This window comes from Manis javanica, chromosome 8 (assembly GCF_040802235.1).
Source record: "Manis javanica isolate MJ-LG chromosome 8, MJ_LKY, whole genome shotgun sequence".
NCBI lineage: Eukaryota > Metazoa > Chordata > Mammalia > Pholidota > Manidae > Manis > Manis javanica.
This window is the reverse complement of record NC_133163.1, coordinates 1165856-1223976: the sequence shown is the minus strand read 5'-3', so window position 1 is coordinate 1223976 and position 58121 is coordinate 1165856. Positions and strand designations below refer to the sequence as shown.

Here is a 58121-nt window from a genome sequence, read left to right as displayed (position 1 = left end):
GTCACGGGGTGAGGGAGGGGCCGACAGGGGACAAGACCTAGAGGTTTGGAGGGACTGAGGCAGGCTCTCTTTCTCGGCAGAATGAGGTGGCCCCAGGCAGGGCAGGGGCCTGGCAGGAGTTGAGGGCTTAGGCCCACAGCAGCCCCCTGTTCCATCTATGCAGCCTACAGTTTTGCCATCTCCTGGCATTGCCTGCACCAGCCAGCAGGCCCCCTACTCAACAAGCCCCTGGGCTGGTGGGAGCCTCCCCCGACCGACGGGAATGATACAGGTGGCAGAGGGACACTCACAGGGCCCAGGAAAGGGCTCAGACCTTTGGGGACTGAGAGAGGCTTCCTGGAGGAGGCAACACTAGTGTTGGGTGTGCCAGGGGAGCAGGGGGAGGACAAACCCAACGGAGCAGAGAGTAGCCCTCACACAGGCTGGGTCCAGGGGTCCAGGAGCGCAGCTGGCACAGGGGCTAGAGGGCACCCTGCCGTGGGCAGGGCCTCCACCAGGATGGGGTGGTGCCACCCTGGACCGGCCATCTCTTGGGCCTGGTCTGCCCACTACCCCTCCACAAGTGGGCAGTGACTGTGAAGATGGTGGTTGGAGGCCAGCCCCAGCAGACATGTGGTGACTGCCATGGCCCAGGGGCTGGGTGGGGGTGGCCCTGGTAGTGCTACCGACCCTGGGTGGTGGTGGTGGTGAGCACAGTCTTGCTGGTAGGCTGGCAGGTGTGGCTGTGGGCATGAGAAGTCTTGGGGTGCAGAAGGGCTGCAGTCACTGGGGGGCTGCCCACACAGCTCAGGGTGCTTCAGTAAGGTGCTGGGGGTGCTCACACTGCCACCCCGTGGTCTACGCTCATGTCCTCCAAGGAGCCAGGGGCCCCCTTCCCCTTGCACATGCTGTGAGCACCCCATCTCCTGAGTAACTGAGGCAGTCGTGACCCCTCTGGGGCCTCGGCAGGTGGACACACACCCACTTTAGCCTGCTTGCCACGCTGCCTTCCACCCCGACTGGGCCCTCACTGTGTCCTTGCCCTGACCACCCTCTCTGCTCTGCCACTTGGCCTGAAGCCTGAGAACCGCAGCTCTCCTGCCAGTGGCTGCCGGGGGACCCCCGGCACACCATGACTCTCACGCTCAGCCCCATGCAGGCACCGCCAGGTGGCTAGGGGTCACACGTGCGTTGTTTCATGGGCAATCCAGGCCAGACTGCAGATGTCCGACACACGCCAGGTTCTGCTGCTCAGGCCGCAGGAAGTGGGTGGCCCTTTATCAGCCCTACCGCTTCCTGCGGCCAGCTTGGCCTGGGCTCCCAAGGCGCCAGGATGCCGGGTCAGCGACGACTCGCCGAGAGCTGGGCCTGGGGATGCCCTGGCTCACGCCTGCCCTGCCCGCACCCCAGCCTGAGCCTGTTGGCAGGGCCGCTCTAGCCGCCCTTCCCAGGAGCCGCACCCTGCCTTCCGCCATCTCCACCCACCAGCATCTTCCCCTTTTAGGGTCTGGCTCTGCCTGCAGGAAGCCCTCCGCTTCCCCCACCCCACAGCCAGCAGGGCTGGGGCATCCCCAGCTGTTTGCTCCCCAGTACCCAGTTCCCACAGCCAGCAGTATGGGCAGCCAGGTGCAGGACCCAGAAGGCTGAGAATAGCATTTCCTCTGCTCCCTACACCGCATGCTTGCTCCCCAGCTACAGGCTCTGCTGTGCCTCCGCTCTGCAAGAAGCACGGGGACCCGGGTCCCTCCCTCCTTCAGTCTTCTCTGCCTCTTCCCCTCCCTAACCCTTGCATGCCCTTTGCCACCCAACCCCAGGTCAGGGGCTCACCTGCCTGTTCTGTGCCCCATCGCAACCTAACAAGCTCCTCCTCCTCCTTCAGGTCCTAGCATTGGACCCTTCCTCCTCCAGGAAGCCTTCCTAGCCTGAGCCCTACACCCCTCCCACCCTGGGGCCCCCAAAAGATGTCACTACTCACAGAACTTGTTTCTGAGCTTTACTGACCCTACCTGGCAAAACCCACCTTCTTCCTCTCCACCTTGCACGCCGTGCCCAGCGCACCTGGGGACACTGCGCAGTTAAGGACAGGAACCAAAGCTGAGAGGGTGCAGAGGGCTGAGGGAGGTTCACCTTAGTCTGACCATGCAAGATGCCCCTCTGTACGGAGACCCCCCTGGGGCAGGTGAAATGGCAAAGGGATTAGTTTGGGGGTGGTCCCTTCCCAAAGGAGAAGTGCCCCCCCACTCCTACAGTAGACTCCTGGTGGCACCGGCCTCCCCACGCATGGACACAAAACCTGCACAGGGGTCCTCACAGAGCACTCGCGGTCTGAGGCTCCCGTCCCCCTCAGGCCCACCTGGCCATCCTGCAGCGCCCCCTGCTGGCCAGACCAAGCGGCTCCTCCCTGCAAGCGGAGCTGGTGTGCGCCCCTTGCCATGCATGTGCTCAGGTTCTCCTCTGAGCCGTGTCCTGGGCCAAGCGACCACCACGCTCCTCCCAACGTTCATGCTCCCAGGCCAGGGTCAGTGACGGTTTGGAATCAGTCTCTGGGTAGCAGCCCGGGGTTGGCTCAGGGTGTGTGGAGAGGGCCTTGAATTTCCAACCAGCTCAGCCTGTCATCCCCCCACCCAATAGGCCTCCATCCCCGACAGCCCTGCAGATAGCCAGCCACAGGACTACCCGGGCCGACCCGCTGGGCTTCCCCTCCCTCCTGTGGCCACCTGACCCCCACTCCCCAAGGCCTGCTGCAGCACTGCTCCCCACCCATCCCTGCCTCCTGGACACCCCCAGCACAGGGGCATGTTCCCTCCCTGCTGTGTCCCTGGCCAACCTCAGTAAGCACTTCACCGTGAGGCCTTTCCAATATTTGCTGAGCAAACAAACCCAAGAACCAATGAATGGGGAATACATACCCTAAAGTCCTATGTATTGTTGGAAGGAATGTTTTAGTAAGGGGCTTTGCGAGGAGGGGAAACCTCAGGGAGACCTGAAGGGGATGGACAGACATAAACTTAACATTTCTACTTCCCCATCATTGACATGGTGTGCACACAACTCCGTGCACGTGTGAAGAGGTCTCTGTGTGCATCTGAGGGTGTCCATGTGCACATGCATCTACATGGGGCCCAGGCAAGGCTGTGTGTGCACAGGGGCTGATCCCAGCTGAACCTCCTGGCCCAGAGCGCCCACCTCCCTTTGCCACCACCTGCAGTCAGTCTCTGCCTGGACACCCTAGGCCCCGCCAAAGTCTGGCCTTTGAGGGCTTGTGGCTTTCCACCCGAGGGGTGGACCCCAGCAGCCAGCTCAGCTCCAGGCTGCTGGTGAGGCTTGGGGCAGGTGCCACAGCAGGCATCCCGCTGAAACAAGGTGGACACCTGGCAGAATATGTCCTTAATGTGCTGTGACCTCCACCTGGGGGAAGCAATTGCTCAGTCCAGCTGGTGCAAAAGCTCCTTGCTGCCCAGGACAGGGCAGTTCCCACGTTGTCTGGCAGAGTGGCACTGCCTCTGGTCCAGTGAGGGCCTTCTGGAAGCCAGCCAAGTCTCCTCGGCCTCAATAATCTACCCCTGTAATGGACAGTGACCCACCCCTCCCAAACCCTCTACTCAGATCCTTGCGGGCCACTGGCAAGCTGGCCTGGGCTGCAGGGTGCCTCCCCCATCAGTCCCCTGGGGTGCCCCAGGAGTGTCATCACGGCCCCTCCCTGGTACCTTGACCCTCAAATGGGAACAGCCATCCACAGGCATGGCCAGAGCTGGTGGGGTGGCAGTGAGAGGTACTGTGGACTATCAGTAGTGGCTCAGGGTCAAGGTCAAGGTCAGGGTCAGGTCTCACCAATCTGGAGCCCCTGCCCTCCAAGGCCCATTGTGTGGGGACAATGGCTTCCTGAGGCAGGTTCCTCTCCTGGCAGGAAAACCATAAAGAGCCTCCACTCTGCACCACCCACAGGCCCTTTGAAGGGCCTGGCTGTCAGCCGGTGCCTCAGCCCCCACCCCTACCAGCCTGGCCTGGGCCCAGGCTCAGGGCTTCCCAGGGATGGGCCCACCCTCCAAGCACGTAGGCGCCGGCCAGTGCAGCCAGGCGCTGCCCAGTCAGAGGAATTGCCACCATACACAGGCCCGGCCCCCAAGTAGCGTCAGAGCTGGATGGCCAGCCTGGTGGCCCTGCCCCAGGAACCCCTCCCCACAGGACCAATGGTCCCCTTGGTGTCCCCCAGGTGGCCAATGTTCACATGCAGGGGGCTGAATGTTCTGCTCAAGTGGCAGCTTGGGGCCTGGATGGGTGCTGGCAGGCACATCTGGGCTGGGGGCAGGGGGCCTAGGGCCCCTCCTGCAGGACAGGACAGGTGGAGGGGCTGCCCCAGAGCTGAGTGCACTGCCCTGTCAAGTCCTCCCCTCCAAGTCCAGCCAGTCTGGGACGCCCCCTGCTGCTCAGGCGTGTGGCTGCAACAGTTGGGCCCCTCCTGTAGGGCAGGGCACGGCCAAGGGCTCCAAGCAGCTAAGGTGTGGTCTGCTGGGGCACAGTGGCTGTAAGTGGAGAGGCCTGGGTAGCATGGCAGGAGGGCACGGTGAGCCTGAGGGGCTCAGGAATCCTCGAGGTCCACCTTGCACCCAGGGCTTGGGTGTAGGTTGTTTTTTGCACAGTCTGCACCATCTTACAGGGTGCCGGGGTCCTCAGACCCAGGTAAGAATGGGGTGGTATGTGGGGGACAGCAAGCCCTAAACACCTCATTCAGGGTGGGAGCCATGCCAGAGCTGGGGGTCCCTTGGTCAGAGCGGCCCTGGAGCAGCAGTCTGGCCTGTAACGACAGGACACCGCGCTAGGGGCTTGGAAGCAGTTTGGAGAGCAAGGCAGACCCCGCAGGGTCCGCTCTTTCATTCAGAAGTGGGATGTCCCTGGGGTGTGGGGCCACCATCTCTGTGGCCTCAGTGGGACCCAGCTGCGGTCTGGGGGCGGGAAGTCAGGGTGGGCCTGCCTGTCCCCCCTTGAGGCCCTGTCACAGTAGCCACCAGGGGACAGCCAGGCCCTGCTCCAGACTGTGCTGGACAGGTGGGGGGCCAAGGAGTGGGGTGGGAGCGAGGACCCGGCCCCTTCTGCAATGTGCTCGCCCATCCCTGAGCAACTCGTCCCTCTGACAGGCGCCCCCGCCGCCCGCACCTGCTGCGGCGTGCCTGCTGGGCCAGTCTGCGGGCCGGCCCCCAGCTCTGGAGGTGAGGAGCACTCTGCCCCCACCCAGGGCCCAGCTCCAACACCAGAGTGGGCGGCCCAGACCTGGGCCAGTGAGACCGCCATGACCCCCACTCCTGGTCCCAGGCCCCAGGTCCTAGGCCCCAGGAGAGGCCAGCCCTGAGCTGGTGGATGCAGGAAGCATGGGGAGGGCCAGAGGCCATGCCTTCTCCTGGCCCCTGGCCCAAGGGTGAGATGGAACGGCTCTCCCGGGGCCTGGCACCACCACCTGTGTGTCCACATGGTGCAGGTCCCTGCTGCCCCGGGACCCTGCTGCTGAGTGCACCTTACCTCACCCTTAGGGGACAAGCCCACCTCAGTCCTCCCTGTTCCCAGATGCCCGACTCCTGCCCAGCTAGCCTGGGGCTTCCTGCTTCACCAGGTGCCACCCCTGCTCACTGGCCCCCAGCCTCCCTTGGGCCCCTTTCCCAGTGTGAGGACCTAGAAATGGACGAAGCACGTGGCGGGTGGCAGGGGGTGGCACTTAGCTGACCTCTGGGTCTCAGCCCTGCTGGCCACCCCGGCACCTCTCCCCACCCTCAGCTGCTGAGATCCTGGGAGGCATGCCCCCTCCTCCCCAACTCGGGGGCCCTCTGAAGAGCAAGCTCTTGGGGGTGGGGGCCTTCCACCCTCCTGGCCTAGAAACCCCCTTCTCTCCTAGGATCCCAGGGGAGGCACAGCCAGGGCTCCCCCACACCCCCAGCTGCCCACCGGGAGGCAGGCCCTTCACCTTCCCCACAGCCGAGCCTTCTGCCCAGCCCAGCACCTGCTCCCGCTGTGCCCACCCTGACGCAAGCACAGGTAGGTGGTGGGTGGATGGCAGGCTATAGTCCAGCCTGCCCACTGCACCCCGAGCCCAGGACTCTGGCTGTGACCTCACTCCTCCAGGGCGGCCTCAGAGCCAGACGCGGAATCACAGACCACAGCCTCGGTGGGTTTCCACTAACAGATCTTTCTCTCCATTTGACTAAAACGACCCTCATCCCAAGCCTCCCAGGAACTCCAGGGTCAAGGCTGGCTACAGATTGTGGAGGCAAACAGCCCGAAACTCCCTGCCTGCAAATTCCACTGCAATCTGGGGGTGGTGGGGAGCCCACCCCGGGAGCCCACAGGCTGGGCCCAGGAAGATAGTGTGGCGTGGCTCTGCTGTCGTGGGAGGCAGGCGGTGGGGGTGGCCAAGGTCAGAGCCTGTTGCCCTTGGTAGGTCCAGGGCAGTGATGCCCGAGCTAAGACCCTGACAGTGGCCCATGGGCCTCCCAATGCCCAGGCCCAGGCCCCAGGGCTGTTTCAGGATGGCAGGAGCCACCCAGAGCAGGGCAGCTGGGCTCAGGGGTCCACTGCCTGCCGACCCTGTATGGATGCTGGGCTGGACCCCAGCTCAGGCCAGAAGCACCCACAGTTCTCTGCCCACCTCCAGCTTTGGCCCTGGCTCTGTGCACAGGGACTGGCCACACGGGCGTCACTGGGGTGGCTGCGTGCGCAGGTGCAGCAGAGTCAATTGGTCGCAGATGGCCAGACTAACCCAAACCCTGGGCCAGCTGGCTGGAGGCCCAGGACCAGCTCTGCACCAGCTGAGCGGGAGGCCGGATGCAGACAGTATTTCAGCTTCAGTGGGAAGAGGGGGACAGGGCACCAGATCCAGCGGGGGCCAAGAGTGGGGCCCTGGGAGCCCCCAGCCCTCCAACAAGCCATTGGCAGCCCCGTGCCAGTTTCCTTAGGCAGGAAACAGTGTCTCTCTGATGGTGCCGTGCCGACACCCAGGCTGTCCCCTTGCCAGGCCAGAACACTCCTCACGTTGCACAGAACCTGGTCCTGACAGCAAGGCCATGGAGGCCACATCTGGCAGCGGATGATGGCTGCAGCGGGGTGGGGGCCAGGGGCAGTGCCTGTCTGTCACCATGTCTCAGCCCAAAGGCCCGCCTGATGCCTCACGAGTCTAGGCAGAGTCCGCTGCCAGGCCGCTGGCCACCAGGCTACAGTTCAGTAGCCGTCGTCATCGTCGCCATCACAGCCGTAATCTGTGAAGCACAATGGACAGTGGCAGACGCCGGACGCCGCCTGGCCCCAGCTCCACCCCGGGAGTGGCGCCCTAGGCCTTCCGCCCGCCAGCCTCTATGGGGGCCAGCACGGCCTCTCCATCTGGGCAGGTCTGTGGTGCTGACGGCCTGGTGTGCGGGCAGTGTGGTGGTGGGCACCCTATTCCTGCTGGCCGGGCAGCCCTCCCCACACATTTGAGGGCCTCAAAGCCAACACGGCCCATTCGTAAAGCGTCTTGCTTCCAATATCCTTCCAGGGATGTGTTCAGTTTGAGGCCAGCAGGCCTGAGTCGGCTGGGCAGGAGGCCCCGCACCCCCGCAGCCCCTCACCATTGCTGCCCAGCATCCGCAGGGCACTGACACAGGGCTCCCCGTCCTCCTCGTCGGCGTCCTCCTCGTCGGCGTCCTCCTCGGGATGGTACGACACGGGCCCGCTCTCCACCACCACGGCAGGCCTGACGGGCTGGGCGCCCAGGGCCGGGGCGCCCGGGAGCGTGGCCTGTGCGGGACGGGCAGGATCTGGGGCAGCTGAGGAGCTGAGTGTGGTGGCCCCACAACAGGGAGACCTGCACCCTTCAGGAGCGGCCAGCGCGTGTGCCCCGGGTCCCTCGCCCCCGAGCCTGCCCAGCCACGGGGGCCGCTCCTCTTCAGGCCACCCCAACCACCCACCTCTCTGCCCCCAGGCCTGCACCTGCAGCCGCCCTGGGGACTCTGGGGAACCCTCACTCCCTGCTCCGCCCTTCCGTTCCCTGGGCCACGCCAGGACCTGGTGATCAGGAGAGAAGCTCCTTCCTGAGCCTGTCTGGGAGGGCGTGGCCCCAAGAAAGGCTGTGGCTCACACGCAGAGACGGCTGAGCACAGGCCGGGCTGGACCCCCAGGCCTGGGCTTGCTTCCCACGCAGAGGCTCTCAGGAAGGCCCAGGGTCCTGAGAGGCCAGGGTGGGGACAGACCGCCCCACAGGCTGGCCTGAGGCCCCAGCTGGAGGGAGTTTGGCTCACGGGCACCCTGGTGGGCTTGGGCTCTCTCAGGCCCCACAAACAGCAGACCCGCTCCCAGAGACTTCTCCCCCTGCCACCCTTGGACCTCAGGACTCCTCTGCCCGTGTGCGGACACCCTGGAGAGGCTCAGAGGCAGCATCTGGGCCCCACCCACTGCTGTGTCCATACAACGCACCTCTCCCACGGCTGCCTTCTTAGCTAGCTGCGTTGACATCATCGGCCTCAACCTAGAGAAAGCAAAGCGTGGCGGCCTCAGCCAGGCTGCACCATCAGTGGATGTAGGGCCCTGGTGGGACACATGTCCGACAGCAGTACCCTGCCACATGTGGGCAGACTGCACTCCGAGGGACTGGCAGTGCTCTGACTTGGCCGGGCACCCACCCTCACCAGCCAAGGCGGGGGTGCAGTGCCGACAGGAGAAAGTGGACTGGGGTCTGCAAGGGGTTCTTGTCAGGCCCCATCAGAGCAGCACGCACTGTTGGCATTGTGGTCTCGGGACCCCCATGGCCTCTCTCCTCCACTGGGCCCCAGGCGATCTCAGTGGCTATCACTGGCCTGCAGGTCACATCTGTCACGCCCCCACCCCACTCCCTCCTACCACTTCCCCCACTTTTTCTGCACCCATCCAGCCTGCTGTCTCTCCAGCATCCTTTCTGCCCAGCCTGCACCTGCTCTGCTAGGGGCCCCTGAAGTAACCACATCTTTTATCCAGTCAGATTCCCAACAGGTCACATGTGCGTGTAATAGAAAAATACAGAAGCTACAGCAATCTGTCTCCTGACAACGGGTCCCTTCCCTGAAGCTCTCCGCCCAGGCTGGCAGGTGCTGGGGTGAGTGGGGCCATGCCCTCTTGGCCTCTCCAGCTACCCAGCAGGGCTGGGCCGGGCATTGGGAACGGAGGGGAGATTTCCAGGACAAGATGGAAACCTGAACTTTCCTATGAGAGCTTCAATTTAAATGCTGGTAACAAGTTGCAGTTTAGTCAAACCACCCCAGAGGCTGATGATGGCCGCTCCGGGCAGCCTTGATGCAGGCACAGCAACACCCACGAGGGCCGGAGGTGGTCCTGCCGCCCTCACCCAGGCTCTCGGCCGCTTTGGCCGGTTTCCCCTCACGGTGGGGCGGGCCGACCCTACTCCCTCCCACGCTTCCCGAAGAAGGCAGGAGGGCCACCGCGGAGACTCCAGTCCGCCCTCCCTGACACCTCTCCTTCCCACCCACAGCCTGAGTTCTCTCTGCGGCTGCAAGGGGAATGTAGGGAGGGAGGGAGGGGCGGGGCGGCAATGGGGGCTCTAAGACCCGCGCCCGCCCGTCCGCCCCACAGCCTGACAGCCCTGGTAGCCCCCACCCCACACCAGACCCCACAGCGCCAGCCCCCCGACTTCTGCCAACAGCACCCCTTCCTCTGGGCCTGCTCTCCCTACCCCACACCCTCCGAACATGAAAGGCAGGAAGCCTTCCACGCTGCCACCCGCAGAGGAAGAGCAGGGTGCACGCCAACCCCCCGGGCACCGCTGAGCGGGCACGGACTGTCAGGGAGGCTGCGGCAGGGGCGGCAGCCACGATGGTGTCCCCTCCCTCTGGGCCTAGAGGGTGAGCTGCACCCACCGTGCACCCCAGCTCCACTCAGCCACTGCCCTGGGCCCTGTGAGGCCCAGCCCAGCCCTGGGTGGCATGCCGGTGAGCCCCAGGGCGCAGTAACTGCCTCTGGCAGATGCAGCATTACAGCTCCTGCCACTGGGTGGGCCTGGGCATCAGAGGGCTGCTCGGGGCCATGGCCACCTGCCCGGGGGGAGGGGCTCGGCAGCAGGCGGCTAGGAGCTCTCCTGGGCCTGGGTGGAGGATCCCACTCCCCACAGTCCTGGGCTGGCAGCCTCAAGGCCAAATGCAGAAGCTCACAGCTGTGCCACACAGTACAGGCCGAGCTCGGAGGGGGCATGCCCATAGCCGGGACCCCCTGCCCCACCTGACCCTGGGGAGATGTGGGCTTGAAGCCACGGCAGACGACCCAAGCCCAGCAGAGAAGCCCAGCCCACCGAGATGCCAATCCCTGGCTGCCCAGCCAGAGTTCCCTGCCTCATGGCCAGTGACTGGGGTCGGGGTGGAGGGGGGCAGGGCCCCCTCTTACTAGTGTGCCTCACACCTGGTCTGGTCCATGCGTGACTGCACCCAGCTGGGTGCTGGCCAGGCCTTCCAGAAGGTCTCCGAGCACCTAGAGAACACACCCCACCCCGCAGCCCACAGCCGCAGCCACAGGCCGGTCTCGGCAGACTGAGACCTGGGGCACCTGCTGCCACCCAGGGGAGCTGCTGCCCTTTCGCTCCTGCAAACCCACTGTTGGGTTCCAGCCACCAAAGCTCTCTGGGCGCAGAGAGCAGACGGGGCACAGCCGAGGGGGCAGCCAGGCTGAGGCGGGGACTGCCCAGGAGACTTCCCACTCGCCTGCTGCAGGCCGAGCTGGGTGGGCAGGGCACGCGGGCCCTCTGTGCACGGCAAGTGGGGCAGGCCCACTGAAGACAGATGACAGGGGCCCCCACATAGGTGCGATGTGCTGCCTCCCCAAAGGTCAGGGTGACTGGCCTAAAGGCTCTGCAGGGGATGCAGAGCGCCTGAGGGCTCAGGGTCCACACAGTGGTTGCGCTGTGACCAGAGTGAGGAGACAGGATTGGGGCAGTGCCTGCTGTGCGCTGCTGTTGGAGCGGACATAGAGACACTGCTGGGCAGGCCAACTGGGCTCCTGAAACAGGGCCGGCTCACTGCCCAGAGGGTGACAGGCTGTCCTGGGTGCTTGGGGACTTGGGGGCTCAGGGAACTAGAGAGTGGAGTGACCAAGTGACAGAGTCACAAAACCCACAAAAAACGTTTACTCCACTTAAGAGAAAAAAAGCCAGTTAGAACATCTTTACTTCTCAGGAATCACTGTTTACAAATGGCAGCAATGGAGGACAGGGGTAGGGGGTAGAGAGCAGGGACAGGGGATTGGGTCTGGGCAGGAGGGAGCCCAGCAACACAGGCACTCCGGGTGCCTGCCCACCAGCTCCCACAGCATCCCACAAGCCCAGCCAAGGGTGCTGGCTTGCAGCCGCCCCACAGCAGGCCAGGCACAGAGGCCCATCAAGCACAGCATGTGGCCACTGGTCACACCTTGGCCCAATCCCACTGCCCTCTCAGCGGCTTGTCACGCTTCCCAGAACAGACCCCCAGGCTCCAGAGTGGGAGGGCCAGCTGCTCCTTGGGATGGGATAGACCCTGACACTGCAGGACCTCGTGCTGGGCTGGAGCCCTTCCTTGGCTCCCCGGCCTGCACATAAAGGGGAGCTGCTCGGCTGGCCAGTGGGTGCCCCGCTGGACACACTTGTTCTCAGCACGTGAGTGTTGAAGCCCCCAGGTCCCTCCGCACGCCCCAGGCTCCTGCCGCAGCCCGCCAGGCACCTACCTTTTCCCCACACCAGTCACGGGGTCGGCCCTGGCCCTGGTAGTGGGTGTTTTCCTGGGGGACAGCACCCTGGCGCCGCTGCTGGGCCTATCCTCGGGGCAAGAGTCCCCCTGCAGGGCCCCGCCGTGGAGGCCGCGGAGCACGCTGTAGTTGATTTTGCTAGAGATCTTCTTCTGCTCCAGCATCCTCTCGATGGCCTCCCCGGCTGTGCGTGCCGGGAGTGGCTCCCGACGCTTACAGGACTTCTTGGGCTGAACAGAAACACGAGTTGCACCTCCTGCAAGCCTGCTGGGCGCCTCAAGGGATGCGAGGCACGTGGGCAGGGCCTCCCGGGTGCTGGAGCCACAGGCCATGAGCCTGCCTGCTGCTCCCCCACTCCCACCCAGCAGCCTCCCCTGTAGCCCCTGTCATGGCAGAACATCCTGACCCCATCCCCAGGGGCCCTCTGCCTGGCCCCCTTCCCTCTCCACCACAGGTGTCCTGTGTTCTCACTGGCTGCTGCAACTTCTCTCGCTTGGGTAGAGACCTCACTACTCCCCATGTCTCTGTGCGGCCAGATGTCACCACCCAGCCACTCAGAGAAGCTAAGCCACGGCACTGACCCCCAGTGACACAGTAACGGCGCCAAAGGCTTTCCCGGGTCACAGAAGTGGGGCAGGGTTCTTGGGGGGCCCTGGGCAGGCCTCTTTTCTCCAACAAGGGAGGACTCAGCCTGCCTGGGCTTGGGGGGAGGCTGGTCCCTGTGCGTGGGAGCCCCACCTTGTGCTCCTTGTAGATGCCCAGCTCCTTCTCCTTGGCGATTCTTGCTTCTTTCTCTGAAAGGCCAACAGATGGGTGTCAAGGTCAGCCAGCTGGGTGGGCCCAGGGGCACAGGGTGGTGCAGGAGGGGCGGGACCTGGCCAGAGGGGCTGGGGAGGGGGCCAGCAGGGCTGGGGTGAGACCCGGCTTCGTGGGACAGCAGGGCAGAGCGGGGCTTACCCTTCTGCTCCCGCAGGTACTCTGCATTCTCCCGCATCCACAGCTCGGCCTTCACACGGGCCTCCGCCTCACTCAGGATGTACTGGGACAGAGCACAGCGTCACCCTTAGATCTCAGCCACAAAGCCACTTTCCGCCAGTAAAAACTGGTCAGGGGGGAACCGCCCACCCAGGGGGGGGCCGCATGCAGAGCCTGGGGACCGCCCACCGAGGATGAGAGCAAATCACACTGGGAACAAGTCGGGGACACCTGCCGGTCCTCCTTCACAAGGCCAACCCGAGGCCTCCTGGCAGGTCTGCAGGCCCCGTGGGCACAGGGCCTGGCCCAAGCGCAGGCCATGAGTACAGAGAAGGGACAGAGCCAAGGGTGAGGCACCCTCTCCAGAGCAAGCAGGCTGTCTAGGTGTCGCCTGCTCATCTTCTCAGGGAGGTGCCCGGAGCTGGACGTCAAGGACTGCTGCCTAAATGGTTGAGCGGCCCAGGGCCAGGGGTGTGGAGTGTGGTCCCCGGCCACAAAGCCCACAGGGTGGCAAGGCCAGGAGCAGGCCCAGGGCCTCCAGGGAGGGGCACAGGCCAGCCGCCGGCCCCGCAGCCTAAGGGGGCATGCAGAGCACGGCACTTACTCTGTCGATCTCCAGGTCATCAATGCCACTGAGGTCCAGCTCACCATCCCCGGAAGCATCTTCTGGAGGAAGGCATGGCATAGTGTTATTTAGGGCTCACCCACTCAGAAAAGGGGACCTCAGGGAGCTTTCAGTGACATGCTCAGGATGCCCCCAGATGCTGTGGCTACCACCCTGCCCCAGCTGGGCCAATAGCAGAATCTGTACAGCCCAGGATCTGGACAGCTGCCTGCCGGCCCCCGGCCCCGGCCCCCAAGCAGCCCTCTGCTGATGCCTGCTGACCCACGCCCACACCCAGCAGGCCGTGGGGAACCCTCCTCTGCCACGACCTGGCCCTGCAGCTCAGGCCCTGTGAGACTGCCCTGCGCGCTCAGACGGGCCGCTGTGCACCAGGCCTCTCCTCGCTCCTGCCAGGAGGGCCCCTTTCTGCTCCTAGGTCATGGCGCCCTGCTGCCAAGACCTCTGCCCATGCCCTCTGCCCAGGCTTGGTGGGGCCGGTAGGACAGTCCTGGGTCACCTCACAGCAGCTCCTCGCAGTGCAACCCCCACATACACATGTAACTGCTGGGGCCGGTGCCAGCATCCCTGGCCATCTAGACCAGCATTGCCGTCAGGGTAGCACATGCCTGCTCACGGCGGCCTTGCAGCAGCCCTTTGCACGTGAGGACGTGGGGCAGCCTGTCCTGGCAGAGAAGCAAGGCTGTGGCAGAGCCAAGCCCGCCTTCCTCCTGGTGCTGCCAGTGTCCCAGGCCTCCCCTGGGGGTGGGGCAGCTGACCCCTGCTCAGGACTGTTGCTGCCTGAGCTGGAGCACAGCAGACCATGTCCACCTAGCCAGTGGGGACTGTGATGGTGCCAGTGCCCCCCACAGTGAGACAGACACAGAAGGGGTGGGGAAGGGAGGCCAGTCTCCAACCCCATGGGCCCCTCTGGGACACGTGGCCGTGACTTCTCAGCCAAGATTCATAGGAGGCTGCTGCACTGTGGGGACAGGATGGAACCTGTGACCACAACCCAACCAATGGAGGGCTCTGGCCAGGACCCGGGCCAGTGGAGGGTCCCAGAGACAGCAACAAGCCCTGCTGGCATTTGGGGTGTCAGCACACGTGGGGGTCAGTGACTGCTCACACAGCCCTGCACAATGGGGCTGGGAGCACCCCACAGCCAGCCCCTTCAAAGGCCGTACCTCAAAAGCCCACGGACAGAAGATGTGACCTGCCCAGAGGAGCCCCCAGCCCCCCAACTCCCGAAGCACTCACTGGGGTCCCGGTTCTGGGAGGAGATGCACTCGCGGATGGAGTCTGAGATGCCCAGGCTGGCCGCTGTGGGCAGAGGGCCGAGCAGGGACTCCAGGGCGGGGGGCCTGCTGCCCCCCTCAGGGCTTCCTGCTGCATCTGAGCTGCCCCCGAGGAGCTCCTGGTAAAAGTCCTTGTTGAGGTGGCTGGCAGCGGCCTCCAGCTCCACATCCTCGGCATCCTCCTCGCCAAGGAAGCTGGAGGTGGTGTCCTCGACAGAGCCTAGGGACACAATTTCACATGGTACACGTCGGCCAGGCAGAAAGCTAGAGATCTGTGCAGAGAGGTGCTCCCGCCCAGCTGCAGAAGGCGTCCGCTCCACGATCAAGCTACGGAGCCGGAGAGGCGCGCACCTCGCACTGTGCAAAAGCTGGTCAAGATGAATCACAGACTTGAATGGAAAGCTGCAAGTATAAACAATTTAGAAGAAAACGGGAGAGAAACCAGCTTTGGGTCAGGCAAAAACACCCAAGACATGACACTAAAAGCAAAATACACAAAACACTGGTGAAGACAGACTTCATCCAAATCGAGGACTCGGCCCTTCGAGAGGCGCAGCCAAGAGGAGCGAGGCGACCCGGGCTCCCGCATGGACGCCTGGCAAAGAGCTGCCACCCAGAGCGCGAAAGAGCTCTCAAAGTCTCCCAGTAAGAGGACACACAACCCAGTAAAAATGGGCAAAAGATCTGAACAGACTTCAGCAAAGACAACAGAGATGGAAGTGAGCACGTCAGGCCCCTTGGGACACAGAGGCGCCGCCACATCCCCCTAGCAGAGTCCCCCAGGGCAGGTGCGTGGGGACAAGCCCCCAGGCGGCTGGGCCGGGAAGCAGCGGGGCGGCTTCTCAGACTTCAACACCTGCCTCCCCCTTGACTCAGCGATCCCAATCCTCAGCATCTTCCCAGGAGAAATGATGCCCCCTGAAGACTCACACTTGTTCACAGCGGTTTATGTGCAACAATCCCAAACTGGAAATACCCCGAACGTCCTCAAGCTGGGGCAGGAATAATGACCGGGCACACTCACGGACTCCCGCTCACAGCAGGTGGAGCAGCTCTGGCTGGGTGCGGTCCCACCGTGCGAAAAAGCCGGACCAGAAACAGCACCACTTTCCAACTCCAGTTCCACAAAATTCTAGAAAATATGACTGAATTCTGGTGACAGAGATGGCTCAGGGGTTGCCTGGGTCACAGCAGGTGGTGACAAAGGCCTAGGGCACCTTCACGGGTGATTCTGTGTCTAATGTTGTTTAGGGGTGAGCGGGGTGACGGTTTCACGGTGCACATTTGTCAAAACTCGCCCATGGCAGCGTTTTAAACATGCGATTTGTTTGCCAAGTGCACTCAGTCAAGCTGTCATGAAGTCATCCGACAGCCTGCTTAATGTCAACAAGGCACGGACCTCAGAACACTGTAGTCTGAATCGCTCTCTACCAGCTGTGCTATGTCTAAGGTTCATGGCTGGCGTGACTGCCACATGGGGGGTTTATGTCCGGACAGGCATTTGCCAGGAAAAAGCAGCAGATTCTCAGAAAGCAGGACAGGCGTGCGGGGTGACAGTCCCTGGGGCAAATCAGACGCTCCCCACAGAGGCCAGGCCTGGGCTGCTGTGAGTCCAGGCGTCTGCACCCCCATCCTGTCCACTCCCATCCTCTCGGCAGGCCTGTGAGCAGAGCCTGGCGCTCGGAGGCAGCCTCTCAGCCCCACTGGGTCTGGGCTCTGTGCCCCCATCCACTCTGTCCTCAACAGGCAGACTGAGTCCTCCTGCCCGCGGCCTGCTCCCAGCACCCCGCTGCACACGGAAGCCCAAGCTGTGTGGCCAGCACCGCCTGACCCGGGACACCCCAGCCCTGTTTCCCACTGTGCTCCTGGCCACCCGGGCACTTGCTGGGCTCGGGGCCTGGAACAGGTGCCCCCCACGCACAGGCACCCCTCCTCACTGCCTCAGGCCTCCCTCAAACACTGTCCTCTCTGGCCCCAGCTATCCTTGCAGTTCACTGTCCTGCGGTTCATGGCGGAGGTGCTGTCTGCCATCGTGACAAGGGCCAGCAGCAGGAGGCAGCGGCTCTCTGGCTCTGTCTGCCCACAGCAGGGTCGCAGAGCCCGGCACTCTGGCCCCTGCCCTGCTCCAGCCCATCTCTCCTCCACCTTCCTCCCACCTGGAACCCAGGCATCCCTGTCCTCCAAGCAGGCACTCCCTGGCCACAGGTGGACAACAGGGAGCCCAGAGCCGCCGCCTCCTCCTCCGGGTGAAGAAATCACGTAAGGAGTCCACTGGGACTGGCAGACATTCCCGAGGCCCAGAGCACACTATTCAGAGGGGCACCTCAAGCTTACAGAAGACGGGACACGTGGCCGAGGGGCATGCAGGCAGAGCAGGGGGCGCACGGGCGCCACAGGACAGGCGCTCGGCACCAGCGTTACATCTGAGAGGTCGCCAGGCAGAGGTGAGGAGGTGAGCAGCAGATGGCCCACAGGACACAGAAGCCCGGCAGGGCTAGGGCCCCAGTGCCACGGGCACCTCCAGCCTCAGACCTGCCACAAACAGTGGCCTCAGCAGAGGTGGGGGAGGGAGGGCGTGGCAGAAACTGGAGGGCCTGCGAACCCCCTCACTTGAGCTCAGCACCAGAGGGAAACCCCCCGACGCGTGAGCCACAGGAGGCGCCTGGTGCCGGGCAGCTGGTCCAGCTCAGGGGAGCACCCTGCCCTGCACACCTGCGTCCCGAGATCGCAGCAAACCTGCCGAGCAGGTCAGAACATGGAGGAGGCCAGGAAGAGGCCAGAGGCCGAAGCAGAATGTGCTGCCCGGGCCACAGGGAGGCAGGGGGCCAACGGATCAGCACAAAAGCAGGGCTGATGGGGAATCAGTGACCGAGTCAGGACACACCAGAACACACGAGCTCCATATCCCAAGAAAAGACACAATGCAGATGATCATAGAAACAGTAAAATCCAAAGTGTCATCAGATGTGACTTCTGCAGTTAGTATCTGTCCAAAGTGTTGGTGGCCTGAGCAAAAGGGGCACTGCGGCGTCAAGTAGCTACAGGGCTGCCGTCCTGGACAAGGGGAACTCCGCGTGAGGACACCGCCCGGACAGGGCGTCTGTGTCTGAGAGGCTCAGACACCGGCCTCAGGACAGGGAGGACAGCGCCAGCCCTCTGCGGGCTGTCAGAAGGCGCAGTGGGCGGGGCGGGGCGGGCGGGCAGGACCACCCTAAGGCTCCTATGACTGTGGGCAAGAGCGGGTGCACATGCCCCGAGAGCCCTCCAGAGGCTCCCTTGGCACCTGGCCCCGGCCCTGCGGAGCTGGGGGGTGAGGCAGTGGGGCCCAGCCACGGCCTGCAGGGTATGCCGGCCCCAGCCCCAGACGGGCCCCCAGAGCCCTGATGGGGAAGGCAGCACGGGGGCACTGTTACCTCGGTGCCCAGAGAGAAATGAAGACCACAAGTGCACAGAGAGCTCTGCCCAAGAATGCTCAGCAGCTCTGCGAAGCTCCCCACTGGGCACAGAAGTGTCTGTGAGCCCAGGAAGGCCCCGGGCTGGGCCGCAGCCGTGAGCTCCCTCCTGTGAGTGCGGCCCAGACCGCTTCCCAAGGGGACGGGAGATGCAGCCGGAGGCTCAGGCGCTGAGGCCGCTTGGGGTGGGGCTGTCCCGGGAGCAGGACTCAGAACTGTGGCCTGGGTGGGAGCAGGACAGTGCGCACGGCAGTGGGGGGCGGGGGTGGTGCCAAGACTGGCGGGCGCGCAGGTGGGACTCACCATCCCGGGTCAGGCCGGCCAGGGGCCCCCTGGCCTTGGCCTTGGGCCGGCTGTTCTCCAGCTCCAGCTCAATCGCGTCCTGGTAGCTGGATATTTCACCTGAAGTGACACATTAGAAGCAAACGTAAGTGCAGAACCCATCTTACTAAGAGACCTGGAAGATGTCTGCACGGTTAGGATGTGTTGGTTACCTTCAACTTCCTCCAGCTTTTTTGACAGAACTTGTTCAAGCTGAAAAGAAAGGACATTTAGCAGGAGTGAAGTCTGAAAGCCAGGTACCTGCCGGGCACCCGGCCGGCCACTCCTCATGACCACAAGGCTCCTGGATGCCGGCGCCGGTCTCACGGGAACCTGCTTCCCTGGTGCTGACTGGGGCTGAGAAGCAGCACGCTGCAGGGTGGGGTGCCCACCGTTGGAGGATGACAGGGGTGAGGCTCAGCCCTGGAGCAAGACCCCCCCCCAAAGAAACTGCACTGGATGCCCTAACGGGCACTGGGGCCAAGAGCTGCCACAGCATGGCCCAGCCCCAGCAGGGCAGCAGGGGCACCCTTCCTGTGCGGACCGGGCTCAGCCCCCGCCTGCCCGCCCCCAGGTCAAGCTTGGCCCCAGTAACTAGCACTCGTTTTCAGCAACAAGAGGAAATGTCAGACCAGCAACCAGCAGGCGTGGCCCACCTGCTTCAAGCGCAGCTTCCGCTGCCCGGCCGTGTATGACGGGGGGTCACACTCCTCCTCCAGGTCCATCTTCATGAACTCATCCACGGTCAGCTGGCTGGTGGGGGTGTCCTCAAACTCTGTGAGCCTGAGGCAGAGACGTTGACAGGGGGCCCGATGCCCGGGGAATACCGTTTAGGCCAGCGCGCAGGACTAGGCAGCCCCACCCGGCGCCCTGGCGGACCACGGCTAAGCGCACAGGCCCAGCAGCTTCCAGGCGGCTTCTCGATCCCTACGGCCCTGCCAGTGGCATGGGGCCCCAGGAGAAAAGGCCGTGGCACCTGCACGGCTCCCACAGGGAAAGAAGGTCCCAGAGGGAAGGAGACCGGGCCAGCAGCCCCATGTTAGCGACCCCTGACTGCAGGCCAATTCTTGCCAACTCCATCCATTTAACATTTTACACAATCTTCAAAATGTTTCATAGAAGAATGTTAAGAGAATTAGATGGCAAATAAGTCAAACACTTTTCCATCTCCTTTGAAAATCACCACAGAATATATTCTCAGTTGAGAAATAGCCATCGAGGGTCCCAGATCAGAGGGGAATACAGCCACGGTGACCGACCTGCCGGCAGCCGGGCCTTAGACTCTCGTCAGCGAGGCTGCTGCAGCAAGGGGCCGGGCCAACCTGTGGGGTGTTCGCCACACCCCAGAGCAGGGGCTTGCCAGGCTCTCGGAACCTCCTCCCCCAGGAGATAGCCGCTCCGGCCCTCGAAGCTCAAAGCTCAGCCCAGCTGCACAACAGGGAGCCGTGGGGGGGGATTCCTGGCCGCCATGTGTCAGGGCGGCCCTGCAGAGCGCCGTCTGCCCCACCTCACCTTAAAGGGTAGGGTGTTAAGAAGAAACGTGGAATGGAGGAAAGGCCTGCCACTGTGGACCCGACGAGTGTGCCCTGAACACATGACTGAGGGAGGCTCTGGAGGGAGCAGGGCGGCCCTTCTGTGACCTGGGGGCCCTGCCGGAGGCCGCGCTGACTGCCATCGGTTCCCCCAGATCACGAGCAAGAGCCGCCCACCTCTTCCGCAGCGTGGACTCGCACACCTTGACCACACTGATGACCTCTTTGACGGTTCTCCGGAAGTCATGCATCCTGGCAGCAACCAGAAGTGCTGGAAAGGAATGCAGCTGGCAGTGAAGAGGGAATGTGTCCGCTGGGACCCAGGACGGTCACAGCCCGCCCTACAGTCAGAGGGCTGATGACCCAGTGCGGCGAGGCCCCTGCCGGGGAGCTGGTGGGCTGCCCAGGGAGCCTGCAGGGTGACCATGCTGTGGTGACGGCCAGTCCACGGGACTGTCAGACCACCCATGGTCTGCCCGCGGCCTCACAGGCAATTGTGCCGCCACTGAACGGAGAAGGTGTCGTGCCGCGCGCCTCACTTTCAAGCGCATGAGACTAGAGTGTGTTTCTGAGAGCCCCGGGTAAGCCCTCAAAGCAAACAACTCTGAGATGACGTGTGTCGGAAATGCTGGTTGGCGAGGGAGCTAAGGAGTCTGGGGACACAGCCCCATCAGGAGGAGAGGGAATGTGCCCAGGGCGCTGCATGAGCACGCAGCTGAGCAGACCTTAGGAGAGGCCTGGGCACAGCAGTGACTTGGACACCAGGCTTGGAGACAGACAGTGAGCTGCCAGGAGCCAGGTGTGGGAAGGTGGGCCCTGGGTGGTAATGGAAAGGGGCTGAGCCTGTGGGGGTTGGGGTAAGGGTACCAGAGGAGAGCAAGGACCCTCCCGGGGAGGGTCACCAGGACATCAGCAATAAGCAGAACCCTCTGGGGGGCAGAGCTAGCCAGAGGGGCTCGGGCACCCCTGCACAGCGGCTCAGTGCCGGGCAGAGCAGGGCTGGCCACTCAACCACGCCCTGGGACTCAAGGTTAGGGCTGAGGCCAGGGAGCCTAGTGGTCTCCTGGGCCTCTGTGGGCCCTTCCCTTCCCCCAGGAGCAGTTGGAAGTTCCCACAGGCTGGGCTGGTGCTGGGAATGGGAGGCTGGGCGGTGGCTCTGGACACAACCTACTGCCCACCGGCTTGGCCTGCTGAAGTCAGGACAGAAGTTGGGACACACCCAACCCAGGCTGTGGTACCTGCCCCGCAGAGGCCAGAGGGGCGCCGGCCTGTGTGCATCCAATCCCTCTTCATTCGCTGCAGGAGCCTCAGGGCCGTCATGGACACCTCATGGGTCTTCTCTCCGAACTCCAGCAAGTGGGCGAAGCGTGGGATGTACAGGCACGGGTCTGTGGCAGACACACGTGCCTCAGTGTTGCTGTATGCATGCTCTGGACCAGAGGCACACCTCGCCAGGGGCGTCACAGGGTATGTGCACTCCAGATCCAGGCAGCACCCAAAACAACACGGACAACATGAAATCGACTTAGTGCAACACCGTCTGCAGGACTGACCCTCCCCAGTCCTTCTGAGGTAGGGCAGGACATGGGACAAGGGTCATGCCATTGTAAAATCCACTCAGCCTGTGAAAAAGCAGTTTATTCTTTAACTTAATTTATAGGCTGTCCTTCCTCTTCTTTCAGCCACTTAACCAGTTAAGTAACTTTAACCAGGAGACAGGCCTTTAGAGTGTAAATGAATCTATGTGGATAAAGAATGCCAAGATCCAGACCAACACAGTCACCTAAATAACCCCATTCTTAAGACAAAACCTCAAAGAAATTATGAATCACCTGTGCACATCATACCTTATGCTGACCTGCCCAAAAGGGCCTATAAAACCCCAAACTCCAAGCTTTTAAGCGTGCCTGCTCTCTGAGGTTGCCCACCTCCTCTCTGAGTTTATGTTGTGCCTTAAATAAATCCTTCCCGCTGCTCTGTGCTCCAGGGGCAAGCACCTCTGTCACTTTGCTATTTCACTCTATTTTCCAGACTTAAGCACCAGTCTTCCCTCGGCCTCTGTCCTACTCCAGATAAGTATGGAGGGGCTGCTGAGAGCTCGGATCTGGGCTGGCAAGTTCCCATCGCATGGTGACCAGGACAGGACTGCAGCTGTAGGCTCACGCTCCCTAGTAGCCTGAAAATCGCCTTTCTTTGCTTGCTTTGGGAAGTTCTCAGAACATATTCTCACTCCATCCAGTGCTCTGGGGCTCCCCCAAATCATGGGGTGGTGGGCCTGAGTTCCCATGCCATGCAGATCCAAGCAGACACTTGATGGCCGGTGACCCTGGCCTCAGGAGCTGGCAAGGGATCTGCCCAGTGCTGAGCAGTTCAGCGGGCTTCCCTTCCCTCCACTCTTCCCTGCGCTCTGCTGTCTGCCAGCTGCTGCCACTCACTGCTACTCTGGCTTTAGTAAACTCCTTCCTTACCTGCACTCCTCTGACCTGCTCCATTCTCGTTCAGAGTCGAGAACCCTCCCCCGTCCAGGTTGAGGTTTCACCTGGTGCACAGGGAGACACCTCCCCAGATGCAGCTGCCCAGCAACACTTCCACCTCACAGGCTCCCTGGGGCAGCCCTCCATGAGGGACCTTCCTGACCCTCAGCTGGGGGGGCATCAGCAGGCCCTGCCACTGCCACGTGGGGCACGGTGCTTGGCCTGCACAGGCACACACACACCTTGCTGCTTTGTTGGGCATTTTGTGGACTGAGCACTTCGTTGAGCATTTTTTACGTGTTTATTTGCTACATTTTCTCCTGTGAAACGCCCACTTACACCTTCTACCCTCGTCTCTCATCTGCAGGCATGTGTGTGCGCATCTCTTAGATAAACGCATGTCGCTTAACAAGGGGAGGCTCAGGAGGGACACGTCCACGCACAACACATGTGCCCTCTCCCTTGGTACCACTGCCTCCCCGGTGCCTGGCCCTGGGCTTGGAGCTAGAAGAACCCTACCCAGGCGTTATGGCTTCCAGCCTGTGGGTCTGGCGAGAACCACCAAGTAACTGAGCTTAGCTGACTATCACGACTGCCGTGAGTGTAGTGGAGAAACCTTACAGGGCTCTATGCCAGAATGCCAGGGGCAGGTCCCTCTGGCCAGGATCGTCCAGGGAGGCCTTGCTCAAGAGAGGCCTTTGCCGAGGCCTGATGAGGGGCACTAGGAGAGCCACGGGCTGGCCTGGACGGTGTATGGTGGCAGATGGCAGAGCAGAGGGGGCAGACTGGGAAGACCCTGAGGGGCATGGCAGGGACTGGTCAGCAGCACAGGCAGGCAGAACAGAGACCTCACTGTTTGGGATGCCCAGCACCCTCCCCTCCTGGGCAGCCACCAGGATCCCACCCTCCCACCCAGCTGGCTGCTGCCCCATCACTCCCTTTGCAGGTGAGCCACGGGCAGGGCTCACAGGGCTCCCAAGGCCACAGGGCAGGCAGGTTCAAGAGGGGAGTCTGGAGCTACAGCCCATTTCCGCCCTGAGTATTTCCCATTGTTTGGTGTTGGTTTTTGTTTGTGTATGCATATGACTGGCTATTTATAAAGATATTGTTAGGGCAAAGCTAAAATGTTTTAAAAATTAAGATTTCTAACTATTCCCAATAAAACATAAACCATCAGACCTAGGGACTACTACAGGTATACTACAGGACTACCGCTCTGGCCGGTCGGTGCGACCCCTGGGCCGGCGGCCTGGAGGGCAGAGGAGCCCTCGCCTCCGCGCCTCGGCTAATCCAAGGACGATCTTTCGGGCGGCTTTACAGACTCCGGAGCTGAATCCGGGAGGAAATAATGGGCTCGTCGGTGCGGCAGGAAATTCTAGGCCAGCAGCACAGTCCTCGGCAGAGCGCAGGGAACAGCGCGAGGAGGCGTGCGCACCGCCCACCGGGCCGCGGGCGCCGCCCCGGAGCCCAACAGGCCCGCCGAGCCCGCCGGCCCGAGGAGCGGGGCGGGGCGCGCGCGCGCGCGCGCGCGGCGGCGGCCGGGGCGGGGCCGGGGCGGCGTGACGCGGCGGCCGGGGCGAAGGCGGGCGGGACGGCGCCCCCTGCGGCCGGGCGGCGGGCTCCCGGCTCCCGGCCGGCGCGGCGGGGCGGACGGGCTGCCGAGCGAGCGGCGCCGCCGAGGCCCCATGCTGCTGCCCCTGGCCTGCCTGCACGGCCGGGTGGCGCAGTGCCTCACCGCGCTCCTGGTGCTCGCCGAGCCGCCCCCGAGGCCCCGGCGCGGCGCTGCGGCGCGCGGCAAGCCTTCCCCGCACACGGCGGCCGCCCTGCCCGTGAAGATGGCCGCGGAGCTCTACCCGCCCGCCGGCGCCGCGCCCGCCGCCGCCACAGACATCGCCAACAGCAACGCCGCCGCCGCCGCCGCCGCCGCCGCGGGCAGGAAGGGCCCGCCCCGCGCCCCGCCGCCCGCCCCGCCGCCGCCCGCGCCCGCGCCGCCCGCGCCCGACAACAACAACTTGGAGAGCCCCAACTGGCAGTCCTTCCACCCCACCCTGCGCGAGAGGTGGGCCCGCGCCCGCGCCCCTGCCCCGCGCCGCGCGCCCGCGCCCCTGCCGGACCCCAGCCGTGTTTTTCTGCCCTTTTCAGGAATGCGCTGATGTTCAACAACGAGCTCATGGCCGATGTCCGCTTCGTCGTGGGGCCCCCGGGGGCGGCCCGCAGGGTGCCTGCCCACAAGGTTGGTAGAGGCTCGGCCCTTTGGCCTCCCTAAGGGGACTGGCCGCCCCTGGGCACGGGCTGTGCTCTGCCCCGGGGCGTGTCGGCCGCCTGGGCGCAGGGCTCAGGGCTGCTCTCTCATCTTGCAGTACGTCTTGGCTGTGGGCAGCTCCGTCTTCTATGCCATGTTTTACGGGGACCTGGCGGAAGTCAAGTCCGAAATCCACATCCCTGACGTAGAGCCCGCAGCCTTTCTGATCCTGTTAAAGTAAGTCGGCTCCATTAGCATGCGAGGATGGGGTGGTTCCTTGCTGCCTGGCCGCCGCGGCCAGCACCCTGCAGCTCCGAGGGGAAGTCCACAAGGCCTGACGTGGCCTGGCGCCAGGCCCGGCGCGCCCCATGCGGCCCGTGACCCGGTCCCCACCCTGCCCAGGTACATGTACAGCGACGAGATCGACCTGGAAGCCGACACGGTGCTGGCCACTCTCTATGCCGCCAAGAAGTACATCGTCCCTGCGTTAGCGAAAGCCTGCGTCACCTTCCTGGAGACGAGTCTGGAAGCCAAGAACGCCTGTGTCCTGCTGTCCCAGAGCCGGCTCTTCGAGGAGCCCGAGCTGACCCAGCGCTGCTGGGAGGTCATTGACGCACAGGCCGAGATGGCGCTGAGGTCCGAGGGCTTCTGTGAGATCGACTGGCAGACGCTGGAAATCATCGTGACCCGGGAGGCCCTCAACACCAAGGAGGCGGTGGTCTTTGAGGCGGTCCTGAGCTGGGCCGAGGCGGAGTGCAAGCGGCAGGGGCTGCCGGCCACCCCCCGCAACAAGAGGCGCGTTTTGGGACCCGCCCTTTACCTCGTCCGAATCCCGACCATGACCCTGGAGGAGTTCGCCAATGGCGCCGCGCAGTCGGACGTCCTGACACTGGAGGAGACCCATAGCATCTTCCTGTGGTACACGGCGGCCAACAAGCCCATCCTCGCCTTCCCCCTGACCAAGAGGAAGGGCCTCGCCCCGCAGAGATGCCACCGCTTCCAGTCGTCTGCCTACCGCAGCAACCAGTGGCGCTACCGCGGGCGCTGTGACAGCATCCAGTTCGCGGTGGACAGAAGGGTGTTTGTCGCGGGGCTGGGCTTGTACGGGTCCAGCTCTGGGAAGGCCGAGTACGGCGTGAAGATCGAGCTCAAGCGGCTGGGGGCCGTCCTGGCCCAGAACCTGACCAGGTTCGTCTCGGACGGCTCCAGCAGCACCTTCTCGGTCTGGTTCGAGCACCCGGTGCAGGTGGAGCAGGACACCTTCTACACGGCCAGCGCCGTCCTGGACGGCAGCGAGCTCAGCTACTTCGGGCAGGAGGGCATGACGGAGGTGCAGTGCGGGAAGGCGACCTTCCAGTTTCAGTGCTCCTCAGACAGCACCAATGGGACGGGGGTCCAGGGGGGGCAGATCCCCGAGCTCATCTTCTATGCCTGAGGCGCCCAGCAGGCCCGGGGGTGGGGGGGGGTGCGGGGCCCGCGGCGTGAAAGGCTCCCCCCGTTCTCTGTCTTCCATACAGTCAGGCAGCAGCTGAAGCTGTGGAACAGCCACTCTCTCTACAGCCTGGGCCTCGGTTTCTGAATCTTGGCGGCTGGGCCCTGGCATCTTCTGTACATTGGGTGCATGTCTCAGATGGAGGGCAGATTGGGGGGCACAGGGCAGGCTCCAGATCCCCTCCCAGAGGCGCCCACATCACCTGCTTGCGGGCTTTGCCCTCCCTCCCTGCCACCCTCTTAGATTCTATTCTAAGTGGTTCTACACTTAAGACCTTACCCTCAAATCCAAAATTGGGGAAAGTCACTTAAAATAGTTCATCTGTTTTAGTGGGTTTTCACAATAAAGTTTTAATAAAATGAACCACACATAGATAAATGACTACAGGAGTCTCGAACTGGGGCATTCAATTTCTCCCACACCGGGGAAAAGCTCCTCCGAGCCCACCCTCTGCTGCAGACCCGGGCAGGCCTGAGTTCCCGGAAAAAGCCAGGAGTCTGCCCGTGCCCACACTTCCTAGTGCTCACTAGCCTTCCACCTGAAGCCCTGCTGCACGACTCGCACCTCAGGATCACTGGGGGCCTCAGTGCAGGCCGGGCACGGTGCCTGCACGGGTGTGCTGGGCTTCGAGGCCCTCCGGCCTCCCGTGCTGCGTGCTCTGGCTGGTGGTTTTGCTCCTGGGAAACCTCAGCTCGTTCCCCAAAGGAGGGACTGTGTCACTCAGCACAGGGGTCTAGGGAGGAGGGTGTGGGCAGGAGCAGAGCACCCAGCCCAGTGTCCCTCTGCAGCTGTGTGACCCTCCCAGTCCTGCCTTCCCAGCCCCAGGGGACCATCCCGTGGGTGATGCAGGGCCTCATCCCCAGCCCACCCTCCCCGTTCCCAAACACTGCCTCTTAATATGAGGAAAATACACTTCCAGGTGCTGCCTGGAAAGAAGGGAGCAGCCCCTCCACGCACAGTGTGGCAGCAATCCTCATGGGGAACTGCAGAGGCCAGCTGGGGCTGGGGCACACCCGTGTGCAGTGTGGAGGTTCTGCCTTCCCCTGGTACCTGGCTGCCAGGTGTGCTCACAGGGACAGAGGCCCTCAGCAGCCCTTCCGCTTCCCGGGACCTGCACCCTTGTCCACACCATGGGACTGGCCACGGGCACGCTGGTTCTAAAGCAGAAGTAACCCCCATGCTGCCAGGCTCCTAGCAGCCTCAGGTGCCATCTCTTCCCTGGCGGACCCCTTGCACCCGACGCTCAGCAGCCCCGTACCTATCGCGGGCGCGTTGATGCAGAGCTCTCTTGCCAGCAGCAGGAACGTCTTCCCCAGCACATACACGTTCACCTGTCATGAGGGAAGCACAACTGAGGGCGGCTATGTCTGCAGGAAACACCCACACTTTCTTCCCAGAACGTGCGTGTCTCACTGCTCAGTCTTCACAGAACCCAGGTAAAGCTCCTTGCGCCCCCAGGAACCCAAAGGGGAGCCCGGGCCCTCCTTCCCACTCCCAGGATGCACGCAGTGGCCAAACTTGCCAAGGAGCTGTCTGAGGGGAGTCGGCAGAGCCTGGGGCCCAGCACACTGCCTGTGCGCAGGTTGGTGCACACCCACGGGGCAGAGCCTGCCAGCCACCGCCCCTCCCCGCCACCCCAGGCCAGTGCAGTCGCGGCTGTGCATCTCTACATGCTGCCTCCACTGCTCCCACCTTGGGTCCAAACCTGCCACGGAGCCTGCTGCCTGATCCAGACACCTGGCAACACAGAACTGGGCTGAGCACCCCTGGGTACGCACCCCTGGGTACACACTCTGCTGTGGCTGGGCCCTGGGCTGTCTTAAGAGTGCCCAGTAATGACCAAGGCCTGGGAGACTCATGGGGAGGAGGCTTGTGAGCGGGCTCGACAGCAGGTGTGGAAGAAGTGCCCAGGGGTGGGGGCCCAGCTTAGACAAGGTGCACAGGCCCAGCCTGAGCGGGAGAAAGCCCGGCCTGCTCACCTCCCTGCACATCTGTCTTTACCCTGGCCCTGCCCCTGGCCTACCTTGATCTGACCTCATCAAGGGCCCCTCAGCCCAGCGCCTAAGAGGCCACCAGAAATGACAGACATGGGCACATGCCTGGGTGCCTGCTGCTGCCAGGTTGCTAAGTCACGGTACAAAACAAATCCCCTCAGAGGAGAAAAGGGAGGTACTTGTGAGGCTTCAGTGTCCACAGGGTGCCCTCCACCCCTGCTGGGCAACAGTTACCCTATCTTCGTCTGAGAGGTCACCCTGAAGGCTCCGGGACAAGCCCCCGTGACAGGGCTGCTGGCTCACAGAGCTTGCTTTCTGAAGACATTCCACCCTCAGCCTGCCCCCCGAAGTGTACATGGTCACGTGAGTGGATGTGCATCTTCCTAGGACCACCCCATCCTCCATGGTTCCCACCAGGCTCCTGTGTCTTGACTCCCCGGACTTCATGCCTGTTTGGACCACTGCAGAGCTGATCTGTCCCCTTGCTCCCTATATGCAGCACACCCCTGACCTGCCTTCTATGTCACACCTCCCACCTCCCCAACCTGTGTCCTGGCAAAGACCTGAATGCTGCAGAAAAACCTCTCTGAATAGAGTTCAAATGAAAAGTCACATTTTAAAAGGCTGTGCATATGAAATGCAGGAAGGTGTTACTAGAAATCACGGTCCTGACACTGTCTGGGGGTCACCCCCATGTCTGTGGCTTGTCTCTGTGAAGGTGCTGCTCTGGCTGGGTATGGTCAGCCAGCCCTTCCTGCTACTTTCCCGGTTGGCAGGTGGCCTCTGCACACAGGCGGCCGGTGGGAGCTCCACTTCTGAGGGGGTCTGCTGGGGGCACGTGAGTATCCCTGTGTCAGCCATGCCATCAAGGGATGACAGGGGTGCAAGCCTGGGCTGTGAAGGGAGCACAGGGCCTTCACGAAAGCTCGCCCTGGGTCTGCAGGTAAGATACGGAGTTGGCCCTGACCGGACCCAGCAGTCTCAGCTTCAAGTATTTTACTCATTTTCTCTGAGCAGTCCCCAGGCACTGAGCCCCGGGGGACCTGACCCGGCTCGCCCCACGCCTGTTCTGGGAATGCTGAGCCCAACCCAGCCTCAGGAGACCGTGCTGCCACGAAGGATACAGCCCAAGCCCCAGCCGCAGTGGCCAGTTCACCTCACACCCTCCCAGCCCAGGGCACCTAGGGCCCCTTCTACCTAAGGTGTTAAAAGGTCAAAGCAAGTTGTCATGCCTGAACTTGTGGGATCTCCAGGGTCAGCACAGTGACCTTGCCCTGGGCCTGGGTTCAGCCAGGCGAGCAGGAGTGCACACAGTAGGTGCCCACTTCCACCCAGACCTGCCTGGCTTCCCATTTGCAGAGGTGAGGCCACAGCACCACCACCCCGAGAGGCGGAACCCGGGTGCTCCCAGAGAGGCTGTCCTGCTCCGGCAGGTCACTAGGATGGAAACGAGGTCAGCAGCCTTGCCCTAAACCGAGCACAGCACACGGAGCGCTGGATTTTCACAATTCCAATGGATTATTTTTAGCTTGACCACAGAATATTTCAGCAGAACTTTTGAGGGATGCCATTTATAACGACAGCTGGGAGGGCAAAAATACAGGCAGCATCTGACTTAATTAAGGCTTCCTGTTGGTCTGCACCAGAGGGCAGCGCAGCCTCCACACCAGGGCACATGCCATCCACACTGCAGGCCCCTCTGCGGGATGCCCAGGTCTGGCGAAGCTTTCCTCGTAGGAGTGGAATTCGTGGGAATTCTGCCTGGATCTTCACACAACAGTCATGTCTGTTTTCAATGACATTATTTCTCTCCCTGCATCCTCAGCAGAGTGACCACCACAGACCCAACCACAGGGCACAGGGCTGAGCCAGGTCCCCTTCCTATGAGAGTCCCGTCCACACAGGTGTCCTCTTGTGGGGTCTTTCCACTATGTTCAGTTGTTTGGAATTGAGTTTGCTGGGGTCCAGAAAGCAAGTTTCTCTGAACAGACTGTAAATGTGAGTTTTTATACTGTTTAAAGTGTACGCAAGTGGGCCCATTGCCTTTTCTCCTTAATAGTCTCCCTTGCCTCAGACAAAGCTCGTCTGTGTCTCCCCACTAGTTCTGAGGCTGGGGCCCTCCGGGACTCCACCGTGACCTCATGTCACTGCTTTCCCACCTGCTTGGTTTGACAGCTTTAAAACAGACACCGTGCCTTTGTGTCCTTCCCCTGGGGACCCTCCCCACCAAGGCAGGGGCACAAATGGGCCTCCAAGTACGTGGTGCCTGCCCCAATCACAGGCTCCCACAGGAAAAGAACTCAGAAAGGAAGTCTACCTGGAGCAGGTCGCTGAGGTCGAGGAGCATGTCTGCAAGAGGCGTCAAGGAGCATCTGCACCAGGCTATAGGGCTCTGCTGGAAATCCAGGCTCCGCAGAGGTCACAAGGAGGGCAGGCTGCAGCACCAGGCAGGCCAGCCTTGCAGGAGAGCCCAGGAGCCCCTACCAGGACATGGGGGCAGGGAGTGCTGGGCAGGGGTGGGACCTCCAGTGTATCCTCAGAGGCTACCACCTCCACAGACCAGCTCCCATACCATGTGTGGGCCCTGCCCGATCAGGTGTCCACTGCACCAACGGATCTCTGTCCTGGCCCAGCCTAGGAGGGGTAAAACTGTACACATGCCAAGTACCAGGCAGTGTCCTCTGCCCCAGGGCTTATGGCACCTAGCAGACAGATGCACAGACACTGGGCCACCCTTGGTGGCCAGCAGGTGCCGCTGTGCTCCAGGGGCAGCTGTGGAGGCTCTGCTATGGGACCTGTCCTTGCTTTCAGCGGATGATTAAATAGTAACTAAAATATGTCCTAAGAGATTCAAAATTCAGCCAGACACAAACCCAAAAATATAAAACCCAAACCAGTGATAACTTGTCAAATGAATGAAAATTAATGTCCTTCATGGGTCTGCTGAAGCTCTGAGAAAAAATCAAGAAAGAAATCCCCATAATGTTGAACCAAAGCCCAGAGCAGGTGCCTGGAGGGAAGTCCTGGGCTCAAACACGTCAAGGAGGGAGGAAAGCCCAGGGCCACAGCCTCTCGTGGCGGCACACACAGCCACCTGCGCACAGCCTGGAGGTCCTCGCAAAAGGGCACACTGTTTGACGATCTCCGCATGTGTGCACTTCGCGAGGGAGCGCCCCCCAAGACAGCTGGTCCCACGTGCGGCCTGACTCGCCAGCACAAGGAAGTCTGACAGAAGGAGGGCAAGACCAGAGGGAGGAAAGGGAGCCAGCAGAGGCCGGGAATGCCGGAAACGACTGCGGCGAAGTGGACAGTGCCGGAGACTACATACGTGCGACTGCAACTGTGGAGCATTCCAGGAGGGCAAAGCTACGGAGATGGCGAGAGGACCGGGGGCTGCTGGGGGGTGACCAGAGGGGCGCGGGGATTCAGGGCACACCGCAGTGGTGGACACGGCGCGCTGTTCTGTCAGATTCACAAATGTTCACCACCAAGGGGCACCTCCCATTGATAACGGCTGTGGGCAGCGGTACCACGTGTTGGTTCAGTGGGCAACGCACAGCACGTGAATGCCGGTGTTAACTGGGAAACCCATGGGGCAGGGAGCTGCACAGAACTTCCATGCAGTTTTTCCATAATAAAGGCCAAAAGAGTTTTGCCCAGATGCTTCACCCGGAGAAGCAAAGAGCCAATAAGCATGTGATAAAGGAAACAACCCAATGGTTACCAGACATGAAAATTAGAGCATTCCCCCCAAAATGCTGGTGAGGGTGTGGGGCCCCAACTCATGTGCTCTGCAGGTGGGGCTGTGATAGAGCCGCTCTGGAGAAAGGCCTGGAGTCTCTAGTAACACCGAGCACAGCCCTCCTCTGAACAGCTGTCCATCTCCAGTGGTTCCCCCGTGTGTTCCAAACATGAGGGCATCGGCCTCGGGAAGTCTTCTGACAAGACTCTGCACGGTGGCCAAAAGCGGGGACAGCCGGGGTCTACCAGCAGGGGAGCCCAAGAGCCACCCACCCTCGGTGGGGCGCCCTCGGCACACCCCACACGGAGGGATTTGGGGAAAAAGCACGTCCCGCACATGTCCCTTCACAAGCTGCTGCAAACGGGCAGAACTCACAAACAGAGGCGCAGGGGAGCCTGTCACGGCCCCGGCATGACCTGTGTCCTGACAGAGCGAGTAGAAAACATGCGTAACTTGCTTTGTGAGAACTCATCAGATGGTACAATTAAGACTTGTGCCCTTTTTTAATGCCAATTTTATGTCAAAAGGAAAAAAACAATTCTATCTAAAAAAAAAAAATACTGAAACCTGATCACTTAATGATCTACCTGTGTAAGAGCTTGGGGAAGCCGGGCACACATAGGCAATTTACTTTGAAATGTGCCCCCAAAGCACGTGGCTTAGGGGTGGCGGCAGGGTGGGGCAGGGGAGAAACAGGTGAGTGAGGCCTGCACATTTGAGCCATACTCGGGGCAGGGGGCCCACTGGGCAGTTCTGCCAGGCGTTTGAGGTTTTGCATAACAGTGATGGGGAAAGTGTGTAGTTTACAGAGGTGAGAATTCAACCTTAAAATGAGTTAAAAGGCGCGCCCTCCTTGAAGAAAGGGGGCGGGGCACCTGACGGGAGCTCCCTGTCTGTTATCTGTTAGGAGTGCTTGCAGGTGGGGATGGCCCAAGCTCCGCCCCCAAGCCGAGGCGGGAAGAATTCTGTGCCCCCTCCTGCCCCACCCTGGGCCCCTTCAGCGGGCTCCCAACTAAAGGGCATTTGGGCATCTTCTGGTGGCTCTGCGGTCTTCTGTCCAGCCTGGCCAATGGCCTCAGGTCCTTCCCAGCAGCCTCTCCATTCTGCTAAGCTGCTGTTTCTAACTTCATTCAGCACAGGGACACCAGACCTCCAAACTTGCTGGGATGACAGCAGGGACAAGGCCTGTGTGAAGCCCCAGGGGCGCCGAGCAGAGTGCTCAGGTGTGAGCAGGCTGCTCCGATGTCCTAGGGCCTCTCTGCCTCCCTCCTGGCCCTGCCAGGTTCTTAGAGACGACACTTCTGTTCATCAAACACCAACTCTGGGTGCTGGTCCCAGAAGAAATGCATAAACCTAACGAATGGGTGGACAAAACACCTTCACAAGATTCTGGACGTTTCTGGGAGTCCAAACAGACCCCCAGCAGGTCCTGAGAAGGTGTGTTCCCACTTGCCCTGGGTAGGGCCGGCCCCACCATGAGGGCTGCCCAGTGCCTCCGGGAGAAAACCAGAGGCAGGACATGACTCAAACCAGACTTATTCCAAGTTTGCGGATTTAAGTGCGGCAGAAGTCAAGCCAGTGGGCACATTTCTCTACACAGCCTCACGTCAGGGTTCTCAGGTGCCTGGAGAGGTCGTGAGGCCACTGCAAGGTCGGCGAGGTCATGCTCATGCACACAGGCCACACCTGCAGCAGCTGGGTGGTGGGACAGCCATGGTGCAGGCCAGCACCACCATGCCCAGCCCGAAAGGCATGTGACAAGCAAGTCCCAGGAACAACAGTGCCATCAGCGCCGAGAGTGGAAACTGCAACTGCACAGAGGTGCCGCCGGTGGGCTGCTGTGGGCCCTTCTGTCTGGGCAGCTACCTCAGACCCACGGCCACTCTGTTCGGGGAAGGAGCTCACAGCCACACCCTCCTGAGGACAAAGGCCACCAAGAGCACTCCATGCACGCCTCTGCTCCAGCTGTGCCTGCCAAGGCGGGAAGAGCCACCCGCCAGCCCCACCCACACATGTCCACCGCTCCTGGGTGCCCACCCAACCCCTGGCATTCAGCACATCATTGCTTCCATGGCCTCTGCAGTCTGGACACACTCATGTGCCCCTCAGAGGCCCCGCTTGGATGCCAGGCCTTCTCCCGCAAGTCCAGGCTGCCCCCGTCCTCCCGGCTCCACGCCACAGGCCGTGCCAGCGCTGCTGCCTGCCTGCGGGTGGTGTGGGAAGGGCTACGAATGCCAGATGGGCTGCGGGACACCGGCCACCTCCTCCCACTGCTAGGGGGGGCACAGAGCTCAAGCCTGCAGTGCCAAGGCCCACCCTGCACCTGGCTCACCCCGGCCCCCACCCCAAGCTGTGGCCCCGCTCCAAGTGCACCCTGTAGCGAAGCTCAGGGGCATACAGAGAGCCAGGCCCAGCTGGTCCAGCCTCCTGCTGGCAGCACCCCAAGCATGCCCGTGTGCCCTGCCTCAGCCAGGGGCTGAGTGGCACAGGTACGGTGCAGTCCTGGCCTGGGTGTCACACTGACTAGCATCCTGTGCAGTCTGCTCCCCGCTGGACCAGCATCCCTAGCCGGGGATCTCCAGGAGGGGCTGGCATCCAGGGGCAGGGGTACAGACAAGAGAGGCAGCAACCCCAGGCTTTGTGCTGCACCCAGGGAGCCACCGGGGAGTCGGGCGGAGGACCGAGCAGCCAGTTTAGGTCTGGAAATCATCACCCACAGAAGGGCGGGAGGGGGCAGACAGAGTGGTAAGGGGCAACTGCAGGCACGGAGGGGGTGGGAGTGCCCTCCTGCACAGAACACAGCTATGGGCCACACCTGTGCGGAGGCCTGGACACAAGGATGAGCCACAGTGCGACACCCAGTGGCGCCTGGTGGAAGGTAACACTGGAGTTCAGGGACTTCCCAGCCAGTCAGGTACATGGGAACAGGCAGCCCCCTCCAGAAGTGGGCCCAATGGCAGCATGCAGGGTCCCTGCAGGCCCAGCTCTGCAGCCAGCAGAGCAAGCAGGCACTGTGGCCATGCCAGGAAGACCCAGCGGGCCTGCCCGGGTCCTGGCCAAGCCCATGCAGCATGGACCCAGAGAGCCAGTCTCACTGGGCCGGGGCTCGCTCCCACATGTGCTCCGCTCACCTAGGGCAATGAGGTCTCTCTGCGGGAAAATTACCCAGTTATCACCACCATCTTTCAGATGGTATCAAGAGACTCAATAAAAACTCAGCGAGCATAACAACAGGTGGGATTCAAGAACCAAACGCTGGTTGTCACAGCGGCTAAGGACCCCACGGCTGGGGCTGCTGGAGTCGTCCTCATGACTGAAGGACCGAGGGTTCGTCCCGATGACTGGAGCCCAGGAGAAGCGATCTGATAAGAAACAGTAACTGGAATTAACGGTCTGACAGTCAGACACCGCGATGGGAAGGGCGAGGGCACGCCAGCGGGCACCGGATGGTGGCCCGACAGCAACAGAGGAAGAAGGAAGAGCCACGGTGGAGAGTGTGAGACAACACAGGCCGTGACAGGAAGGCCTGACACGTGGGGTCCCAGGGAGGGAAAACAGGACGGGGCAGAGGCTGTACCGGAAAAGATGACGCCCAAGATTCTCCAAATCCAAGAAAAGACATCAAGTTATAAATTCCAGAGGCTGTGCAGACATAAAGAAAACCATATCCAAGGACATCAGAGTCAAAGCCCTGAAAAAGACAAAGATGTTTCCTAAAAGCAGGGAGTGATGTGAGGGCCCTTCAAAGGGGGACAGGAACACAGAGTGGACTTGGCAGCAGTGGAAGGTGGGGAGCACGGGACAGCGTCAAGTTCCAGAATTCCTGCTGACCCCAGTCCTGCGCCCACTGAAAATAACTTTCAAAAGGAAGGCAAAATAAAGATGTTCTCACACAAATGAAAGCTGGGAGAATCTTTTTCCAGACATACTAAAAAAATACAAATGGGAGTTCTTCAGACAGAAAGAAAAGGATTCCGCATGCAAGCACAGAAGTCCAGGAACAGAGAGGGGCTCGGTTAAGCTGAATGAATGTGCACAGCAAAGCAGCGGCGTGACAGCGACAGTGACGGGAGGCGGGCGCTCCGACCCGGGGAGGAAGCTAGCCCGTCACGGGCACGGGGCGGGACCCGCTGTAACCTCCAGAGCGATAAGCAGGAAGCTAACAAGCTGTTCAGGGGAATGGAATGGTGAATGCTTCATTTCTCTAATAGGTGGTAAAAAAGGGAGAGAACCAAGAAGAAATGGAACAAATAGAAAAACACTAAAGTGGTAGAATTAAATATATTAAAAAGCACATTAAATTTAAATGGACAAAATTCTCCAATAAAAGATATTTTACAACTGGATAAAAATTAGGCAAAATACTCAATTACATGCTGCTTCTGAGAGACACATTTAAATATATCAAGAAAAGTTAAATTTTAAAAGATGGAAAAAGACAGATAAGTCTGGCAAACTCTAAGCCAAAGTGAGTGGGCCTAGTTATAGCATTAGATGGCACACTGAGGGGAGGCAAGCGGCCAGTGACCTCCTAAGGTTGAGGGGCCATTTCCACCTAGGAAATGCGTGTCGCCCTAGTAACACAGCTGCAGGATAAATGCAAGGAGCAGGCACGGCGAAGGGAGGTTCTGGGTCCTCATCTGCCCTGGAGATGCTGATGTGCTTCTTCCGAACTCGCGGACAGGTCAGCAAGGGTTAGAAGTGGCCGACCAGTGTGACCTGACTGACGTCCAGAGAACACTCCCCCGACAACAGCAGACACACCTCTGTGGACACGCACACATGGCACCGTTACCAGAACAGACCGTTTGCCAAGCTGTAGGTCAGAACTCAGCACACTGGGAATTCGGTGTGTCCTCGGACCACGTGGACTTGTACTAGGAACCGAGAGCATAGAGATGACCAGAAAACCCCCACCTGCTTTCAGATTAAGCAACACGCTTCTAAATTACTCAGAGTCTAAGAAAAACAATGACAATTAGAAAATGTTTTGAACTGAATTATAATAAAAACATGACATATCAGAACTGTGATGTAGCTGAAACCTGTCCAAAGGGAAATTTAGTCTCAAATGCCGATGTAGGAAAACAAGGACTAATATCGGAATGTAAGCATCTGTCCCAAGGAGCTGGAAAACCAGCAGAGTAAATCCAAACAGAAGGAAAAATAAGAAAAGGTGTCAGTGAAACAAAAAATAAATGTGCAATACAGATGAACAACAAAGCAAAGGACTAGCCCCTGAAGGAGGCGTATGGACGGGCTGCAGGCCGGGACGGTGGGGGCTGCATGTAAGCGCGGGAAGGCAAAACAAAGCGGCCGCTGGGCAGGTCCTCCAGATGTCACATGCAGTTACCGGTGACATTTACACGACTCCACTTACAAGAAGTGTCCAGAACAGCAAACGCAAGGGTAGAAACCAGACTGCTGGGGTCTGGGGGCAGGAAAGATGGAGGCCCAGGGGGATGGAGCTCTTTCTGCACAGGTGAGAACGTCCTGACTCTGCGTGACGGCTGTACGATTCCACGAATACAACTAAGACCCCCTCCGAACTGCACACTTTACTGGTTAATGGCACACATTACAGCTGGATAAAGCTGCTACCAAGGAAAAAAAGACTGACAACGGGTAGCCCCTGGCAAGAGGGATCAAAGAAAAAGAAGGCAGAACGTGAACGGGACTACCACAAGGGGACACCACAGGGACTGCAGGGCACCGCACCAGATTCCGTCCCCTTCCACACGTGCCCACAGCCCGTGGTGGGCACCTACAAAGACCCTACCGCAGGCATCTAAGGCGGAGGTGAGCCCGGGGCACAGCAAGGACACCCCTGCCCCTCAGTGCACATGGGCTGCCACAGGCCTGCAAACACCTGGGAAAAGCAAATGACACGCGCCAGAAGACAGGAGCAAAAGCTGCAGAGGACACACGTGCATTAGAACAAAACAGGAGACCCCAGGTGCAAAGAGAACAGCTGACAGGCAAAGGCCTGCGGCAGGACGTCACGTCAACACGCAAAACCCCACCACACTGCACGCCAGCAACAAAGACACCATTCACATTAACACCTCACAACACAAATAGCAGGGGAAGCCTAATGGAGGACACGCATGACGTCCCACCGAAAATAACGCTGCTGAGAGCAGAGAACACCTGAGCAGGGAGCCACTGCCAGGAACACTTGGTATCATGACAGCCAATGTCGTGTCCCCAAATTGACCCATAACCCCAATCAAAACCCCAGGTGATTTACAGGAATAGACACCTGATTCAAAAAGGTACACAGGAAAACAGGGCCACGAGCAGCCCCAACACCCTGAGGTGGAGAACAGCTGGAGTTTGTGGGCTCATGCTGAGATCCCAGATGCACTGTGAACCCACTGTTTCTAAAGCATCTGGCACTGGCCCAAGGGGGGGCAAACATACCAACCAAAGGGGTCAGAGATGCCAGTGACAGACCCGAGTTTACCAGGCTCACGCTGGGAGATGGTCTTCAGCACATGGACACCAGGGCACAGGCGCAACCCTGACCCCCTCCCCACACACAAGCCAGCTCCTCTGGTCCCAGACACGGGAACACGGAGCAAGAGGCTTCTGTGAGGGCACAAGGCGAGTCTGCACGGTCTGGGCAGGCAAAGCTTTCTTAGGCGGGTGCAAAACCATTAGCCACAGAGAAGAAGGCGGACAGATTGGACCCCGTTAAAGCAGGAGCTCTTCATGTCGAGAAGCCGCATGATGGAAGGTGACCGGGACACGCCTGGCACACTTCACTGGGTGGTGTGGGGTGGCTGGCAGGCGGCACATGCAGGCCGGCACTGGGCACGGAAAGTCCCCTCCAGCTCAGCCTGCTCTCGGCTTCAGCTTGCAACTTCCCTACGCCCAGCGATGCCGGCACCTTCCGATGCATGTCACTCAGCCGTCCTCTGGCCCCCTGGCCACACTCTGTAGGACCCTCTACCAATGGACACACAATACACATCTGCCAGACCCACAGAATGGGTGGCACCAAGTGAGCCCCAAATACGCCTCGGGGATGATGACCGACAACAAGTCAGCATGCGGCTGTCAGCCGCACAGTCACACCATCTGGCGGGAGGGGATACAGGGTGAGGCTGCAGTGGGGGGCAGGAGCACACAGGAAATCTCTGTACTTCCTCTCAATTTTGCTGTGAGCCCTAAAAGTGCTCTAAAAAATGAAGAAAAATTTAATTCCTGGCGGGCCCTGGGAGGTGAGCAGAGGGAAGGGGCAGCCGGACGCAGGCAGAGGTGGGCTGGGAGCCCAGTGGGAGACGGGAGAGCCCCCGACCCCTCCGTCCTCTGAGTGCGACGAGGTCCCCATCTGCCCTGAGAGGGGCGTGTGTGGCTGGAGGGGCAGAAGCGCAGCCGCTGAGGCCCACCCGGATGTCTGAACCAGACCTGCTGGTCACAGCCTGCGGGAGTGGAGAGCACCCCTGGGGCCTGGAGAGGAGGCTCTGCAGGCAGGGGCAGGAGCAGGCGCAGTGATCGGCGTGGGAGCGTTCCATGCAGACGCCCCCGACCCCCGGCCCCTGCAGGCGGTGAGACTCACAGGTGATGGGCTCCCTGACGCCCCCCACCCACCCCCGGCCCCTGCGGGCGGTGAGACTCACAGGTGATGGGCTCCCTGTCTTCCCCCCCCCACCCCTGGCCCCTGCAGGCGGTGAGACTCACAGGTGATGGGCTCCCTGATGCCCCCGACCCCCGGCCCCTGCAGGCGGTGAGACTCACAGGTGATGGGCTCCCTGACGCCCCCCACCCACCCCCGGCCCCTGCGGGCAGTGAGACTCACAGGTGATGGGCTCCCTGACGCCCCCCACCCACCCCCGGCCCCTGCGGGCGGTGAGACTCACAGGTGATGGGCTCCCTGACGCCGCCGACCCCCAGCCCCTGCGGGCAGTGAGACTCACAGGTGATGGGCTCCCTGACGCCCCCGACCCCCAGCCCCTGCAGGCGGTGAGACTCACAGGTGATGGGCTCCCTGACACCCCCCACCCACCCCCGGCCCCTGCGGGCGGTGAGACTCACAGGTGATGGGCTCCCTGACGCCCCCCACCCACCCCCGGCCCCTGCAGGCAGTGACGACTCACAGGTGGCGCCTCCCCACGAGGCTTCTGGGTGGGGCTCGTCCGTCCACGCCAGCGAATAGCAGAGGCGGCAAGGCTGGGAAGGCACGCGGTAACAAACGCGCAGGCCCGGGCAGCCACCTGGGTGCCAAGCACCCCCCTTAAAGCATACACATGCTTTAGACACTTTTGCAACGAGAAGCTTTAACATTTAAAGATGCCATTTGAATGAAAGATTCTGGCAGGAAGCCTCCCTACCCAAAGGCAGCCAAGGCGCTCACCCGCACGCAGCCCCCCACCCCAAGACGGGAGCAGGTGGCCAGGGCCACTGGCAGCACGCAAAGCCTGCGGGGCAGCCCCCAGACCAAGAGAGGGGGGCTCCCAGGCCACGCTGCTGCCCCACACGGGTGCGACACACCCACTGAGAACAGGGTCTGAAAGCAGGCCCTCAGAGGACATAACGAGCTCCTCAAATCGAACATACACCAAGCCTCGCTGGAGGCAAGGCTCCCCCAGAGCAAGAGGCAAGCACACGGGAGAGGAAGAAAGGCAGGGAGGCAGGCCAGCAGGGTGGCCGGTGAGCAGAGCCGGACACCACGGCTCCAGGGGCCTCCAGGCCCAGCCTCAGGGAGGGAGCCGCAGGCCCCCATCAGGCACGCGCCACGTCAGGGCGCAGGCTGCCCAGCAGGAACGGGGGGTGGGGGCGGCCAGGAGGACAGGGCCGCACCATCCCAGTTCTGGGGAGACCAGGCAGGACCGCTGAAAGGGCCCCAGAGCGACAGGGAAAAGACCAAAGGGGCAGATGCCAGTGTGCAGGGCCAGAGAGCCCCGGGGGCAGGTGGGGGGTGTGTTCCTGAAGACACAGTGGGCAGAATTCAGATGCACGTGAGCATCTGCAGGGCCACAGCACAACGCACGCGCGTATATGACCCAGTGCAGGAAGAGCACAGGCCAGGTCCCCTGGGAGGAGCCTGCAAGGTGGGGAAGAGGCCAGCGCGTCCCTGCTCGGCCACCCACCCAGTGCCTCAGGACTGGCCTGGCCACAACCGGCCCCCCGAAGCCAAGGGGCCATGGGCCATCCTGCTTCACTGCTCGACTAGTGAAAGGCCACCTGGAGTCCGGGACGCCCTGCATTTGTCCGACGATCGACCCGACAGGGGGTCTCGATCAGACGCAGACGCCCAGGGCCCGTGACCACCCAACCCCGAGTCGGAGGGGGCCGGCCAGAACCGAGACAGGGCCCTCACGGAGGCCCCCAGAGCAAAGGATACGCGGTGTGCCTTCGGTGCGGCACACGAGGTAGAGGCAGGCGGCGGTCACGTGGGCCATCCTGCGGCCGCGGGTCAGGTGCTTGCCCACAGCCATCTTGAAGAAGTTGAAGGCCGTGTCCAGGCAGTGCTGGTTCAGCTGCAGCTGGTTCCCCAGGTGGTGGATCTGCCGCCGCCCTAGGACACGACATGACACGTCACCTGCGCACACGGCCTGCCGCGGCACCAGGAGGGCACCACGTCGGCGCCCCGGAAAGCTGAGGTCAGGGCACAGTTTCGCCCGTTTCCTCTCACGCTTCGAAGCTCACGTCATGTGTGTCTCCATATTCAGGGGTGGACGCCGGATGGGAATCTCCTATACGATTCCAGTGACAGATGCTCCGCTCCACACCGAAATGGCATCAGTTCCCTGCCCAGGCAGGCTGGCAGCACCTTTCCCAGGGTGCCCAAGCTCGGGGTGCCTGCACAGGGCATCTCCACCAGGTCCACACGGACACAACTGCCACCAGGGGACAGCCAGCCCAACAGCCCTGGGCCCACACGCAGTCCCCCACCCCCAGCTGAGTGCCCCAGGCCCTGCCTCCTGCTCCAGCAGCCAGGAGACTGGTCACGCCTGCGTGGCCTGCCCGATCAGTGCCCATGCCGGCCTCTCCTCTGAAAGCCACTGCCTGGCGCTTCTGGGCCCGGAGGGGAGTGGCGCTAGCCCCTCAGGTGCCATCCTGGCGAGGTGGAAGCGGGTAGGGAGGGGCGGCCAGGCCCTGGGAGGTCAGGCTGCCGGCTGCCCCGGGACTCCGTCTACACATACACCTCTCCCTGGAGCAATCCCCTCCCTTATGTATGGGCCAGTGACGGCAGCAAGAAGGGCTGGCGCGCTGTTCCCATGCCTGCAGCCCAGGAGCAGCTGAGGCCGCCTGGCACACAGTGCAGAAGAAAGAGGCCCAGAGGCCACAGCAGGGCCGCAGCTCAGCGAGGGCTGCAGTCGGCCTCTTTCCCTCACCATGCTGGCCCAGCCACACGCACTCCTGCCTGCTGGTGGCCACAGTGCACAGACCGCCAGACTCCCGGTTCCAGCGGGTCCTCCGGTACCCAGACCACTGTCTTCCGGTGATGGCCACCCTCAAGTGGGCCAGGGAGGAAGCCAGGGACCTCTGCTTACCCCACAAAAATCAGGAGCCGACTCCCTGCTCTCTGTGACCCGGACAAGGACTGGGGAGGCGCGGGCACCTCGGCCCACCTGGTCTCGTCTGGCTCACCTGCCCCACACATGCTGTTCACAGGACCACTAGCCAAAGAAGGGCCGAGGAGCCAGCGGCCAGTGTAAGGCCTGGCAGCTAGGGGACCGGCCTGATGCTGCCCAAGGGGCCTGCTGGTCAGCATGCCCCACAGAGCTCCAGAGACCATGGAGCTCTGAAGTGCCAGTCAGCCTGAACGGACATGGGGCCAGGGTCACTGCCCCTAGGGCCACAGCCTGGGCAGAGCCAAGACCTTGAGCGACTGGACAGAAAGACAGCAAGACTGATAGCCACTTCTCCATAGCATACACTCGGCACATCGGGCAGACACAGCCCACCCGCACGCCCAGTGAGGCTCAGAGACAGCAGGGCACTGACAGAGACCCATCGGCACTGGGGCCTTTCCTACCTGCTCTTTGGCAAGTGTTTGGGACCTGTAACAAACGGTAAGAGGTGCACCCCAGGGGCACTCATGTGAGGCCGGGCTCTGGAATTGCCAGAGTAAGTTATCTCGTGGCATCCTTACCACGGTACAATGCACCCACTGTGAAGGGCACCCCGACACGTGCACATCAGGGGTTTCAGTGCATTCACGGCCATGTGACCATCACCGTGATCTGGTACATTTTCATCACTCCTAAAGTAAGCCCTGTGCCCTCAGCAGCCACACCCACTGTACCCTCGGCAGCGACTGAGGTTTGTGGGAGTCCAGTGAGCACACCTGACAGACAGTAAACCACATGCCGCGGGTGCCGCATATGAAGGCTCAGGCACGATTCAGAGACAAACCCACATGGCCCAGCTCCTGACTACCCGCCATCACTTGCTCTCCTTGAGCTGCCTCCCGGGGGTTGCAAGCATCAACGCACTGGCCCACGGACGCTGTCGTGCTTCTGGCGTCTCCCATGCCGGATGGCGCCAGAGAGCATCCTTCCAGGCTGGTGGCAGTGGGACAGGAGTGGCCCCAGTGCAGGGTGAGGGCCTGGGACACAGGGCGGGTGCCCTTGGCACTGCTCAGACTCTGCAGACCCCCCCCACGGGCCAGCTGGGTCCCCTGGGGAGCAGAGTAGTGAGAGAGGCGTATGCAGCAGGCCACATGTCACACTGTCCCCACGAGGCCTGCACCAGGGGCTGTGCCAGGGAGAGGACACTGCTGACCCCAGGAGACACCGGGGGCATAAGAGGAGGATGTCCCTGACAGCTCTGGGCAGCAAACAGAACTGAATCTCCAGAGGCACACTGACCAGACATGCACATTTTGCCAAACGGACAGGAGGGAACAGAAGATGTAAATGGTCCTATAAAGCAATCTGTACCTTTAAATGTAATTAAAATAGTCTCACAAGGAAAAATCAAGGCCCAGCTGGCTTCACGAGTAAATTCTTACACACATTTAAGGAAGAATCTGGTAAGTCACACATTAGCTTTTACAGAAAACAAAGCACAGTGACTCAGGACCAAATGCCGTTTACCCAGAGGGGCGCAGGGAGGCCAGTCCGTGTGCCTGATACACCAACACAGAGAAACACAAGGCATGTGACAGAATGCTGACATCACTCCTAAGGACAGAGACATCCACCACTTTCATGTCAAGGCCAGCAGCCGGACAAGAGTGCCCTCTCCTAACCTAAAACAGGCTGGGGAACCTCTAACGGGAGGGCCTAACAGTCCCCGGGGCCCAGGGGCCCAGCAGTAAGAATCTAAGTGACATGACTGCAGACGGAGGGCGGTCTGCCGGTCACCGTGTCCTGTACGAACATGGAGTCATCCCCGCAGATGACCTACAGATTCAGTGTAACCCCCAAGCAAAACCTGGGTGAGTTTTCTTCTGGAAACCAACCAGCTGGCTCCATCACTTACTTTGAAATGCAAAGGCGCCGAAAGAACGGAGAGTCTCGAAGAGCAGGGCTGGAGGGCTCACCCACCGGCCCGCAATGCCCCCGTCACCGGTCATCAGGACACCGGAGCCCGGGCCCCAGGAGAGATGGGGCCGCCTGCAGCGGTCCGAGCATCTGCAATGTCACAGCCTGGAGTGGACTAGCGCGCACAGAGTCACCCGATTTGTGACAAAGGGACCGGGAAAGTACCCCAGGAAGGACAGTCCTTTTGATAAACATGCTGGAACTGCATGTTCACACTGGGAAGCATAGACCCCAACCCCTAGTTCACATCATATATAAATAAAACCTTGAGGCAGATCACAAAGCTAAATCTGGAATATAAAACAAAAAGCTTCACAATGAAAACACAAGGGAGGATCTTCACGCTTTGGGATAGACAGGAATAGACAGGAATTTCTTAAACAAGTCACAGAAACCCCAAACTATAAACTACTGATATGTAGGAACTTCACTACAATTAAGACATTTCTATTCCTCAGAAGACATCATTAAGAAAGTAAAAAGACAACCCACTGACTGGGAGAAGAACTCAAATATGTATAAGCAACAAAGGGCTCAAATCCAGACTATATATAGAACACTGACAAACCAGTAAGAAAAAGGTAACTCAGTTTCTTGAAAGAACTTATGCAGAAGACATGATGAACCAGCACCTCCCAGAGAAAGGACCTCCCAGGGGCCGGAGAGCGGACGCAAAGGTGGTGGACACGCTGCTCACCAGGACAGCAAATCCAGTCGCCTCGTATTCTGCACGCCACTGGAAAGACCAGCTAGGAAAGCCGAGAAACACCCAGGCCTGGCAGCAACCGACCTCTGGGCCTGCACGTCGTCTGCCGGGGCGAGGGCAGATGCAACCCGGGCTGTGCCTTCTGGAGGAGCACACGCCCGATGCCCTGGAGCCCCTCTCAGGCGCTCCCGGGGCCCCTCAGGGGCAACGGACAGAGCCGTGCACAGCAGCCTCACGCAGGCAGCCGGAAGGAACACCGGCGTCCACCAACAGGCACGTACACAGGCTGCAACGGAGCCACACGTGGGGGCCCCCGCTACTCACACACACCAGAAGGACACCCTCTCTGATTCCAGCTGTCAGAAGCAGAAACACACATAAAACCATTCAGCACTGGGAGCTTTCTGGGGTACAGCAACTATGCTCTGCCCTGGCCTGTGAGGCATACCTTAATTCACGTAAATTTACCAAGCACTTCAACTTCAGGTCAGTACGTTTGATGCACCCACTGTACATGTTATACCAAGAAAATCAGATGCACAAAATAGGGAAAAAATCCCCCAAGAAATGTCTCCCAAGTGCAAGTGGGCAGAGAGCCGGTGGACGAAGCCCTGCTCAGTGGCATCTTTAGAGCCCCAGAGGCAGAGGCGAATCCCCAAAGGTCCCTGCTGAGGAGAAACAGAGACATCAAAACTCAGACCATGCACCGAGATTGTGCATTTCATTGTATGCATCTGAATTTTAAAAATATTTCTAATAAATAAAAAAACTTCAAAAACAGAACTCAGACTGGGAATGACCCTTCCCTGCTGGCAACACTGGGCCACTAACTCCCAGGGGGACTTAGTGTGAGGCGGGACCTGCTGCCCCAAGCCCCCCGACAAGCACCTGGGAACAGGGACAGCCATGTTCTGGCACGAGGCTCCCCTCTGCCCGCCCCCTGGCCACGACCTGAGTACGTCCCCAGCAAAGCCAGAGGTGAGCACGTGGCAGGGGCCAGGACGGGCCAAGAGCACATGGAGCAAGGGTGGGGGCGCGACCCCACATCAGCCTGAACTGCGACACACGGAGGTACCAGACATCAGGCTGTTCATTTTCCAACCTTCTTGTTTTCTAAGAGAGGCAACCAAGAGTTAACAAAAATAGTAACAGCTGAAGTTAAACCCAACAGACCAAGGGGGGGAGGTGGGAAGTGAAGGCACCCAGGGTCCTCCTCTGCAGGGCACAATGGACCGACTCCCGTTTCTGGGAGAAGCTCTTCACAAACAAGCTCAGGGTGGCCGCGAAAGGAACTGTGGCCACATAAACCTGCCAAGCCCTGGGGGCAGGAGGAGAGTGGACCACAGGATAAACGGGGAAGAAAGAAATGCACCCAAGGATCAAGTCGGCAACAGCAGTAAAGGGCACATGGAAGAATGAGCACGAACCTGAAACCAGAGGCAGGCAGAGTGCCGACACACCACACACGCACCAGCACGTCTCTCAGACAGGGTCTGGGGACGTGCTAGAATCTGCCCTGTGTCCTTCCCCAAAAGCTGCAGAAAATGAGAGTAAGGAGAGAAAAATCAGGATAAACTCACTGGGGTAAAGAATAAAGAGAGGAAAATCTCTTAGGACAGAGGGGCTACCACAGCACGGGCTCAAGGCCGGACAAGGACAGCACTGGTCAGTCAGATCAACAGAATTGGGGCTGGACTCGGTGGCCTCCCTTGGCCCCACAGCCAGAACCAGGTGGAGAAGGTCGATGCTGGGAGGCAACGAAGGCAGGAGGGGACACCTTCCGGGGCAGGCGGAGGAGAGCCAGCCCCTCCTGCAGGCGCATGGCTGCGGGCACTGGCCCCAGGTGGGGGCCCCTGTGCAAAGGCTGCATTGGTATCCAGGACTCCCCTGAACACCTCACCTCAACCCCACTGACACCCCTTCTGAGGAGTGTGCGAGTTCTGCCCTGACTGCTCCTTACACCAAGGTTCAAGTTTTCTTATCACAAGGATTATCTCATTGTTGGGTCCCAATTTTACTGCCATGAGTATCTGCACGATACGCTGCTCTGTGCCCCTTATTCAGGTCTGACACACACCCTACTCCAGTAAACACACCACAGGTTTTTGGAAACACACACATTCTCTACTGGAAATGAAGTTCTTCATGCGCAGAAGATCCCAAAGGGAGAAGGCTGTGGTCACACCAGCAGAGGAAAGTGGGCACAAAGGCCACAACACTGCAGCCACCTGCCAAGAATGTGCCCGTGGTTGTGCATGAATAACAGTCCTAAACCAGGCCAAACAGAGACAAGCCACAAGACAAGCCACAAATGTGGGGATTTTAATATGCCCTCAGTGACACCCAGCACAGGCTCAGGAGGAAATGTGACCGAGTGACATGCACAGACACCCCACTTACTGCAGAAAAATGCACTTTTCAAGTGCCCAAGCTAATCATGACTAGCCATATGCTGGGCCAGAAGGCAGGGGCCAGATCATTTTAAAAGACTGAAACCGCGCAGACTAGGACCTCTAGCGACAGAAGAATCAAGCTGGAAGTAAAGAAAGAACAAACTACGCTAATAATAAACCCATGGGGTCAAAGAAAAAGGTCAAGGGAAATCTGAAAACATTTTCATGCAAGTAATCATCACAAGCCCACCAGGTGACTGATGGTAGCTGGCTGGTGTGGATGTCGGCCATGTCCACGCTGGCCACCCCTGTCCACGGGGAGGTAGGGTCTCAAGAAGCAGGGAGAAGCTGACCAGTGTGCAGGTAGAGGCCACAGAGCACGCAGACGCGCCGAGTCGGGAGGCGCCCTGATGTGCATACATTCCTGAGAGGTCCCAGGAGAGGTCGGAGAGGGCCCGGCAGGACGTGTCTGCCTGAGCTGAACACAGCTGGCCTCACACGTGATGGTGGGGGACCAGACGCTCTCCCCCTGAAACTGGACCAGGGCGCTTCTTTCTAACAGAGTGCTGGACGTTCAAGCCAGGCAAGAAAACGAAATAAAACATCTAGATTGGAAAGTAAAGCTAAGCTCACCTACTTGCAAATGTCATGGTCTCATGTACAGTTAAGTCCCAAGAAATCCGTGGAAAACTATTTTAATGAACACATTCTGCAAGGCTGCAGGACACAAAATCAATATACAAACATTCACCATATTTTCTACACACTGGCAACAACAATCACAAAATGAAATTAAGAAAGCTCTATTTACAGTAGCAGCAAAAAGAATATGAATAAACACTTAAGAATAAATTTTACAAAGGAAATGTGAAACTTAGACTGAAAAACCACAAAAAGCGAACAAATTAAAGGCCTAAATCAGTGGAAAAACATTCTATGTTGAGGGATCAGAAGACTTCATCCTCCTCGGCTGACAGCACTCCCCAAACGGCCCACACAGTCAGGGCAGCCCTGTCAGAAGCCAGCTGCTGTGCAGAGACTCTCAAGCGCACCCTAAAATTCATACGGAAATGCAAGGGTCTCAGAACCACCAACAAAACAATGCTAATTGCTACAAAGCTGTGAGAACCACAGCAGTGCGGCTTAGGAGGAGGGACACAGGCAACAGGACGGGGGGCAAGTCCAGACATAATCGACCAGGGTGCCAACGGGGAAGGCACAGCGTCCTCAACAAACGGTGCTGGGAAAGCTGGAGACCCAGATGCAAAGGAGTGGGGTCTGGCCCTCACCGCACCCCACATGCAAAGACTAACACCAAGTGACTCCAGACCTAGAACCGAGCTGAAACCACAAAACTCAGAGCGCGAGCAGAGCCTCGGTGATCCGGACGGAATCGGTCAGCGCTCCTCCGTCACGACACAAGAAGCAAAGGCGACATGGGGCTGGACAGGGAAACTGCACCATCAGAACAAAGCCTTCGGGCCTCCCGGAACCCCACCAGCGAGTGAAAACAGCAAAGAATGGGCAAAAACTTAAGTCGTATAGCCAACATATAAAGAACATTTATAATGCAGTAAGAAGACATCCAATTACAAACAGGTCAAGGACTTGAGAGGACGTTTCTCCAACCTGCTGTGGACTGATACTGTTACAAAACACAATGAACTTACGGCAGATGCATTTCAGATTGCTGTAAATTTGCTGTTTCTGTACCTGCTGACTTGAGACCAACAACAAGCAGGTGTGGTGGGACAGTTGTCTTTGCAGGTGGGGGAGGGACTGCAGGAACAATTCCTCCAGGAAGCACAGCCTCCCTGAGCTTGGTGGAGACGACGACAGGGGTGGGGTCACGCAGGCTGCCTGTTCGGGGCCTTCATCCCACACCCGCTCCAGCCCCCCAGCCCCCGAGGTGGGAAATACCGTTCTGCAGGGTCTGCGCTCTTGACTCCTTCCCCAGGTTCACGTGGAAGCCGCCACCCAGGGTCGGGGTCTTGCCGGCACCTAGAAACAAATCAGCCATCAGCCAGAGCTTCGGAGAAGATCCCCACGGATCAGGTCGGCCCCTTTGCAGCAGCCAGGCCAGCATTCTGGATGGGGACCCTCCCTGGCCTTCTCACCGCCCACCCCAGGAAGCCCCTCTCTCTCCGCCCTGCCCTCGGGGTGGGGCCTTGACCTGGAGCCACAGTGGGGCACATGCACGCGTGCTCTCTGAGCACCGACCAGGCCACTCCACTCCAGGGCGTGCCCATATGCACAAGAGCACAGCTGCCTCCACACTACAGGGCTGGCCTGGCCCACTCGGCCCCCTGCCCCCTGCCCCCTGCCCTCAGCCCTCCTGGGTGCTGGACCAGCCCATTCACAGGAGTTAAACCTGCACGGTGCCCACCGGTTAATACACCCACTTCCCCACAGTTGTCTGCAGGCCCCTGGAGGATGGCACCATGTCCTCTGTGGCCCGGAGCCCCTAGGCCCCTGGTGTGCAGGGGGCATGCACACCTCTGTCCACCTGTGTGCGGCCCACCCACAGAGCTGCAGCTGAGGAGCTGCGGTTCAAAGCCAGCCACAACCAAACCTGCGGGCACTGCCTTGGCACTCCCAACAGCTCCCAGCCACCCCAGCAGTCCCACACTCTGCTCTGCGGGGCTTCAGGGCTGGGACTCCTGTCCTGTCACCCTTCAAAAAGGGACTTCCCTGTTTTCAGACAGCTCACCAGACTCGCAAACCCACCATGGAAGCACAACCATCAAATAAATGAGCATCATGTAGGGGCCCCGGCAGCCAGTGAAGGAAGTGGGCGCCCCCAGGCCAGTGTGTCCATTACTAAGTACAGACCAAAGGACAGGAGGTTTCCGCAGTACACCCCGAGACTTAGCCACATGGGGAAGGGAGAGCACAGGGCCCGCCAGAGGCACAGGGTCACATGTGAGGGTGACAAGCAAAGTCAGAAGTGACGGGAACTGGGAAGCCAGATCTCTAAAATCAGGGTCAGGCCCCTGGAAAAGCAGGCAGCCCACCTCCTGGGGTGTCAGGGCATCAGGGCCATCGACGGGCATCTACCAGCACAGACAGTGCAAACAGCCGCGGTCTCCAGCATATCTATGACCGCAACCAAGCCCCACCAGTGACAACGAGATTCTCCAAGACCTGGCAAAATTACTCTCAGGTTTGGCTGGAAACAAAATGAAGTAAGTTTAGCCAAGAAAACATTGAAAACGAGTAGGCCCAGCTGTGCAGCTGCCAGGCCACAAGCGAGTGGGGACGTGAGGTGCCCAGCAGCCCTCGGAGGCCGCCTCCCTAGGGCTCAGGCCTGGAGCCTTGTCCTCAGCCGCCTCTGTGGTTTGGGCGGCCACGGGGCCAGCCTGGCTGGGCAGGGAAGGAGCACCACCTCCTGGTGGGGACTGGCTGGGAGCCAGTGGCCCACTGCAGAGAGTGCAGTGCCCAGGGACAGCGGCAGGGCCTGGTGAGGCTCTGTTGTCCCTCTGGCGTGTTGGTTTCCTTTCTAGGGCTGCCTGGGGAGCCGCCACAGATGGTGTCTTCAGGAAGCTGGCCGTACAGGGTGGGGAGGGAGATGGATGGCAGTGTGCCCCCACAGGGCTGGGGAGGGGCTGGCACCATGCAGGGCCCAGGGTAGACCCATCCCTCTGCCAGCATGTCACCTATGAGCTCTGCAGGGCTGACAGGGGATCCCTGGGTTTGGAATCACCACCTGTGTCTCCCAACCTCCTGCTTTGGTGGGAATGGCTTTTTTAAACTTTAATCTTTTAGATGCAGGAACCACTGAACAAGGCCACAATCACTCACAGCCACCTGACCAGGACAGACACATCTTGGCCTCTTTGTTCCCAGCACTTCCCAACTCTTATTTTAGAAAAATAAAAAAAATCACCATACTGTTTTAATTAAAATGGGTATGCTGTTAGCACATAACCAGAAAAACACTACATCAGAAAAAGGACAGAGGAGGCATAACCCCAGTGCCCCACTCACCAGGAAGAAGGAGCCCGGGGGGTGGGGGGTGCGGGGGGTCCCTCCTCCCAACCTCCCCCTGCCTGGACAGGCCTCACAGAGCCGCCACCCGCTGATGGCGATGTTCATTCCAGGTGAGTTCCACTCTCACGTCTCCAACACTCGACCCAGCTTCCACCCCAGGGAAGCTGCAGCCACGCCCACCATGGGCACCCCCACCCAGTCCTCCCCATCACCTACTCTTCCCGGAGTCCCTCGCTGACTTCCAGGGCCTCTACTGCCCATTCTGTGGTGCCCCCGCCTGCCTGGGGCCACTCCTGCTACACTTGTTCTGGGAGCTGCCTCCTGACCTGGCCCCCTCCGGGCGCATGCCTGCACACGCACACCGCCCCGCACTCTCCCAGCCCCCCAGCAGCCTCGGTTCACCCTGCGCTCCCAGGAGACACAGGGGTCTTCTTACCTGTCCTTTCCACAGACTGAGTTCTTTCACTGGGCCCAGCCAGCAGGGGGCGAAAGTCATTCAACCTGCTGCCAAACCGATGCAGCCGGTTCTAAGCAGCAAACCGGGACTGTGCCCACAGTAGGTGAGACCCTTGAAGACCGCAGGGCATGAAAGGTGCTCACCCAGCAAACCTCAGGCCAACGCCATGGGCCAGTCCTGAAGCCAGAGCCTGGGCATCTCTGGCTGAACGACATGAATGACAGCAGGCCCTCCAGATGCCTTCTAGCCCTTCTACTTCCAGGAATATCCAACACATTCTAGAACATCCTACAGCCAGAAAGCCACCAGAGGTTTAACTATCGAGTGGGGGCGCAGCCAGGCAAAGGCTGCCCCTGTGGACCACGGGGTTGGGACTGGGAGCCCCACGTGTGGGCCCTGCAGGCAGACTGCGGGGCATGTGGACGGCTGCACCGCTCAGTGTCACCAACGCTGCAAGACCAGAAAGGGAAGGGCAGGGCCAAGCCACAGCCGTGAGGACTTGGGATTCTGGGAGCTGTGGGGGTGCCCTGGGCAAGGGGAAGGACCCCCAAGGAAACAGCAGCCTCAGGGGAGCTCCCTCTGCCTCCGGGCTGCGTGCAGGAGTGGCAGTGACAGCTCGAGGGAGAGGCCCGCAGGAATGCTGGCCAGCACAACCTCAGAGGGGATGCCACGGAGGCAGGCCCACTCTCCTTGAGCCCAGCACGACCCTGGAGTGGACCTGCCACACAAAGAGCTGAGCCCCTGACACCCTCCGGGTAAACTCCTCCCTGGCAGGGGGCTGGGGGGGACCTTCCTCAGGGCACCCTGAGGCCCCAGCCACCCCTGCTCTACCCTCTGCCTTGCCACCCTGGCCACGTGGGCTGCCTGAGTCCTCACACCCCCGCCCCCGCCCCTTCTCTCAGCTGGTCACCCCGCCCATGCCCACCTACTCCCCAGCCACCCGCCAGCTGAAGGACTTGGCCTGGTTGTCCCCAGCACTGCCCTCGCCACCATCACTCAGTGTGGTGCCCTCTGTGCGCCCTCCAGGGACGCTGGACTCACTTTGCTGGTCCACGAATATCTTCCAGGGAACCAAGGAGACCTAGGCCCCCTCCGCCTCTGGATCCCAGGCCTGGCACCCAGCTGATGCCCACTCAGCAAGGCCCCCGGACGCTGGAGCACTGAGTTGGTGTCAGAAGCCCAGTCAAGAGCCCATGGTGGCAGAGCCTCTTGCCACACGGCCCTGGCACCTAATTTACATACTTCCAAGTAAACTGTTGAGCTTATTATGCAAAGTCAAAGCATAAGAAAGAATGCTTAGGAAAGACAGCGGCCTTGGGACCCAGAAAAGGGCAGCTGGGAAAGCTCGGCTCTCAGGATGAGGCTGGAGTAGAGGGCAGGCTGAGAAGGGCCAGCAGGGCCCACACGCCTGTGCCAGGGGGCTGAGCGTGACCAAAGCTGACAGCCTTGCAATAGCAGAAGGGAGGAGGCCAGGCAGCAGTGGGACTGCTCTCTGCCCCAGCGCTGCCTCCCTGGGCCCCTGGGGTTAAGAACCCAGGCTTCATTCCTGCAGCCCCTCCCCGGGGGCCCTCCAGAGAGCAAGCCCGCAGGACAGAGCCAGCTCGGCTGGAGAGGCATCTTCGTAAACACCTTTAAATCGTATCACCGAGGTGCTCTGACCTTGCGCTCACAAAGCCAGGAGACCGACCTCATGGCACATGGGTGGAAGCACGTCGCTCACATCTGGGACTCCCCCAAGCACCCACAGAGGTGTGCCCAGCAAAGTGCCTTCCCACAGAAAACCCCAAGTGTCCGCTACCATAATGATTCAGTCTTATTGTTGCTCTCTTCCCAACAGACATCAAAACCTTGGATGACTCGAGGGGACAGTTTGGCAATGTGTGACAAACCCACAAACACGGAGCCTTCACCCCAGCAGCCCCAGGGAGTCTCCCTTGGAAAGTCTTTCAGGAAGAACACAAAAACGCATGCATGTCCTGCATGAGAGACGATGGGACAGAACAGAAGAGAAAAACCAAGGAAACCCAAGGCCAGTTATTTGAAAACATCAGTACATTTGATAAACTACCAGCAACAGAGACAAATGGGAAGAGAGAGAGGACACAAAACACCAACATCTGAAAGGACAAAGGGACATCACTACAGATCCTGCAATCAGAAGATTAGGGATTAGAATCAACGACTCTATGTGCATGAACCCAACAGCTCAGAGCAAATGGGCTAGATCTTCATGGCTGCAAACTTGTCCACCACCAAAGAGAGCACCTAAAATATAACCCTAACCTACAGCTATTAAGAAACTGAATCTGTAGTTAAAAACCTCTGAGAAAGGAACCTCCAGGACTATATGGCTACAGTGGTGAATTCTACCAAACTTTTAAGGGAGGAATGATACCAATTCTATATAATCTTTTCCAGTAAACAGAAGGGAACACTTCCCAATTAATTCCATGAGGCACATCACCTTGACATCAAAGCCAGACAAAGACATTACAGGAAAACAACAGACCAATATTCCACATGGTATAAACATAAAATCCTCCACAAAACATTAGTATATCCAATCCAGCCACACACACAAAGAATAATACTCCATGACCAAGTGGGTGTGGATTTATCCCAGGAATGCAAGGCAGGCTGAACTGCTCAAAAATCAGCCACACTGGCAGACTAAACAAGAAAAGCATATGATTGCATCAGGTGATACAGAAAAAGCATAAGGCAAAATTCAACATTAATGATAAAAACTCTCAGCAAACTAGGAGTAGAAAGGGAAATTCCTTGACTTTGCTGATAAAGAACAGGTACCAAATACCTAACAGCTGACATCATGTGATGGGAAGAGACCGAATGTTTCTCCCTAAGACTGGGAGACGGCAAGCATGCCTGCTCTGGGGCAAAGGCAGGGGCGATACAGCCCCTCTCCAAACGACAGAGACGACCCCGAGGAACCTACTGTAATAAAAACAGAACCAATAAGTTTATTAGCAAGGCCACAGGAAACAGGCCAACACCACAAATCAACCATATTTCTATGTACTTGCAATGAACAATTAAAAAGTGTATCTTTTAAAAATACCATTTACAATGGTTCTATTTGGATCTGAGGTGTACGTCTAAAAACTCTACAGGGGCTGCATGCTGAACACTACAAAACATGGCTGACGGATACCAAGGAAACCTACGTGCACGGAGAGGCGTCGTGCTCATGGATTGTCAGACACCATATAGGAGAAACACCGAATCTCTCCAAATTTATCAAGAGATTCAATGCATTTCTAGTCAAAGTCCCAGAAGCATGTTTTTTGGTAAAATACACAACTTTTTTCTAAAAGTGAATGGAAAGGGAAAGGGACTATGACAGCAAAGACAGTTTTGAAAAAGAGGAGCTGGAGGGACTCAATATGATTTCAAGACTTACGGCAAATGCAGACAGGACGATGTTGGCGCAGGCAAAGAATCCGGCGCTGTGGCCAGCGCAACACAGCAGCCCACACAACACGGCCCAGCCGACCTCTGCCCGGGGGCAAAGGCAGCCGGAGACAGGGTGGGCCCAGCAAGCAGCGCTCAAGCAACCGGACACATACACTTCGGACGGGCACCTGGGCCTACACGCTGCAGTCCACGCGAACCAGACACAGAGGGCCGTGGAACTGAGTGCACCACGGAGACCGTAAACCTTTAGGGAGACCACCACCGTGGCTTAGGGTTAGAGGACTTACACAAAAAGTGCAATCCGTGACAGGTAAAAAGTGAATGCACTGGACTGCGTAACTTAAAACTTTTAATCAAAAATTTAGATTTCAGCTCTGATAGAGGATTCGCACCTAGAATATTTTTAAAATGCTCAAACCTCGACACTACGAAAACGACCTGAATAAAAAAGAATGAGCATTCGAACCTGAAGGGACGTTTCAGCTCAGCAGCGGGCGAGGGGCTGGCGAATAAACACACAAGACCTGTTTCCCCCCCAGGCCATCAGGGAAATAACAACGAATCAGGAGACGGGCGCCACCGCACAGCTGCCAGGGCGACGAAAGTGACACCCGGGGCTGGGGAAGCCGCGAGCACGGCGAGAAGGCGGAGCCGCACGGCCGCACCGGCGGCGGGCGGGCAACTCCCCGCGAACACGCGGCGGCCGCGCGACCCAGAGGCGCAGAGGGGTGGTGGCCGCGGAGCGAGGCCCCGCGTCCGCCCGAGAAACAGGATGTCCCCGCCGCTGGTGGGCCACCGCGGGAAGGCACCACCGGCCCTCCCGGTGTCCTGGCCCCCCTCCAAGGCCCCGGGCTGCGAAGGGCGCCGCTCCCCGAAGGCCCCCGGCACGGGCTGCACGTTCCTGGAAAACGCGCGGGGTCGCCGACGGCCGCGGGGACAGCCGGCCCGGAGCGCGGGCTCCGGGACGCCGGAGCGTGATGAGCGCGAGGCCGACTTGGCTCCGCGCTCCGGCGCCCTCCGGTGTCTCCCCGCCGCCGCGCCCGCCCCGCCCCCTCCGGCACCCCCCGGCGTCCCCGGCCGGCCCGGACCCACCGTCCAGAGACACGAACTGGCCCACGGCCGACGAGCCGCCGCCGCTGTTCTCCACGAACTGCACCTCCGACACGATGATGTTGTCCTCGAGCACCGAGCCGCAGCCGGTGCACACGGCGTCGCCGCGCGCCGCGTCCAGCTCGATGTCCGTGCCGCCGCAGCCGCGGCACACGCGGCCCGTCATGCCGGCGGCCCCGGGCGCGCGCCAGCCACCCCCGTCGGCCCTGGTCCGCCCGCCTGCGCGTCGCCGGGCCCCGCGGCCGCTTCCGCGCCGCCCGCACTCTCGCGAGGCCTCCGCCGCCGCCGCCGCCGCCGCCGAACTCGCCGATTCGCAGCGGCAGATTCGCCGCGGCCCGCCGCCCGCAAGGGCCGCGCCCACGGCACGCGGACGAACACCGGGACCGCGGCGGGGACCCGGGGAGTCGAGCACGCTTCCTCGGAGCCCGGAAGCTGCTACCCGGCCCCGGAACAACCAGGAGAGTGGCGCTGCCCGGTCACCCCCTTGCTCCCGTGCCCTCTGAGGTGTGTTCCGCCGAGGACTCTCCACTTCTGAGCGCACGTGTGGGGAGTCTCGTGTCTGTGCCCCGCGTCCCCGCGTCCCCTCTGGCATTGGCCCTTCAGAGTCGCCGCAAAGCTCCCCCACCCCAACGCACACACACGATGTCCCTGGGAATAAGCTTAAACGGAAATGTGCAAGACTGCATTTCTGAGAAGCTGGAACTTGACCGCGGTGCAAAGAAAACGGAGCCCTCCAACTTGGAAGCGAAGCTGTGGGTACTTTGAAAGTCGGTAAAGGGCCTCTCAGTGACCTGGCACAGAGAGGCCAGCAGGGGGAGCGCTCACGTCCACGACGCCGCTTTAGCGCCTTTCCCGCCCAGCGGGAGGAAGGAAGGTTTCCGTCGCCCCGGCAACAGCCCAAGCCCCGCTGTGAGAGTGCCACCGATCAGCCAATGAGAGGCCACTACACATGGGACTTCCGGTCCCCCCCAATGGGCTTTTAGTTTAGAAGAGTCCCCCCAACACAGCCCTTTCCTCAGTGAGGAGCCTCCCCCCACTGGTGGCGGCCTTCCCTGTGGCTTGTCCTGAAGCTGCAACTTTCTGGCGATACTGAATAAACCCATTTCTTCTGGTAGAATGACTGACGTTTTTACTTCTACTGTTACAGAAACTCTTCACAAGTCAGTTGGTAAAGTTCAATTGATCCCAATTAAAAGACATGAGATTTTCACATGATTTGATAAACTGATCCTAAGTCATCCACTCAAGATGATCCACGAGAAGGGTTAAGAAAATCCTAAAAGAAAAAAATACGACAGGAGGAAAGGAAAATTGCCCTCTGTGTATCAAGACATTGTATCAATTTACAGCCATTAAACCACAGAGTATGGTACAGGGACAGACAAACAGACAAGTGGACTAAAACCCGGAACCCAGAAACAAACCCAGTGTACACAGAAATTTAGGGGCTCAAATTATTGAGGGAAAGATAGACTATTCAATGGTGTTAAGACTTCCATTTAGAGGAGGAAAAGGGTAAAAATTAAATTCCAAGTGGCATTATAAGCTAACAGTAAAAACAAAACCACTGGAAACAGTAGAGAATGTGGTAGGTCTCCAGTGGATACCTGTGGCTGGGGGACGGTGGCTGGCACGTGACCCCCTTCTCAGTGGGCAGCCCAGTCCTCACCAGCACCTACCAGGGTGGCTACAGCTGCCCTCTCCGCAGGGTGT

At 60.2% G+C, this 58121-nt stretch overlaps 2 protein-coding genes across 4 annotated transcripts; one reads left to right on the top strand and one right to left on the bottom strand.

Moving 5' to 3' along the window:
- Positions 1 to 6134: 6134 nt before the first annotated feature.
- BRF1 (BRF1 general transcription factor IIIB subunit) lies at positions 6135 to 56673 on the bottom strand. 3 transcript variants are annotated; one of them, XM_036991650.2, is made up of 18 exons: positions 56391 to 56673; positions 49337 to 49417; positions 41167 to 41340; positions 30393 to 30424; positions 27340 to 27412; positions 21112 to 21261; positions 20051 to 20144; positions 18998 to 19124; positions 18515 to 18554; positions 18324 to 18422; positions 14531 to 14788; positions 13274 to 13335; positions 12652 to 12733; positions 12433 to 12488; positions 11674 to 11924; positions 8413 to 8464; positions 7569 to 7737; positions 6135 to 7220 (listed from the first exon to the last, which is right to left on the bottom strand). In XM_036991650.2, the coding sequence occupies exons 1-18, from the start codon at positions 56572 to 56574 to the stop codon at positions 7183 to 7185; spliced, it is 2022 nt and encodes a 673-aa protein (XP_036847545.1). In that variant the 5' UTR covers positions 56575 to 56673; the 3' UTR covers positions 6135 to 7182. The 3 variants fall into 3 exon arrangements, with proteins under 3 accessions (XP_036847545.1, XP_036847546.1, XP_073097837.1); XM_036991651.2 differs by having other exon boundaries at positions 13274 to 13332; XM_073241736.1 differs by lacking the exons at positions 27340 to 27412; positions 30393 to 30424; positions 41167 to 41340; positions 49337 to 49417; positions 56391 to 56673 and adding an exon at positions 24462 to 24577.
- On the top strand, positions 23914 to 26444 carry BTBD6 (BTB domain containing 6). The gene is made up of 4 exons (XM_036991663.2): positions 23914 to 24406; positions 24490 to 24580; positions 24708 to 24826; positions 24992 to 26444. Exons 1-4 carry the CDS (start codon positions 24033 to 24035, stop codon positions 26022 to 26024), a joined length of 1617 nt encoding a protein of 538 aa, XP_036847558.2. The 5' UTR covers positions 23914 to 24032; the 3' UTR covers positions 26025 to 26444.
- Positions 56674 to 58121: the final 1448 nt, after the last annotated feature.

What these genes read in the sequence shown, in the direction of transcription:
- BRF1 (XM_036991650.2), bottom strand. Translation starts at nt 56,574, where the DNA reads ATGACGGGCCGCGTGTGCCGCGGCTGCGGCGGCACGGACATCGAGCTG. An exon ending in GTACCTGCGGGAGCAGAAGG is followed by an intron (nt 12,489 to 12,651) that starts GTAAGCCCCGCT and finishes TTGGCCTTTCAG; the next exon opens with AGAAAGAAGCAAGAATCGCC. An exon ending in GTGACTGGTGTGGGGAAAAG is followed by an intron (nt 8,465 to 11,673) that starts GTAGGTGCCTGG and finishes TGCTTTCTCTAG; the next exon opens with GTTGAGGCCGATGATGTCAA.
- BTBD6 (XM_036991663.2), top strand. Translation starts at nt 24,033, where the DNA reads ATGCTGCTGCCCCTGGCCTGCCTGCACGGCCGGGTGGCGCAGTGCCTC. An exon ending in CACCCCACCCTGCGCGAGAG is followed by an intron (nt 24,407 to 24,489) that starts GTGGGCCCGCGC and finishes TGCCCTTTTCAG; the next exon opens with GAATGCGCTGATGTTCAACA. An exon ending in GCAGGGTGCCTGCCCACAAG is followed by an intron (nt 24,581 to 24,707) that starts GTTGGTAGAGGC and finishes CTCATCTTGCAG; the next exon opens with TACGTCTTGGCTGTGGGCAG.